This window comes from Populus alba, chromosome 1 (assembly GCF_005239225.2).
Source record: "Populus alba chromosome 1, ASM523922v2, whole genome shotgun sequence".
NCBI lineage: Eukaryota > Viridiplantae > Streptophyta > Magnoliopsida > Malpighiales > Salicaceae > Populus > Populus alba.
In genome coordinates, this window is record NC_133284.1 from 4,692,231 (window position 1) to 4,753,003 (window position 60,773).

At 33.4% G+C, this 60,773-nt stretch overlaps 2 protein-coding genes and 1 pseudogene across 4 annotated transcripts; all 3 read left to right on the top strand.

Moving 5' to 3' along the window:
• The first annotated feature begins 12,852 nt into the window (after window positions 1-12,852).
• LOC118061795 (pleiotropic drug resistance protein 1-like) lies at window positions 12,853-21,595 on the top strand (annotated as a pseudogene).
• A 10,201-nt stretch (window positions 21,596-31,796) lies between these two features.
• Window positions 31,797-40,849, top strand: LOC140955665 (uncharacterized). Of its 2 annotated transcripts, XR_012170045.1 has the most exons (5): window positions 31,797-32,061; window positions 32,796-32,866; window positions 33,466-35,521; window positions 39,970-40,040; window positions 40,640-40,849. XR_012170045.1 is itself a non-coding variant. In XM_073409650.1 (4 exons), exons 3-4 carry the CDS (start codon window positions 34,093-34,095, stop codon window positions 39,987-39,989), a joined length of 1,449 nt encoding a protein of 482 aa, XP_073265751.1. In that variant the 5' UTR covers window positions 31,797-32,061; window positions 32,796-32,866; window positions 33,466-34,092; the 3' UTR covers window positions 39,990-40,211. The 2 variants fall into 2 exon arrangements, 1 of the variants encoding a protein (XP_073265751.1); XM_073409650.1 differs by lacking the exon at window positions 40,640-40,849 and having other exon boundaries at window positions 39,970-40,211.
• A 6,271-nt stretch (window positions 40,850-47,120) lies between these two features.
• On the top strand, window positions 47,121-54,449 carry LOC118061814 (pleiotropic drug resistance protein 1). Of its 2 annotated transcripts, none has more exons than XM_035075396.2 (24): window positions 47,121-47,643; window positions 47,886-48,006; window positions 48,105-48,193; window positions 48,282-48,366; window positions 48,458-48,617; window positions 48,739-48,815; window positions 48,926-48,979; window positions 49,074-49,164; window positions 49,261-49,562; window positions 49,687-49,968; window positions 50,055-50,371; window positions 50,470-50,630; window positions 50,722-50,825; window positions 50,914-51,070; window positions 51,150-51,254; window positions 51,342-51,481; window positions 51,579-51,911; window positions 52,190-52,480; window positions 52,568-52,651; window positions 52,731-52,864; window positions 53,014-53,241; window positions 53,348-53,519; window positions 53,602-53,856; window positions 53,991-54,449. In XM_035075396.2, exons 1-24 carry the CDS (start codon window positions 47,306-47,308, stop codon window positions 54,249-54,251), a joined length of 4,341 nt encoding a protein of 1,446 aa, XP_034931287.1. In that variant the 5' UTR covers window positions 47,121-47,305; the 3' UTR covers window positions 54,252-54,449. The 2 variants fall into 2 exon arrangements, with proteins under 2 accessions (XP_034931287.1, XP_034931296.1); XM_035075405.2 differs by having other exon boundaries at window positions 51,375-51,481.
• The last annotated feature ends 6,324 nt before the right edge of the window (window positions 54,450-60,773 follow it).

The window sequence follows — 60,773 nt, forward strand, 5'->3', positions numbered from 1 at the left end:
GGTTTGATTCAGTATTTATTAAAAAAAGTAACCAAATCAATTTTTTTTAAAAAAAAATCCAAAACCGAACCGAAACCATTTTTGCGTGATTTTTTTAGTTTGGCTTGATTTTTTCGGCTTGGCTTTGTTTTTTTTCGATTTGGCTATGTTTTTTTTCTGTTTTTTTTTTTTATTTAGGTTTCGTTCGATTCAATTTTTTCTATTTCAAGTTTATAAAATCAAAACTGAATCGGTCAGTTTTTTTAAAATTTTTATTAATTTTTTTTTATAGTTTAATTTTTTAATTTTCTTGATTTAATTGATTTTTTGCTTTTTTTTTTTTACTCGTCTATTATTAAGGCATACGGTATGCATTTAAGGTTTTCTCGTAAAAAAAAAAGGGGGCACAAAAAACTAGGCAGCCATTCCAGTTAGCAGCATCCCATTTCACGCACCTTGCACCTTTCAATGACTCACTGTCCAAAGCCTAGACTTTGCAAGGCTTTTCACCTGACCATTTCTATTGGTCCATCGGAACTCGGAACACTAGCTGGCCTCACTCAGGTCTCAATGTCTCATCTCTTGCTATTTACTGCCCATTAATGGAGATGGTGATGCTGCTCTTCAGGGCATGCCCGGCCTTTGAATGGCTCCTGATGCTCACATGACCGGTGGCATTACCGTCAACAGGGCATTAATGCTCCACAAACTTGCCCTGAAACGAACCAGGCTAGTGATGATTAAGAGGGATCGAAAGTAGATTAAGTTTAATCAATGCCTTAAGGTAGAATCTTGAGCATTAATGCTACTCATGCAAGCTCCTTTTCAACCCATATATTTGACACAATATATATATACACACGCGCTAGTTACCATTTGCATGCAGACAGAGATGAACAGGAGTAGCAAAAACGAAGTGAGAGCAAGAAAAAATGAAAGTAAACAAAGTGATTGCGATTCTCTTAGCACTTCTTTTGATAACAGAATCACTCTCAGAAGCGGGAGCTCACCTCAAACACAAACAAATTACCAGAGGCAAAGAAAAAGAAGAGAAAAGAATTAGAAGTAGCAGCGGCGGTACTAGAAGCAGAAGCAGGGGAGGTAGTGGTAGACAGAGCACAAGTAGTGGAAGAAGATCATCCAACTGTGACCCATTATTCCAGTACCTATTTAGAAGCTGTGGCCAATGGCCTTTCCCAACTTCCACCTCACCAGACAACCCATTTCAGCCCTCACCAAGACCCTCCCCTCCTAGAAGGAGAGCTCCATCATTGCCTCCTCAAGTGCCTTCTCCTCCTCCACTTGTTCTATCTCCACCACCAGCTGTGCAACCTCCTTTAGTACCGTCACCACCTGCCGTAGTCCCACCACCACCACCAGTTGCTACATCCCCACCACCCTCGTTACCGCCACCATTGTCACCACCGCTCTCTTCCCCACCACCAGCTGTGCAACCTCCTTTAGTACCATCACTACAACCAGTTGTTACATCCCCACCACCCTTGTCAACGCCACCATCGTCACCACCGCTCTCTTCCCCACCACCACCACCTCCTCCACCTCCACCTCCCCCTCCCCCTCCATCACCACCACTCTCTCCTCCTCCAGTACCATTAGAATTCCCACCACCTCCCCCTCCCCCTCCATCACCACCACTCTCTCCTCCTCCAGTACCATTAGAATTCCCACCACCTCCCCTGGTCCCTTTACCAACACCACCTGAAGTGACACCATCGCCAATAAATCCATGGCTATTACCTCCACCTGAATTCACACCTCCACCACCACTAGTCCCAATATTTGATCCACCAACAGACCAACCAGACATACCACCAGATGACGAGTTTACACCAGCACCACCATTAGTTCCAATATTTGACCCACCAACAGAACCAGATATCCCATCACCAGATAATGAGTTTACACCATCCCCAATATTTTCCCCACCAAGTACTGATCAACCAAATTTTCCACCAGATGAATTTACACTATCACCACCGTTTCCCTTATTTAATCCACCACCACAACAAGATTTACCACCAGCTGATGAGCTCACACCAACACCTTTTCTACCAATATTATCACCACCACCACCGGGGGGAGATTTTCCACCATATATAGGATCACCACCAACACCTTTAGTCCCCGTATTTTCTCCACCAGTACCTGATGATCAGCCTCCACAATTTCCACCACCTGTAGAATCAACCACCCCAAATGCACCCGACCTTTATTTTGCACCTTTAGTGCCTGAAATACCGGATAATCCACGGGAGCAACTACCATTTTCTTCTGTGCCACCAGCACCGGATGCTGTATAAAATGAGCCGGTGCAAATGCTCCCCACTTCAGATTCCACAACCACTGATTGCTCCTCCATTAAAGAACTGAATGTTAGCATTAATCTTGGTGTATGTCTTTCAGCTTGTTCTTTCATTACTATATTTTTTAATCTCGTGGAGTGTAGAATATTGTAATAAATCATGAAAGCACAAAGATTTATCGATTGCAATGATCTCTTTAATGCAAAGGTTATGCCTAAGGTTGACAGGGGAGCTAAAAGTTTCATAATGACGTAGATCGTAGATTGTGTTTCTGTTTTAAAAAATGTTTTTAAAAAATTTATTTATTTTCATTTTAAATTAATAATTTTTGATATTTTTATATTATTTTGATATAGTGATGTAAACAATAATTTTTTTAAAATTAAAAAAATATATTATTTTTAATACATTTCGAAATAAAAAAACCACTTTTAAAAAAACATTTAACCCCCCCCCCCCCACAATACTTTAAAGACCTCTTATATAGAAATTTAATAGCACCCCAAAGTTTATGATTCTTTTATATAGGTCCCTCTATTCTTAAAACTATAGTGGGTTTCTTTGAAAAATAAATGTAATGGAATTGAGCTGGTTTAAAAGTAATATATAGAATTGGGCCCTTCCATCACCTTTTTTTTATATACTTAGGTCCAATTCCTTAAAGTTTCATACACTACAATGCTCTCGGAAAATAAAAAAGTTTCATTCATATTTTTTTCGTCTCTCATACTTCAAAGATTCTTCATGTTCACTCGTTTGGTGCATGCTATATTGCACTAGAACATAGATAATCTTAATTTTATATTCAAATTATTTTTTATATCGATTTTACCATGCAACTTTTAAAATTCCTTGATTAAGGACCTTTTCTATTTTTAAAAGCTTTTTATTTAAATTGTACCTTTGTTTTTTTTAATAAAGTTATTTAATGGGGAACTTCACGTTCTTCATTTGGTGTTCTATAGAAGTACTTGATTAAGAAATTAAAATAATTTAAAAGTAAAATTGATATAAAGAATAGTTTGTATGCAAAATTAATAATTTTATATTTGAGTTTTTTCTTTTAATGTATTGGGTTCCATCCTTTTATAGTATTCTGCCGGAGCCAGGGAAAAAAAAACAAAGAGAGAGGATATCCTGTCTCATGCTAACATGGGCTTTAAGTCTCCAGGAAATACGAAGATGGGCTTAATTAAAAGGATGCTCAAAACTGAACTCTCTGTCTCATGCCACCATGGGCTTTAAGTCTCCTGCAAATACGAATATGGGCTTAATGAAAAGGATGCTCAAAACTGAACTCTCTGTCCATGCCAACATGGGCTTTAAGTCTCCTTGAAATATGAAGATGGGCTTAAATTAAGAGGATGCTCAAAACTGAACTCTCTGTCCAGGCTAACATGGGCTTTAAGTCTCCTGGAAATACAAAGATGGGCTTAAATTAATCAAAACTGTCTCAGGTTTGAATTCCACTGGCTACAATTTTTGTAGGTCATGCCTATGATATAAAAAACTAATAACTTACCCTGTTTTTTATGGTAAATTTCTGTGGGCACCGGCATAAAAGCCCGGAAATTTAATCATGATATATACAAGTTGGTCTCATGAAAATTAAATCTTTCAGATTTCTCGGCATGACTTGGTAGTGGTCTCATGAAAGGGCAATGGCTGATGATACTAGATGCTCATCCAATCAATGTGTTGCGGCAAAGTCACTAACTTCACAGTAGAAAACAAGAAAGCCACTTATTTCCGATCCCTGTCCACTCTCTTATCTAGTTATTAGGATGGCTATCTAGGTTTACAGCTTTTCTGAGTCAATTTAAAAAAATAAAAAGATATAATTAGGATAAAAAAAAATTAGTTGCAATATTTTTATTATTTGTCATGTATCATAAATTTTATATTTTCTATATTTATTTTTTTTAAAATAATGAATAAAATATCATTAATTACTTTTGTCGAAATTTTCATAAATGAACGAGCTCTAACAATTGTGCTCTGACTTTTTTCACTAGGTGTGTTTGTTTACTTGTAGTTTTTATGTTTTTGGTACGAAAAATATGGTAAAGTATTTAGTAATATATTAAATTATGTTTTTTTTATTGTAGAGTCTATTAAAAAATTGAGTTTAAAATACAGTTTATAAAAAGTAATTTTTACATGTTTTTATAACTGAATTTCATAAAACTCTGTTTGTTTTTGTGTTTTTAAAGCGGTTTTAAAAAAAAAATTTAATTTAATTTTTTTATTTCAAATTAATATTTTTTTTGTGTTTTCATGTTATTTTGATGTGCTAATATTAAAAATAATTTAAAAAAAATAAAAAATATATATTTTGATACATTTCCAAATAAAAAGTACTTTGAAAAGTAACCGCAACCACATAACTACCAAATATTTTATACATTGTTTTTGCTATACATAAACATCAATCATATTTTTTATCAAATATATATCTAAATCCAATTAAATATACCTAAGTATACTTTTTTTTAAATCTTAATCACAAAAACTTTACGCACTCTAAATAATAACCGTTCAATGTTGAGATGATGCCTTGCATCATTCGTTTGGTGACAAATTAGCTTGCTATCATAGTCATGGGCAAATTAGAGAAAAATGTTAGGCACGACAAATTAGCTCCACGTGTCAGGCACCTGCTTTGCTTGTACCCTCGGAATTCTTATATGAATGTCAATTTCGTCCAAGAAAAAAATGCATGAACCCAATTTATTAAGGACCGACATGTGTCACGAAATATCTAGATGTGAACGAGTTGTCCCCCAATAGGAGGAAGGACAGTTAATATGTGTTTTATATTACTATTAAAATAATATTTTTATTTTACTATATCAAGATTATTTAAAAAGTTTTAATTTCATATTTTTTCAAGTAAGAATAATTTAAATAACATAAATCCAAAATTTACAGCAGAGATAACAACAATATTTTGGTTAGCAATTTTTTTTTAATTAAGTGTTATTTTCCTCAAGCCAGGTCCATGCATTTGTCACTAATACAATCAGAATCTAAAATAGTGATATTTTAAAACAGGGTCGGAGATTTTATTCTTAGATAAACGGAGCCCTAATTAACGTGTAGCTAAAATAATTATTGGATCTGTCGGTGGCCACTGACAAGCCACGAATATTATTATTATTATATATAAAAAGATAAACACATATTTTACATTCCATGGACGGTTTAAATTAAAATATATTAAAATAATTTTTTTTATTTTTTAAAAATTATTTTTAAAATTAACATATCATAATTATTTAAAATATATATATAAAAAAATTTTAATAAAAAAAATTTACAATTTTGATAGAACACAGTGCAGCGTTCCCAGACGTCCTCTCAGCCACCCGTCATAAACACGTGAATATATCCTCTTATTATTAATTAACTACAGCCAAATTTAAGAAATTTGGCTGCTTTCACTGTTCACTCTATGTGAACAGTGCGGGGTTTTGTTTTTTTTTTAAGAAAAACAAGATATGTTCATGCATTTTTGCCCTATTCTTTTCGTACTGTTCATGTGAACCGCGCATGATGACAGGCCAATCAACTAGTTTCAATGGTAAAGCCACAAATCGTGTGCTCCTCCTAAACAGCCACCACACCAGCATTAGAAAAAAAAAAAAAAAACTTTATAGTTATCTTCAACTTTCCTTTTATTTTCCTTAATATCATCACTCACTCCCACCATCTCCACCCTTTTTATTGAGTTGTATCATTTTCCTTAATAATAATAAAAATTAAAACATGGATTATTTTTTTAATTTTTTAATATAAAATAACTATATTATATTTCAGACCTTATATTTTTTTTAATAACTTATATCTACATATTTTATTTTTTTAATTTTTTGATGTGGGATAACTATACATGACTATATCCACATATATTATTTTTTAATTTTTTAACTTAAAATAACTATATATAATCTACATCCACGTGTTTTGTTTCTTATTTTTTTGATGAAATATAATTATACTATACTTTATATATATATATATATATATATATAGTTGACATCTATATAGATTATTTCTTAATTTTTTAATGTTAGATAATTATATATAATTTACATTTTAAATGAATTGTTTATTGAGTTTTTGATATGAAACAAGTAAACTACATATATTTTTTATATTCTATATCCATATAACTTGCTTCTTAAATGTGAGATAATTACAATATACTTTATGTCTTTTTTATAGCTTATATATATATATATATATATATATATGTATGCATGTATGTATTGTTTCAAAAAAAAAAAAATTATACAAAATATTAAAATCTTAAATATATATATATTTTATTTTTTCTACAGGTTTAATAACCAGAAGGAAACCATATCCAACAGTAGAAACGCACTTGAATAATTGTGTGTATTCTTTAAATTCTTTAGTTATTTTCGATTATTAAAAGTCCCATCTTTCACATGGTAGTACAGAAAAAAAACATTTCTTTATTTATATTTCATTTATTAAAGCCAAAAACAAAGTGACTAGTTTAATTAAATTAGAATTAATTGCGTTGATTGGAATTTACAGATAATGATTGTTAAGTTGGGAAAATAACACGGGTATTGATGTATTTAGGCATGTCTATTTTCTATAAAATCTCACCAAATTAACAAATATATAAGAAATTTTATATGTCATAGTCGAACTTAGTGAATACTGGTAATGTAATGTACATGTTTTTTTTTTAAATATTTTTTAATTAAAAATATTTTAAAATAATTTTTTTATATTAACACATCAAAGTTTTTTAAAAAATAGCTGTAAAATATAAATTTAATATTTTTTTAAATAAAAAATAAGTTTAAAAGCATAAACTATATAAACAAATACTCCCTTAATCAAATATATCATGGACGGATGGGCATTACACCATACAAGAGGTATACAAGGATCCATGCACACCAGAGGCAATAAGGACAAGCTACACGTACATTAAAAAACATGCAAGTTGATGTTTCCGAGACCATTTCTATCAAGTGGACAGCACTCGTAACACTGTCACTTTCACCTCACATTAATTTGTTAATTTTTAAGAAATTCATCCTTAATCATATGCTCTGATATTATAATCGACAAAGAACTTAACGTCTCCATCTTGTTTTTATGCAAGTTAACGAGAATCATGGTTATATAATAAGTTTTGGAGTTATATTTATTTTTGTGTTTTAAAGATGTTTGTTTCTTTTGATTGAATTTTTTTATATATATTTCAGGTAGTTTTAATCTACTACTATTTTAATATATTTTTAAATAAAAAATATATTTTTTAAAAAATAATTATTATAATATCAAACAATCTATTAATATTTATAATATTTGATATCTCATCCCTTATTCCATCGCAACGCAACTTCCTCATGGACATCCCTTGCCGACACTGTCCTGCTAACTTGATTATGGAAAGTCTACTATTTCATCATCAATGACCTCAATATGACCTTGCAAAGAACCACTTAGTTTTTCCAGCCTGGTGAGGCATATAATCATTAAAAAAGGTGAATTTTTTTTATTTATTTCGTGGGGTATACCTTTGTGGAGATTGGATGCTCTGCAGATATTATTTTTCTATAATATTTTTGTTTATTTTTGTATTTTAAAAATATTTTTAAAAAAATTAATTTTTTTGTTTTTATATTTTAAATTAATATTTTTTATGATTTTAGATGGGGCAAATATAAAATATAATTAAAAAAAAATAAAAATTATATTATTTTAATATATTTTTTATTGTATTTACAAGTCATGAAAATGAGCAAAATATTAAAGTTCATAGAAATCATAATCAATTTCTTCATCAGTCCAATGGTCATTTTGCACTATTGGGTCACGTCGTTGTATTATAAGAATAACTTGGATTTGATAGCTCATTGGCTGGTTTTGCTTTTGGATCTGTGAAAAAAGCTCCATCACATGACCTTTCTCGTTCGATTGTCATATAAAGATATATCACTAACTATATAGCAACAAATTGATTGATGTTACTGCTGGAATTGCTTTATAAAACATATAGTTCATTTTTTGAAGCTAGATTATATAAGCGAGTTGTGATCATATTTAGGGTTAAAAGTATGTTGCATTTTATAATTCAAAATAAATATTTTAATATGAAATAATAACTTGTTTTAAAAAATAATTAAAAATAAATGAAAAATCATTCTGAAAGTTTTTAGCAAAAGTTTCAAACTCAAAATAATTTTGTGTATTGGATAGTAAGCATGTGGGCTCATGAATTTAAACTCAGGTTTGGTAATAAAAAATATTTGTTATTAAATTCTTGTTTGATGAGTAATTTATTTTAGTCCCTAAAATATCTCAGTGTATGAACAAATACATTAATCATGTGATGAAAACAAATGTTATCATGCATAATTCATGATTTATGGATGTTCATGTTCATGAATTATGAACATTCATAAATTATGAGGAATTCATGGACTATAAACATTCATTAATATTTTAGATATTCATGAATTATGAACATTCATAAATTCTTTCATGAATTATATATATTTATGAATTATGAGTAAGTAATAAATTATGAATATTCATCATAATTAATAAAACATTTATGAATTATTGAAAAAAAATTCCTTGTACCAAGTAAAAAACAATAATGTTTTAAGAATAAACTATTAATCCTTGATAATAATAAAAATTGTCAACTTGCGTAAATTCTAAGAGCTTCAACAGTTATATGTTGTCCTTTTAAGTATTATTTTAATATATGTTTTAATATGCATACCATGAATTAGATTCAATCTCTCATGTATCTCTCATGTTTTAATAATTACAAACTAGATATTATATTTTTATATATTTAATTTCCTGTGACAATATGGACAAGAGTTACATGATGTTGTCCAATAAATAAATATGGCTATGGCATCAGAAATTGATGGTATTGCTGATCATCGCCTTAAATAATCTCTTGTTGACATCGACGAATCTCTAACAAAGCTATTTTATCTTTCCGGTGATGTCTCCAATTAATGTCTTAAAATCTATTAACAAAGCTATTTTATCTTTCCGGTTAAAAACAAAGCTAGACATCACGATCCTGTTGATGTCTCCAATTAATGATTAGGTATTTTTAGGCCAATTTCTACAAATCGAAATTAATTTTATCTTTCCGGTGGACCGTCAAGGATAGGGTTTCAAATATTATATTAGAAAGAGAGAGAGATTTTAAAAATATTTTTTAATTAAAAAATATATTAAAAAATGCAATATTTATACGAGAGGTCATCTCTATCAATGAGCCCTCTGTCTGATCATCCTGATGATAAATCCTCAGCTCCCTTCCTCGAGCCAGGGAGAGGTCGGTTCTGGGTTTTTGGAGCATGTTTTGTAATATTGTTGTAATTACTTTATAAATAATTTTTTATGTTAAAATACATGTTAATAATATTTTTTATTTTTTAAAAATTATTTAATATTAACACATCAAAATGATTTAAAAACACTAAAAATATATTAATTTAAAATTAATAAAAAAATAATTTTTTTTTTAATTTTTTTCAAAAATACTTTTAAAACTAAGAAAGGGACACACCTTTTAACCAACTTTGTTCTTAATTGCTAGTAGCATGATTTTTTTTTAAACCAAACTTCTGAAGAGTTTCCTCTAAAATACAGCGTGACAGGTTATTTACAATTTCCTATTCCATAAATAAAATTCTCAACCCAATGTTTTCTTTTTTCTTTTTTTTTTAGTTTAATGTGGGTGTCCGAGCCAGCTTGCGCGCAACCTCGACTAATCCCACGAGTCCTGAAGTTAACGACCATGTAAGCCTCCAGTGGCCATCATATGAGCAAACCCAGGACTTGAACCTGAGACCACAGAGGGAGCAAACCTCTTGGTCCCAAGCTCTTACCACTGAGCCACCACCTAGATGGTTCAATATTTTCTAATTCTTGATCTAGTAACTCCTGGATCATTTCCACATCAGCACATTTCCCACAAATTTGTTACTCCACAAGAAGTTAACATTACAATTTTTTTTTTTCAATATTAACCAACCACACCACATATACATGAAAAAAATGTTATTATATATCAATCCTACAATTATAACACAAAAAAAAATATTGTACTAAACATTTAATTCATATATATTTACAATAAAAAAATTAACAATACTAATTACATCTTCATAACATAATATTCATACATATATCTTATTAGTACAAAATAACCCTAATATTATTATATTGCATGAATTAAAACAGGAAGTATTCTACTCTTGAAGCTACTGTGAGGAACCTAAAAATAAAACAACAAATAATATAAATAAAATAATACCTTTAAAAATATTTAAGAATAGAAGCTACCATCCCCCTAAATACTAAAAAAAAACTATCAAAGAAGCTTGACAATGAAACTATGATGTGCAATTACATGGTTTGATATTGAGGCATGTCCTTTTTTTAGAAAAAAATATTTTTTTTTATTTTAAGTAATTTTTTTTATGTTTTTAAATCATTTTAATATATTGATGTTAAAAATTATTATTTTTAGATATTATTTTGATATATTTACAAATAAAAAATACTTTAAAAAACAGTCACTGCTACAATGTCATACATTATTTATATATTACCTTTTTTTTTAATTAGAGCAAGCTACCTCATACATGTAACTCTCTTTTTTTTTTATTTGATTTGAAGGATATTCTTGGTCTAACTTACATATGCATAGATGAAACCGAGTTTTTATCCTAATGAATTTAAGAACACACTCTCGAATCAAAATTAGGGTACATTTACAAAAATCCCTCTCAACATTGATTCTAAATTTGAACCTAAATAATAATAATAAAAAACAAATATCCCAACAACAAAATCGATCCATTTGAGTACATGTCAACCTGTTCACATTATATTGTTCATATATATCTTAGAAGTAGATGATCTGTTTTTTCCTTTCATGGTTGGGGTGGTGGGGGCGGCGGCCGTTCGAATTGGAAATACTTAGGGAAGGGCATAAAATCAACCGCAGAAACCAATTTTGACATCATCAGTGATCTAATATCTTTCCGAGTGGCATCACCGGTGACGGTCAATTGTACGGACGTGGTTCTAGAAAGCCAGCTAAACCGTGCTGGAAACTTTAATGCCTCGCGTCAACCGTCAATTAAATTAATTAATAACCAGGGAACTTGAAGAGGGAGAGTTCTCCTCCGGTTCCTCTGCCACACCCGCAGATGTTGACCTTCACACGATGATACTTCTAGAATCATTTCTCTTCTTCCTTCTCCCCCTTGACCTTTGATGTTTTCCTTGACATAATATGGTTTTTTCTTTTTTTTTGCGCGTTAAAAATATTTGAAGATGTTCTTGCACGAAAATACACAAGTGATTCATTTAATTGGTAATTAAGGATCACAATTCTAGAATCTTTTGATTTAAAAAACAAAAAAAATATTAATTTAAAATAATAAAAATAAAATTTTTTAATTTTTTTTAAAAATATTTTTAAAATACAAAAATAAACAACATCCAATACAGCAACATCAACATCAACATCTGGAGGCAGGAACAGACCATAACCAAGATAATAAAAATGTGCCTAACCTAAAGGAAAAGTACTATAAAGCCATATATATATAAATCTTAATTAATTTAATTTCCAAAACCTTTTATTCTTACATCAACCGTGTGGAATTCATCAAATACTTAAAATTCAAATTCTTCTATACTTTCGGTATTGTTCAACATAGACAAGTCGGAAGGAGTCCTCTGTTTATTCATGCATTTAATAGCTGGATGTCAAAGAAAAAGGAAAATTCAAAGTGCATAAATGAAAATTCCCATCTAAATTGTAGAATATTATTTGTCAAGATCAATAATTAATTGACTCTAATTTAGGAGGGGATTAGAATTGTAGTATCGATAATTTTATTTTAAAAATATATTAAATTTTATTTTGTTTTAAAGTTAATTTTTGATATTAGTATATTAAAATGATTTAAATATATAAAAAAATTTATTTTGAATAAAAAATATTATTAGAAACACTTTTAAAATATAAAATGCAAAGGACTCTATTACTTGCTTATTTTTGACGTTTCCAGAATATCTTATATGTTTTTTAATATCATGACTTATAAATAATTTTATTAATTAATAAAGTTATTATTTTTCGACAGACGCCCCATGTCTTTTTTGTAGCAATTTTTCTAGATACATTGACGAAAAGGAGAGGTGTGGTGCGTGCAAATCGTGGTGAAAAGGAAGAAACTCCAGAGAAGGTGGAGATTGAAGATGATATTAGGATAGAACCATCTATTATTTTATTTATTTTCTGGTCAAATAATAGGAACCCAACTATCAATTACCTATTTATTATTATTACTATTTCTTTCACCAGAGTTATCTTCTAACGATTTTCTCTTTCATCGTTTTGTTTTATTTTTTCTTTAAAATTTTAATTATTAATAATAAAAAAAAGAGGTTGAACAATTCAAATGGTAGGCCACCACTACATACCAGTCCTGTACTCCTGCATCCATATATAACATGTTCTTGCTGTTTTCGGGGACACCCCACTCCACATTTTCTTCACCTTAAGAGCAAGATCAACCCCAAAGATTTGGGATTTCTCTGGTTCAAGTTCAAAACATAGAAAACGAAATCTGGGTATTGATTGGTTCTAGCTGTTTTTGAAGATTTCTCTTGATTCAACATCCAAAACGAAGCAACGATAATAAGAGGAAAACATTATCTGGGTTTTGGCTTGTTTTAGTTGTTGTTTAAGTATACTGATCCATAATCTATGGAGAGTGCTGATATTTATAGAGCTAGTAGTAGTTTAAGAGGTAGTTTCAGAGCAGGTTCTTCAGCGTGGAGAAACACTACAGTGGAAGCATTTTCAAGATCTTCAAGAGAAGAAGATGATGAAGAGGCTCTAAAATGGGCTGCAATTGAGAAACTTCCCACTTATGATCGATTAAGAAAAGGTATATTAACTAGTGCATCGAAAGGTGTAGCTAATGAAGTAGATATTGAAAAGCTTGGAGTCCAAGAGAGAAAACAGTTGCTTGAGAGGTTGGTCAAAGTTGCAGAAGAGGATAACGAGAAGTTCTTGTGGAAGCTCAAGGACCGTGTTGAAAGGTCCTTTGTTTCTCCTTTTTTTTTTTTTCATGTGTATTTTCTCTGTTTAATTATGGAGAAAATGTCCTCATGGAGTTTAAACATTTAGAGAGAACTGACTTTTAATTTATTAAGAGGGAGAGAAAAATGCTTATATACTCAATCGGCTATTTGTTAATTTCTCATTCATGACATAACTTCAATAGGTTTTTGATCCTGAAAAATAAAAAAAAGCTGAAAAGATGGATTTTGTTCTCCCTCTTTTTGATCGGAAAAGTTGTCTGAAAAGATGGATTTTGTTCTCCCTCTTTTTGATTGGAAAAGTTGTTGAAGTTCTTGATTTTTTGTAATCTTTGGCGTTTCAGGGTTGGCATTGATGTTCCAACAATTGAAGTTCGGTACGATAATCTAAATATCGAAGCAGAAGCATACGTAGGGAGTAGTGCTTTGCCTTCATTTGCTAAGTTCACTTTTAATATAATAGAGGTAACGACTTTAGCGAACATTTAACATCAATTATCGCTACTGAAATATGATACTTTTGCTCATGCTTTTCTTATTAACTAATCACCATTTTATCAATTTTGAAGGGTTTATTGATTTCTCTTAATATCCTTCGAAATAGAAAGAAACCATTCACCATCCTTAAGGATGTTAGCGGAATCGTTAAGCCATCAAGGTAAGATGATCATGGTCTCAAATCTGTTTTCTTAAAAATTCCTTCAATAGTTAGTTGCCAATTCTTAATTTTTGTGTTCTGTACTTGTTATAGATTGACTTTGCTTTTGGGTCCTCCAAGTTCTGGGAAGACCACACTGTTGTTGGCATTGGCTGGGAAACTTGATCCTAATCTGAAGGTGGTGATATATTCTTGTAAATTTGTATAATCCATAAGGATTTTAGCTTTTAGTGTCTGTTGTAATTTGAGAAGCTGAATTCTCTCATGCAGTTTTCTGGTCGTGTGACTTATAATGGTCATGAGATGAATGAGTTTGTACCACAAAGAACAGCAGCCTATATCAGTCAACATGATCTCCACATAGGAGAAATGACCGTAAGGGAAACTTTGGCGTTCTCTGCCAGGTGCCAAGGGGTTGGATACTTGCATGGTTAGAATAATGGACTAAATTCTCTTTGCATTTTCCATCAGAATCATAAGTTACTCTGGTGATCTATAACTCGAGAAAATCTTGGCATTTGACAGACATGTTGGCGGAGTTGTCCAGAAGAGAGAAAGAAGCCAACATTAAGCCTGATCCTGATGTAGATGTCTTCATGAAGGTGAGGAAATATATTATTATTCTGTGTACTAATTGATTGAAAAATAACTAGGAAAGAAGGATATACATTTCTATAAAACAACATCATTATTCAGTTCATCAATGTTCTTATTATCTGATATTTAAACCATATTAAAAGGCCCTTCTTTTTACTTCACAAATTCTACGCCAATTTATCAAATCTCTTGATCGATGACTAGAATTGGTGAAATAAGTTACGATTTCTGCTGTTTCCGGTATTGCAGGCAGTGGCATCACAAGGTGAGGAGGCCAATGTCATCACCGACTATGTCTTAAAGGTAGTATCAGTACGCAGTACTCTAGCATCATAAAAATATTCAGAAACCTTGAAAATGATATCTGTCAAATGTTTTGTGCCTTCTCTTAAAATTACAGATATTAGGATTGGAAGTCTGTGCAGACACCATGGTAGGTGATGAAATGATAAGGGGTATCTCTGGAGGACAAAGGAAGCGTGTTACAACTGGTAACAATCTCCGTTAGTCCATTTCTAGTATCAGGGACCAATCATTTTTCTTCATTCTACTAATCTACAACAATGGATCGTAGGTGAAATGCTGGTTGGACCATCAAGGGCATTGTTTATGGATGAGATTTCTACTGGCTTGGACAGCTCAACAACTTACCAAATTGTGAACTCATTAAAGCATACCGTTCACATTCTCAATTGCACCGCTGTCATCTCACTTCTCCAGCCAGCACCTGAGACTTATGATCTCTTTGATGACATTATTCTCCTTTCAGATGGCCAAATTGTGTACCAGGGGCCTCGTGAACATGTGCTTGAATTTTTTGAACATATGGGCTTCGAGTGCCCTGAAAGAAAAGGCGTGGCTGACTTTTTGCAAGAAGTAAGCATAAAGAAGGCAGTTGTGTTCAGCACCTTTGTTACAATAGGATCTCCTATTGTCTATAAGAAGAGCCTTATGTGTTATCATAATCTTTGTCAATAATGAATGAATTCATTGCAGGTGACATCAAGGAAAGATCAAGAGCAGTACTGGGCACGAAAAGATCAGCCTTACAGGTTTATCACAGCCAACGAATTTGCTGAGGCTTTTCAATCATTCAATGTGGGACGGAGGACTGCAGAGGAGCTTTCAATACCGTTTGACAAGTCCAAGAACCATCCAGCTGCTTTGGTAACCAAAACTCATGGAGCTGGAAAGAAAGATCTGCTTAAAGCTAACTTCTCTAGAGAATACTTGCTCATGAAGAGGAACTCATTTGTCTACATCTTCAAGATTTGCCAAGTACTTACCGACAGATCTTGCATTATCTAAATTTCTGTTTTTTCAAATTTTGCATACAGTGACACCTTTTCATTTCATATCAGCTTACAATAATGGCACTCATTTCAATGACACTCTTCTTTCGGACTGAGATGCATCGAGATACAGTCACGGATGGTGGAATTTATACTGGTGCTCTGTTCTTCACTGCAATCATGATCATGTTTAATGGTATGTCAGAGCTATCCATGACCATCGCAAAGCTTCCTGTGTTTTACAAGCAAAGAGACCTCCGATTCTTTCCTTCATGGGCATATGCAATTCCTCAATGGATCCTGAAAATTCCCGTCGCATTTGTTGAAGTTGGTGCATGGGTGTTCCTAACCTATTATGTGATTGGATTTGATCCTAATGTTGAAAGGTAAATAAAAATTCTTATTTTTTTTTAAATTTGTACGTGAATCCATTCTGATCCAGCTGATATATCAAGGTGATGTTTTTCTCCAGGCTTTTTAAGCAGTACTTCCTGCTTTTGCTAATTAACCAGATGGCATCTGCATTATTTCGATTTATCGCTGCATCTGGAAGGAACATGATTGTTGCTAACACCTTTGGGTCATTTGCGCTACTTACACTTTTTGCATTGGGTGGCTTCATCTTGTCACGAGGTATTATGATTAGGCTTTGAAATTGTATTTTGCAATTTAATATGAAAGAATTCTTTTTTACTTTTTGTTTCATGCCACAGAGAAAAATAAGAAATGGTGGATATGGGGTTACTGGATTTCACCATTGATGTATGGGCAGACGGCAATAGTAGTGAACGAGTTCCTTGGAAATAGTTGGAGTCATGTATAGTTTCTTGAACTGGTCATTTGTATATTTGCACTTTTGGCTCTCAATAGTCAACTGATATCTGATGTTTTTCAAATCATAGGTTCCTGAAAACTCCACAGAATCACTAGGAATACAAGTTTTGAAGAGTCGCGGGTTCTTCACAGAAGCATATTGGTATTGGATAGGAGTAGGGGCAACAATAGGATTCATATTACTGTTAAATCTCTTCTTCGTACTGGCTCTCACTTTCCTCAATGGTAAATGTCATTAACTTCTCAAATTTGTAGCTCTTGAAATTTGGAGCTTATTTTAAATTATTGCAAATCATGGTGGCAGCATTTGATAAGCCTCAGGCTGTTATATCTTGAAGAGCCTGAAAGTGATGAATCTGGTCGCAAAACCAAACGAGCTATTCAGTTATCAAACCATGGAAGTAGTCACGGAACAAACACAGGTAAACAACTCCATCAATGAAGTGTGTTTTTCCTCCATTTCTTAATCCTATTGGGTACTCATTACCAATATAATTTCACTTCCCAACAGAGGGTGGAGTTGGAATTAGCAGAGCTAGTTCAGAGGCCATTGGCGGGGTCAGCAATAACAGGAAGAAAGGAATGGTTCTTCCATTTGAACCACATTCCATCACATTTGATGACGTTATTTACTCCGTTGACATGCCACAGGTATTGAGATTTAGTAAAGTAGGATTATATCTCACTTTTGATGTGATATGATTCTGAGAACTTGACAAAACTGATCATAGTGGTATTGAAATTTTCAGGAAATGAAAGTTCAAGGAGTTGTTGAAGATAGATTGGTGCTTTTGAATGGTGTGAATGGAGCTTTCAGGCCTGGTGTCCTTACAGCTTTGATGGGTGTTAGTGGTGCTGGAAAAAAACAACTTTGATGGATGTGTTGGCTGGTAGGAAAACTGGTGGATATATTGACGGAGAAATCAAAATTTCAGGGTACCCCAAGAAGCAAGAAAACTTTTGCTAGAGTTTCTGGATACTGTGAGCAAAATGACATTTCACTCTCCACAAGTTACGGTTTATGAATCCTTACTCTACTCAGCTTGGCTTCGTCTACCACCTGAAGTTGACTCTGAAACCAGAAGGGTAGGTGCTCTCTGCCTTAAAAATATGTTTTAGGCATCTGGGAATCGTTGTCCATGTTGGGGTTCTGTGAAATTTTCTTTATATCGTTCTTGTTTCCTTTTTGGCTTGCTTGTCATCTGATCAAGTTCAATCACTGAATCAGCATTCCCTAGTTGAACAGGCATTTCCATTTTATATTTTACCCTGTGATCAAGATCACTGAACCTGTTCTATATAGCTAAGAAGGGTACTGGTGAAGTTGATAGTTGTAGTGATGGTGCTAGAAAGCTTCAATTCAATTCAATTCAGCCAGACACACACCCATTTAACGTATACATTGCCAAAATTGCTTCCAGATGTTCATTGAGGAAGTCATGGATCTTGTGGAGTTGAATCCATTGCGCCATGCATTAGTAGGGTTGCCTGGTGTGAATGGGTTGTCCACCGAGCAGCGCAAGCGGCTAACCATTGCAGTTGAGCTAGTTGCAAACCCTTCTATCATATTCATGGATGAGCCAACTTCAGGGCTAGATGCTAGAGCTGCTGCAATTGTTGATGAGAACAGTTAGGAACACTGTGGACACAGGAAGAACAGTTGTTTGCACCATCCATCAGCCCAGTATTGACATATTTGAAGCTTTTGATGAGGTAAGAAATGTTAGCAAATTATCCCTATCAGAACTTTGCCATGATTTTATCACCATAACAATCTGCATTATTTAAAATGGCATGTAGCTATTCCTGATGAAGCGAGGAGGACAAGAGATTTATGTGGGGCCTCTGGGTCGCCATTCTACCCATCTAATAAAATATTTTGAGGTATGTTTGACGTGATTAATTATCAAATAACACAAACAATTGTATGTTCAGACCTATACTCAGACTAACCATCGACTAAGTCATGTACCTTTCTATTTGTGAAGGCAATTGAAGGAGTCAGCAAAATTAAAGATGGTTATAATCCTGCAACTTGGATGCTGGAAATTTCTAGTTCAGCACAAGAAATGGCTTTGGATGTTGATTTTTTCTAACATTTACAAGAATTCAGATCTGTTCAGGTCAGATAAAGTACATGGCCAAAGTGGTACAAACTAAAAAAAATATGCTAAAGCCATGCATTTCAGTTTTGACTTGGTATAATAAAGCATTTAACTAAGTATTTAGTGACGAATTTTGTCTAAAATTTGTGGATGATGTGTGACATAATTCAGGAGAAGACAAGGCACTCATTGTGGAATTGAGCACACCTGCTCCTGGCTCGACAGACCTTTATTTCCCTACGAAGTACTCAACATCGTTTTCTCACACAATGTATGGCTTGCTTATGGAAGCAACATTGGTCATATTGGAGGAATCCACCATACACTGCCGTGAGATTTCTTTTCACAACCTTTATAGCCTTGATGTTTGGGACAATGTTCTGGGACCTTGGCTCCAAAGTGTAAGTCACAAAGGGGTTCTTTAAAACAATTTAAAGTTCAGACTTTGCTGGTTTGCTTCAACGTGCTCATTTAATTTCTCTCACAAAATGTAGGAATAGCACCCAAGATCTTTTCAATGCAATGGGTTCGATGTATGCAGCTGTTCTTTTCCTTGGTGTCCAAAACGCATCATCCGTGCAGCCAGTGGTGGCTGTTGAAAGAACTGTCTTCTACAGAGAAAGAGCTGCTGGAATGTATTCAGCTTTGCCATATGCCTTTGCACAAGGTAACAATTCATCAGGCCTTAAGAGACTTCACTTGTCAAGTAGGAATGCAATGCATGTTTTCCTCACCAAACTTGTATCATTTGTTTGCAGGTCCTGATCGAGCTTCCGTATATTTTTTGTTCAAGCTGCAGTCTATGGCATTATATAGTTTATGCGATGATTGGATTTGAATGGACTGTTGCTAAGTTCTTTTGGTATCTGTTCTTTATGTACTTCACATTATTATACTTCACCTTCTACGGAATGATGGCTGTTGCAATGACTCCAAACCACCACATTGCTGCCATAGTTTCCTCTGCATTTTATGGAATATGGAACCTATTCTCAGGGTTTATAGTTTCCTCGGCCCGTAAGTGTTTCACTATCTTATCATTTCAAATTCCAAATTTCCATAGTGTTGGGTTACCTTGTGGAATATTTGTGATTCAATTTATGTGCTTTGGTCTATAACAGAGCAATACCTATATGGTGGAGATGGTACTACTGGGGCTTGTCCAGTAGCATGGACCTTGTATGGATTGGTTGTATCACAGTTTGGAGATATACAGAAACGACTTTCCGAAAACTCAAACAGTGGAAGCCTACGTGAAGGAATATTTTGGTTTCGACCATGATTTTCTTGGAGTAGTCGCAGGGGCACATGTTGGGTGGACTGCCCTCTTTGCTTTCATATTTGCCTTTGCTATCAAGGCTTTCAACTTTCCAGAGGCGATAGAAACTTTATTTACACGCACACATATATATGCTTTTACTTTATTTTAATTCGTTTACTTCTCTGTATAGGCCATGTAGGTTTTATTGTGAATTTTCGCAAAGGCGCTTAAAGCTTATATTAATACGAGTACAAGAATTTCTTGGTCTTGCTTTAAAGCTTGCCTAAAGCAATGAATGCCCCCTTCTTCTTGGCATATATATATATATATATATATATATTATATATATATATATATATATATATATATATATTATTGCATGTCTGCTTTTGAATCTGCCGAACAGTTTATGCTTATTTTCCATTTGATAATAAGAGAAACCTCAGGTCATCCGTCCAAGATCGGAAAAATTGTGAGTACGTACATTGCTTCCATAAAGACCAAAATACCAACAGCCTAATGAATCACAATCGTTCAGGAGAACAATATTTTAGAGAAGATAGACACACAAATCATCGCAGTTTTCCATCTAGTTGGGTACCTAATTCATCCATCCACAAATTAAGTTTAGCAGGGAGATAATTCTTACAGGTTCTCCAAACAAAGTTCTCAGCGTGCAGAGGAACCTAGAGGGCCACATTTGCCTCTACCATGTCCCTTGTTTTTGCTGAGAAATTGCCTCAGAAATACCCAACCCGATCAAACTGCAACAACCATGTTGACTAATTGCTTGTGCGTTTGGTTTGTGTGGGGACAAAGGATCTGTCTCGATTGGCAGACGGCGGGTCTTCCATTGGAGATAGCATTGATGAACCTTGGAGTACAGTTGCCCGTGGGTTAGATGAGAGTGTACTTGTCTTTTGTCCGAGTTGAAATAAATAAATAAGAAAAAGGAATATTAATAAATAATAGGATTAATTAGGATTTTTCCTACGGTCAATAACAAGAGTATCACAATTTTCATGATCGATAATGAAGGAATATTTCGATCATTTGACAAAACTGAGGAATTTAGATCATTCATTGTGGGACGAAGGATTGCAGATGAGCTTTACATCCCATTTGACAAAACTAGGAATCATCCAGCTGCTTTGGCAACCAAACAGTATGGGGTTGGAGTGTTAGATCTTATTAAAGCTAACTTGTCAAGAGAATACTTGATGATCATGAAGAGGAACCCCTCGAAATTGTAACGGTCCTCTTCATTCTAGCAAATTATAAGTGCTTGTCTTATTTTATAGCGTTACTGGAAACTTTCAGATGTTCATTGATGAATCAGGGAGCTTGTCGAGTTGAATGCTAGAGCTGCTGCAATTGTGATGAAAAACTGTTAATGAACACAGTGGACACATGAAGAACAGTTGTTTGCACCATCCATCAGCCCAACTTGAACATATTTGAAGCTTTCGACGAAAGGTAAAAGTTGTAAGCAGATTCTCCCAATCAGAACATTGCTGTGCGTTCATCAGAAAAATAATTTGGATTTTTTTGACTCGGTATCATAGCTATTCCTGATTATGCAAGGAGGACAAGAGATACTGTAGTGACGTTGGGTCGCCATTCTACTTATTTAATCAGAAAAAATATAGCTACACTGGTCAATTCTTGATAAATTTATTTTTTAAAAAATTATTAGTTTGAATTTTAAAAACTTTAAAACTACTAAAAATTTATATAATTATTAACTCCAGGACTTTATGAAATTAGTTAAAATGCATGTAAACTAACTTAATCCCTTACAATTACCAAAAAGAAAAAAAAACCTTCGAGGTTTGCTTGATGTGATCAATAATCTGAAACACAAACAACTTACGTTATCCTCAATCTTTGTTTACACTAACCAGTGACTAATTAATAGAGATAACAATAATATTTTGGTTAGCAAACACGTAATTATCAAAATAACATGATTTTTAACCCAATTACTTATTATATTATCAATATTAGTAATTGAAAAAAATTACAACTCCAATACTTTTTAGCGTGGTAATGTGATGTAAATCTTTTTTAAAAAATGTATTTGAACTACAAAAATATCAAATTAATATTTTTTTTATTAAGTTTATGTTTTCAACATCACATATCAATATCAATAAAAAAATATTTAACAAATATTAAATTGATACTTTTATAATAACAAGTATAGCATAAATTCATTGAACTGTTTTTTTTTTTTTTTTTTTTTTGTGAATTCCATGTTTGTCTAATAATAAAAATACTTTTCTTAAGTATCATAGTGTCATTGGGTCAATTTTCTTTCACGATTTCGCGTTTAAAATGATAACAAAAGAATTGAAACCTACTTTAATAATTACAATCTAAAATAATACCACAATTAGCAACATTTCCAAGTTGATGAATTAATTTAATTTGCAAAACCTTTTATTCTTACACCAACAGTTTGTGGGATTTTTCAAATATTTAAATTCAAAATTTCTCTATAATTTCTTATAATATCAACACAGACAACAGTAATTCTGGCCAGCACCTCATAATTGGGAAGTCCTCTATTGTGTGTAAAAAAAAAAAAACTAATAAAAAATAAAAACAAGGAAGTAGTCCTCTATTTATTTATGCATTTTCTAGCTGGTTGTTAAGGGGAAAAAAAAAAAGAAAATTCAAAGAGCCCATCTAAATTGTAGAATATTATATGGTCGGAGGTCAATAGTCAATGGGCTCTTTTCCATGCCAGTACTGCTTGCCTACTTGCATCATATTTCACGAAAATATTTATGAATGTGTTTTTTTTTTTTTTTTTGTTAAGATTATGATTGAGATTGGAATATAATCTAATTATGTATAAAATTCAATAATAAAACCTAAAATTTCTTGTTTTTTGTAATTTTTTTGGCGAGCTTTCATGTACACAAACCTCAACCTCAATTACAAAAACAAACACACTTGTCTATGACAAGTTAAATATGCTTGCGGCTAGATTAAAAAGTGTTTTGAGAACGTTGGTGATTGTCTTTCTAAAAATTTTTGAATATTATTTTGTTAAATATTTAATTTGTTTTATGTTTTTTGATTATTTTAATGTGTTAATATTAAAAATAAATTTTAAAAAATAAAAAAAATATTATTTAAATATATTTACAAAGTGAAAAATATTTTAAAAAACAATTATTTCTTATAATATCAACAAAAACTAAATAAAAATTGGTTTTAATATCATATTAAGGCTTCTATTTCTAAATCAAGTTTTTCAAATACATTGCATGAGCCATTTTTCAAAGTTTATTGTCTTTTTGCCAACACCAAAATCATATTGTTAATTATTAGATTTCATAATAATTTGTGATTTGTTTTCAGTAATTATAGATCTGAGGGAATGTATTAAATGATACAATCAACTATTATATATTTAGATTCACTTGTTAATTATATGGGATTTATTTATATTTTTTCTTATTATATTTCTATATAAACTTTACAAAATACTGCCTGTATTCATTTTCTATTAATTTATAAAGTTTTTTATTTTTCTACGTATACACCTCATCGTATTTCTTTGTCCCTTTTATTATTATTATTATTATTATTTATTATTATTATTTTTTTTTATAAAAGGAGGAGGCATCACCGGTAGTTTATTTGGTCTATGCAAAACGTGGTAAACATGAGACGATACCATTGACTGGTCTATGTCATTAGATCAAAGCAAGGAAACATTTCAGGTCAAGGAGACTCTTTTTGGTTCTTAAAATACACCCTCCTATCATTTATCACTTTCCCTTTCTGATCAAATAATACGAAAAAAAAAAAAACTACCATAAGTATTTATCTATTCATTTCCCTATGAAGAATCTTCTAACGATTCTCTTTCATCCTTTTATATTGTTGTTTTTCTCTAAATTCTCATTTTAATTATGTTCAATAGAAATTTGAACAGGGTCAACTGTTCAAATCAATATTTTGTAATATAATTTTTTTTTTTTAAAAGTAGGTTATGGTAAGGTATTGTTATTATTATTATTAACTTAAAGGGTTGGTCTAGCGAATATCAGATGGCGAGGGGCTTTTGAAGAGTTTTTTTTTCTTTCAGATCTCAAGTTCAAATTCTCTCGCGAAAAAACATTGGGACCAAAAAACTATTGGCCACGGGCTGCAGAGTGCCAAAATACCCTATGTAAAGTCTGGTTTGCTAAAGTTAACGCAGAATAACTTGTATTTTTTTTTAAAAAACTACTACTACTATTACTACTACTATTGAGCCGTATTAAATATTCCGTAATTTTATAAAATCTCAAATTAATTATCCAAAAATTTTATTGCGACACAAAATTGTTTGTTGCAACAACACACAATTTGTTGTGAGGATTTATTTTAGATTCCTAGTGTTTTTTTAGTAGATGAATGTTTTTTTTTTGTTAAAATAATTAAGATCAAACAAAAAAAGAAAAGCTAGAATTCTCAATGATCTATTTATTATGAGTTCTTAGTGCTAAACCTAAATATAAAGAAATATATATATAATGTCAAACTGAAAATACTATTCTACCTTTTAATAAATAAGACTACATAAATATTATTTAAACATCTCCCCTCAAACTCACGATACGGCAGCTACAAGTATCGAGAGTTTGCCAACTAGAAAACAAAAATGAGAGAGATGAAATGCGTTCTTGGTAAAGAAACATGCAAATTTGCAAGGAAAAAAGAACAATAGGCAAAGTAATGGTGCCATGCTTGAGATGATGATAAGATGACAATCGATCTCAATGTGCTTAGTTCGCTCATGAAAAACTGAGTTGTGAGCAATTTGAATAGAACTCTGGTTGTCACAATGCATAAGAGTAGGATGAGAAAAGAAAAATCCCATATTAGCAACTAACCAATGTAACCAAACAATCTTTTTGGTAGTAGATGCCATGACACAATATTCTGCTTTGGTGGATGATTGAGAAACAATACATTGTTTCTTGCTCTTCCAAGAAATAAGAGAATCACCTAAAAAGATATAGAACCTGATAACAGACTTGCGATCTATGAGATCACTACCATGATCAGCATCAGAGTATGCATGCAACTCCAAGAAAGAGATGGATGAAAGTAAAAGACTCTGAAAAACTGTAACCCGAAAATATCGCAAAATACGAAGAACAGTTGCCTAGTGAACAGTAGTAGGAGAAGCAATAAACTGACTAACAACATGAATAACATATGCAATATCTAGACGAGTAATGGTGAGATATACCAAGCTCCCAACAATAGTATGGTATAAAGTAGGATCTATTAAAGGTAAACCATAAGAAAAAGAGTACTTTACGTTAACCTCAATAGGAGTATCTACAGTCTTCTTATCAGTAAGTCTAGCCTGCTCAATAATATCTGCAACATATTTCGACAGAGAAAGAAGATAACCTCTAGGTGAGTATGTTACCTTAATACCCAGAAAATATCAAAGATAACCCAAATCCTTCATTTCAAATCATTTAGCCAATTTTGTCTTCAAAACTGAAATACCATCAATGTCATTACCAGTATTAATCATGTCATCAACATATAAAGATAGAATAATACGACCTACATCAGTTCACTTAATAAAAAGAGCATAATCATGACTACTAAAAACAAAGCTAAGAGACGAGATCATAATAGATAATTTCTCAAACGAAGCATGGGGTGCTTGTTTGAGACCATATAATACTATCTTAAGCTTATAAACATATCCAGAGTCATGTGAAATACTAGGAGGGGGTGCCATATAAACTTCTTTTTGAAGATATCCATTCAAGAAGACATTTTTAATATCAAGCTAAGAAATATGCCATTGACGAATCAAAGCTACGACAATAAGAGCACGAATAGTAGTCATTCTTACAACAGGGGCAAATGTCTCCTCATAGTCCATACCATACTATTGAGAGTATCCTTTTACAACTAGCCTAACTTTATATCGCTTAGTAGACCCATCAGAATTAGTCTTGATCTTATACACCCAACGACAACCAACAACACTCTTACTAGGAGGTAAAGGAACCATATCCTAAGTATCTGTCTTATATAAAGCAGAAAGTTCTTCATCCATAGCTTGCTGCCAAAGCGGATCCAGAATGGTCTCTTTATAGAAACATCGCTCAAAGAGACAATGAATAAAAGCTAAAAAGAAAGTAAATGATGAAGAATAACAAGAATAAGCAAAATCTGGTAGTTTTATGGACTTACAAATACGTATGGACTGACGTAAAGGTAAATCCACAATCTCAGATGAAGCTTTAGGGGCTGTAGAAGAGAATGGAGCTTTAGGTATGCTAGAGAGTAAAGTATCAATACTTGTAAAGTTATAAGTACAAAGTGGTCTAACATGGGGAGAGGTATCACTATCAGAATCCTCAGAAAAAGGATCTATATGAATAAGATCAGGTTTAGTAAGGCTATGAGTAGTGGATGGAATAAAAAAAAAAAGATATATGCTCAAGAAAGACAATATGATGAGACATATAAAGTTTATGAGTTATTTGGATCAAAACAACAATACCCCTTTTTACCTTCACCATAACCTAAAATACCACAAATAGTGGATTGAGAGAGATAGCTTACTACGTTCTACATGAGGACAAATAACAAAACAAGTACAACAAAAAACTCTAAATGAGGAATAATCAGGGACATATCCATATAACTATTCAAAAGGAGATAGACCCGAACTATGAGAAGATAAAATTGTATTAATCAAACTTATAGTAGGAAGAACAGCTTCTCCTAAAAACTCACTAGGAAAAAAAGTAGACAACAAGAGAGAACAAACAGTTTTGACAAGATGCCTATGTTTTCTTTCAGCAACACCATTTTGCTTAAGAGTATTTGTACATGAAGTTTGGCGGATGGTTCCATCTAAGGCAAGTAATTAAATTTTTTTATTAGAGGTGTATTCCCCACCCAAATCACACCGAAAGCATTTGATCACAATCAAATGTTGAGTTTTGATAAGAGCTCAAAAAGTTGCATATATTTTAAATAATTCAGAACAATGTTGCATTAAATAAACCCAATAATAACGAGTATGATCATCAATAAAAGAGATATAATATCAAGACTCTTCTTTTATGGCAATAGGAGAAGGTCCCCATAAATCATAATGAATTAAGTCAAATGGTGAAGAAGAAATATAAATACTTCGATTAAAAGGTAAAGCAAAAAATTTTGCCAATTTACATCCACTACAATCATAAATGTCATAAGTTTTCAAATTTTCTAAAGCTCTTATGGATGTCAAAAATCTCAAACGAGAAGATGAGACATGTCCTAGACAAGAATGCCATAAATAAAAACTAGAAGATGAAGGACTCAAACAAAAAGAAAACAAATCAACAGTAGTAGCAACAACAGCAAGAACTGACACTTTCATCTCATCCAAAATATATAGTCCATTCTCCATACGGCTTATCCCAATCAGCTTCTAAGACTGTAGATCCTGTACATAACAAAAAAAAGAGGAAAAAATAACTAAATAATCACCAGAATCACATAATTAACCAATATAAACAAGATTTAATTTGACGTTCGGAATAAGATAGATATTAGAAAGAGACAAATAAGGTGTGACAACAGAACCAACACCTGCTAAGGGCATGAGAGTGCCATCAGCAGTCATAACATGAATGAAGGGCGAAGGGGAAACATAGGTAAAAGATGAAGAATCTGAAGACATATGATATGAAGCACTAGAATCCAAAACCCAGTCAGAATGTGACATACTTGAGGAACTATGAGGCAATTGACTTATGAAAGAAGCGGACATTGCTTGTGGCTACAATGAGAGAAACTTCTGAAATTGCTCAGCCAAAGTACTAAGATCGGTTATAGAGCCCAGGGAAGCTATTGCTGCAGTATTGTGGTGTGGTGTGGTGATTTATAACCCTGAGGTGGTTTATGAGCATTAGATTGTGTCTGGCTACCAGGCTTCTAAGCTTGCGTATGCTATCTTAACTTAGGACATTAGGCCTTCCAATGAACTTTCTGCTTATGGAAATTGCACTCGTCGAAGCCAATCCTTGTGTAAGGCTTATGTTGGTGATTGGAGAATTGCTTATAGGGTACTGTTAGTACAGAAGGAGTCGAAGCAGATAGAATGCCCTTTTCAGAACACGATAGAAGACGTATTTCTTCAGCCAATAACTCATTGACAACCAAGTCAACAAAAGGCAGTGGAGAGAGATGCAGTATTGAACCTCTAAGTCCTTCGAAATCACTGCGAAGTGCTGTTAAAAATTGTACCAATCATTGTTGCTATCTACGCTTAATATAAGCACCGCATACCTTTAATTCCATTAATTTTGTAAGAGCCAACTAATCCCAAAGATCTGTCATGATAGAATATAACTCCTGAATACTCATATTCTTCTGGTGAAGAGCTCGTATGTCATTCTCTAACTGATACTGCTTTGTAAAATTTGATTATGTGAATAACCTTTGCAGATGATCCCAAACCTCTTTTACTATCTCATACTTTGCCAACTACGTACCTATGGAATGCTCAACAGAGTTGTTGATCCAAGTAATGATCTTTGCATCGTTTACTTCCCATGCATCTATCAAAGTTGCATCCCCTTCCCCAGTATGTTTAGGTACCATATAGGTTCCATTGTCATATCCTCACATCTCCTTTAAGAAAATTACTCATTACATAACTCCAATACGAATAGTTTTTCCCATCCAACCTCACATTCACAAACTGAAGCGAATCATCTCTTTCAATGGCTATAATTATCAATAATAGATAACCAGAATGCAAAAGTAGCGGAAAACAAAATATCAAATTGCAGAAACTAAACAAATATCTTCTTGAAAATATACAATTATGCCAAAACACAAAACAAATTTGCAGAAATTAAATGCAAATACCAAATTGCAAAAACTAAAGGGAAGATGAAATACCAAAATAATTGCAAAAACTAAATGCAAATATCAAATTGTAGAAGTGGAAGGGAAGGCAAAATACCAAATTTTACAGAAGCGAAAGACAAAATATCACTCCAAAAAATTTGTTGTGTTCGAGATTAAGCCTTCTCCCATAAAACCAGCTCTGATACCATGTTAAAATAATTAAGATCAAACATAAAAATGAGGCTAGAATTCTCAATGATCTGTTTATTATGAGTTCTTAGTGTTAACCTAAATATAAAGAAAGTATATATATGTTAAATTGAAAATAATATTATACTCTTAATAAATAAGATTATATAAATATTATTTAATATTTTTAACCTATTTAAAACATCTTATAAATTTTATAAAGAGGTAGTCATTATATATATATATTTTTTTTTAAAAAAACTGTGAATTTATAATTGACATCTACCACTCTCTTCTATCATTAAATATTTTTCTATCATTAAATATTTTATGTTTTTCTTGTAATTTTTATATTGTCGCTTTCCTCCTTTGCTTCCATCTCCATCAGAACTCTTAGCTTCCATCTCCGTTAGAAACCAGACACATTTTTATCTTTCTACGGTACATGATTTGTACGTCGGGTACTGGTTTGCTGGAAAGCAATACAGTTATGCTTTTGAGATTGTGGATAGTTAGGATAATCCTCTGTTTTGGGACATGTTTTTGTTTTTTAAAAACCTTTTAATTAGCACTTAACCATCTTTTTTTTTTAAATCATTTTTTCCAAGCAAATTAAGTAGGAAACCTTGTTGAAATGGTTAGATTATTGGTCTTGAAATAGAAATGAGGTTAACAGCAAAATAGACACACGGAAAACAATTTCCTTTACAATTTTTTTTTTTTGGAGAAAATTATTATTTTTTATATTTAGAATATTTATCACTCTATACTTTGACTATTTATATCATTTTTCTTGTTTTTATTTTATTTTTTTATAATATATTTTTTTATTTATATTTTTTTGACAAAACATTACACAAAGACTAAAAAATAATGTTTCACTAAAGTAATTATAATATTATTCTATTTTTCTACTATATTAAAAATTAACTTGAAATTATTATTTTTTTATATGTAAACATCATATTTAATTCATAATTATATTTTTTTATTTGATGTTAAAAATATATTAATTAAAATTTTTTTATTCAACTTGTAGCAAGACAAGTTAAACATATTTACACTTATTTTTTATATTTATTAACATAAATCATTTTTAATTTATCTACTTAAATACATGTATAGACTTTCTAATTTATCTTGACAATGGTTAAAATCATGTTCAGACACTTTTTTTTTTTTTTTAATGAGCAAGTAGTTTGGATGTAAGTTTTAAAATTATCCTTAGAAAAAAAAAAAAAAAAAAACACACACACACATTCAAGAAGCATCATCATGAATGATGTCACACAATCCAATAAGTTGATTGCTGCCAATGGAAAAATTATATCGCTGTGGTTCTAGAAACCCAAAAAAACTGTGGAAACGAGCCACTCCAACGCACGCCAGTGTAAAATGAAGAGTCAAAATAAATAAATAAAAGTAATATTTTGACTTTTCTTTATTTGTTTTTAAAAGTTAAAATAAAATGTTAAAATATTAATAAAAATGGGGCTAATAAAAAAATAAACTAATTAAATATAGCCATGTGAAAAAATAATATCAAAATTATTTAAAAAAATAAAAAATTTATTTATTTCACTCTAATACAATTGATTTTTTAAATAATTTTTTTTTATTAAAATATATATAATAAAAAAATATATTTATATTATTTAAAATATTATTTTATCAATTATTTTTGTAAAATAGCATCTCCCGTTAAAATTCTATAATAGACATAACTTCTTCATGTCAACGTGAATGACCTGTGCACCATGCTGGTAGAAAAACGGAAAGGTAAAACGTCATTTCACTTAATGATTCACGACTTTTGACTGGCAGACAATTCGTGACAATTCTACACAGCTTATTCAACTACCATATATCGACGGGGCCCTAATTTGACGTGGTGTCTTTTTATATACGTTAACTAATACTCAGATTTAAGTATAACTTGCCATTATTATTACTTGACGTACGGGCAGAACGCAATATGTAGTAGTGAATGAGTTCCTTGGAAATAGGTGGAGTCATGTATGGTTTCTTTAACTCACCCTTTGTATATTTGTGCCTTCGGCACTCAATATCAACTGGCATATGAAGTTATTGACTTGGGTCTTGTTCTTTTTCTATATACAATATTTGCCGAGTATAAAATTTGATAAAATATTAGACCCAACGTCTCTAAATTTAGCTATATCCTATGCTCAGTTACGTATGCAGTCTAAACATTTATGGGTCTGGCAAGATGCTAGATCCAATATCTTTTGAGCTCAGCCATGTGCTGAGGTCAAACACTTGTAGGTCTGGCAAGGTGTCAAATCCAAGTGCACGTGGATCTAACACAACACCAAATCTTTGAATAATCATTTTTCTACACCCTTGGGTGTATAAGAATCCTCTAAAAACTTATTATATTTTAATTAACATTAATGTCATGATAAAACTATTCCTACTAATGTTAAATGTTATGTACGAAATAAAGCATAAAAGTCTTCTATAGCTCTACTGCTTGTTCATCAATATTAATGGCGTGTGTGATGTTTTGTATTAAAAGATTGGAAAATACAATAAAGCCCTTGGAGGCTTAAAAAGAGGGTATAAATGATTGAAGGGTAGTGTGGTAATTGAACAATAGTTGATAAATATAAATAAGAAGAAGAAAAAAAGAAGAAGAAGGAATGATCTGATTTTGAGAGAAAGAGAGCTACGGGAGACAAAGGGAAAAAGGAAAGAAGAAGAAAAGAAAGGAGAAAAGGAAGGGAAGGAGAAGAGAAGTAGAGGAAATAAGTTTAAAAAGGTAAGATTTATGGTTTGAAGTGTATAATATGTTAAAATTTCGGTTTTGATTAATTTTAGAGTTTTGAAGTTTGTATTTTGAGTTAAATGATGAATTAATTTTGAAGGTTAGGAGTTGATTATTTGTGGGTATTTGATTAATTAGTTGATTTTGAGAGATTGAATTGAAGGATAATGATTTTGAGTTATGATTTTGTTTAAATGGTGAAATTGTGTTAGAAATCAGGGGATAACAGTAGGTGATCTGTTGAAATTCTGGGTTTGAGGTTGAAGATGACGAAAATTCAGTTTGGTCCCTCAATTTACGGAAATTGCAGTTTAGTCCCCGAACTTTGGAAATTTTACAGATTGGTCCCTGGGGCATTAATTGAGGTTCTGAACAGAACTGAGGATGATTTAAGGACAAAATTCCAGTATAATTAATATTTTCAGTTTGGTCCTCCAATTTGACAAAATTACGATTTGACCCCTAATATTTTGATAAAATCACATTTTGGACCTTGGGGCATAATTCAAGATTCTGGACAAAGATAAGGACGAATTATGGATAAATTTCAGTATGGTTAGGTATTTGCAGTTTGGTCCTCTAATTTTGGCAAAATTACATTTTGGTCCCTGTTTTGGAAAATTGTCGTTTTAGTCCCTAAACTTAGGAGATTAAGCCTGGTTTCCTTTTATGCATTGGGATCTTTTGTTTGATTCGTTTTTTGAGTATATTTCATATATTTATTGTAGGTTCTCCTAACGATCCTTAATCGGATTTTCGGGTCTTTCGTCTGACATTCCTTTAGTTCAGTATTTTCTGGGTGAGTGGAATAATCTTTAATATGCATATAATATAAATAAATATGTATGTTGATTATACAATGAGTACAACTAGTAAATTTCTTGAATATTTATATATGTTGCTTTATTTTCCGAGTACTCATTTATTCTTGAATTTGCACTCGCAATCTGATAAAGTAAATTCTATTTGATATGATATACGTTTCTTTGATGATTATGTGAATATCTGTTATGCCTTGATATGGGACTTGTCAGTAACTCCATGCTAACGGAGAATAGTTAGCCTGTGTGCACATAGTATTCTGTTACCTAGCTGGTGAGAGAGGCATCAGCCTGTGGCGATTGATCATCCCACAGTGGTCACCGACGGGTGTCATCTGGTCACCTACGGGTGTCATCTGGTCACCTTCGGGTGTCATCTGATCTCTGACATGTAATCCACTACGTTATGATAATATGTTACGTTATGATAACTATATGTTACGATATGATAATATGTTACGTTATGATAAGATAAATCATCTTGCAAATAATATCTGAAATATATGAAATGTATATTAAATGTTATTCCCCTCACTGAGTTGGTTGAACTCACCTCTCATTTTTAATATTATTTCAGGTTCTTAGTTTCTGGGACTTTGTTGAGTGTTTCCGCTTCTTCAGTTCTGGTCGGTATGCCTTGCTTGTTCACGAGGCTTTCCTTTCAGTTTTGTTTTGATGTCTTAGACGCTCCACTGTTACCTTTGTTTAATTAAGTTTGGATTTTGACAATGTAATGAGTATTATGAATTATTATTTTTGTTTTAATAACTATCTTTCGGTTTTATCAGTTTTGAATCATACGATATTTCTGAATATTATGAGCCGCTGCGTATTTTTGAATAAATTGTTCTTTTGATATGTCCGTTTTGAGGCTTAGCGCAGGTGAGGTGTCCTTTCGACATCGCTCCTGCGTTGCCGGTCATGGACCCGGGATTCGGGTCGTGACAAAGGTGGTATCAGAGCATGGTTTTATTAAAACCTTATAATCTATTTTATTTATTTATTATTGTTCAAAAAAAAAAAAAAAAAAAACTCGTAATCTATTTGTTTTTTGTTTAAAACCCTCGTAATATGTGGAGCTTAGGATCTATCTTGTCTGGATGTCATTCCCCTTATAATTCTTCAATCTCGTGTTTGGTATGTCGTCTTTAAAACTCCTTTTTAGTTATGTTGATACATATACATATGCATTCTTTTAGGAAATATGCCGAGGGCTAAACATGTAATTAATACCGATGATCAAGAGGACATTCCTATCGCTCAACTTAGGAAGGAGAGGCGCAAAAAGAGAGTTAGAAACCCTTCACCGCAACCAATTGAAGCAGAAGTTCAGGATGAGGTTGAATTTGAGGGAGATTATGGACTGGATGTTGGTAAGAACCAGGAGCAGGAATCCCATGATAGGGTATCTTATACTGATAGTGCTTTGGATAAAATTGGGCAGGCCATGCAGACCCTGGCTAACCTTTTAACTGAGAAAGAAAAGGAGAAGGATAAGAGTGCATCTTTGACTTCCCATACTGTGCATGGGGTGAAAGTGCCATTGTCAGAGTTCCTTAAGTTGGCACCTCCTACCTTTAAGGGTGTAGATAACTCTGAGGATCCACAACAGTTTTTAGATGCAGTGTGGCGTAGGTGTGAGGCCATGGGGTGCACGGATCATCGTGCAGTGACTTTAGCATCTTTTAGGTTAGAAGGCGAGGTGGCTGTGAACTGGTATGAGTCCAAAAAAGGTGAAAGGGCAGATAGTTCTCCACCAATGGAGTGGAAGGAATTTTCTGAGATATTTTTGGAGCGTTTTCTACCTGAAAGTGTGAGGGAAGCTAGATCATACGAGTTTGAGAAGTTGGTTCAGGGTGACTTGACTGTGACAGAGTATGAAGTGGAATTCACACGGTTGTCCAGATTTGCTGGGTATTTGGTACCGACTGAGGAGAGGAAGATCAAGAGGTTTATTCGGGGTCTTAATAGCTACCTATTCAAAGCTATTGGGGCTCATGAGTTTAAGACGTACTCGGCCGTAGTGGATCGTGCCCGAGCTATTGAGGCACGAGAGTTAGAGGATGATTTATCAGTGGGTTCAGTCAAGAGGCCCAAGGTGGCAAATCAGTTCTCTTTTCATCAGCGGTCTGATACAGGTCCTAACAGGGGACAGGGAGGCCGACAGGGCCAATTAAGTCAATCAAGGAATTTATTGTCGAGGTCTACTGTTGGGGGAAACAATAGACATAACATGAGTGGAGCTGGTCCGACTCAGAGTCGAAGTATGGTTCAGTTAACACCACAAGGTTCATATGGGAGGCCTCAATGTCAGTCTTGTGGGTCTAGGCATTACGGCACAGTCTGTTATAGGCAGACAGGAGCTTGTTTCGGTTGTGGGCAGACTGATCACTTATTGAGGGATTGTCCGAACAAGCGGTGGTCCAAGCCTGGTGCTTCTGTATCGATTACATCTCCTACTCAGACTCAGTCAGCTAGTCATTCTGTACTTCGGGGTGGTCGTGGAGCTGGTGAGCATGGCCAGCGGGGTCGTGGAGTAGGCGGTAGAGGTTTTGCGCCAACAAGTCAGAGACAAGCACGAGTTTTTGCCATTACTCAGCAGGATGCCCAGGCATCCAATACTGTTGTCTCAGGTACACTTTTGATATGTTCCTTCGAGGCTAGAGTTTTATTTGACACTGGGGCAACTCACTCTTTCGTGTCTTCATATTTTGCTTTAAGGTTTACTAAACAACCCATTTTGTTAGAGAGTCCTTTATGTGTGGCTACCCCTTCAGATGAGGTTATGTTTGGGGAATATGTTTATGTTGATTGTGAAGTTGAAGTGCAAGGTAGAAACCTATTAAGTGATTTGGTAATTTTAGAAATAGTAGGTTTTGATGTGATACTAGGTATGGACTGGTTGTCAAGGCATCATGCCTCAGTTGACTGTTGGAATAAGACAGTGGTTTTCAAGCCTGATGAGGAGACAGAGTTTGCTTTTCATGGAGATGGGTTATCATCTCCATCTAATATTCTCTCGGCCATCATGAGAAAGATGGTACGAAAGGGTATGCAAGGGTTTTTGGCTTATTTGCATGATGTGAATAGGGAGGTCTCGGGGATAGAACAAGTTTCGATAGTTAAGGAATTCATCGATGTTTTTCCCGATGACTTACCTGGACTACCTCCCAATAGGGAAATTGAATTTTGTATTGATCTAGATCCAGGAACAAAACCAATCTCTATGGCACCTTACAGGATGGCGCCAGCAGAATTAAAAGAGTTGAAAGAGCAGATTCAAGATTTGTTAGATAAGGGATTTATTCGTCCGAGTGTGTCTCCATGGGGGGCACCTGTTTTATTTGTAAAGAAGAATGATGGATCAATGAGGATGTGTATAGACTACAGGCAGTTGAACAGGGTCACTATTAAGAATAGATACCCACTCCCTCGTATTGATGACCTTTTTGATCAATTACAAGGAGCTCAATGTTTCTCAAAGATTGATTTACGATCGGGGTATCACCAATTGAGGATTAGAAATGAGGATATTTCTAAAACTGCCTTTAGGACTCGTTATGGGCATTACGAGTTCTTGGTGTTGTCTTTTGGGTTAACAAATGCACATGCGGCTTTTATGGACATGATGAACAGGGTTTTTAGGCCATTTATTGATAAGTTTGTTATTGTGTTCATTGATGACATATTGGTGTATTCAAGAAGTGAAGAGGAACATGAAGAGCATTTGAGATTGGTGCTTCAAACTCTAAGAGATCATCAGTTGTATGGAAAGTTCTCGAAGAGCGAGTTTTGGCTAGAGAGTGTTGGGTTTTTGGGACATGTGGTGTCCAAGAATGGAATAGAGGTTGATCCACAGAAAGTGGTGGCAGTTAAGCAGTGGCCTAGACCAGTTACGGTATCTGAGATTAGAAGTTTCCTGGGTTTAGCAGGATACTACAGGAGATTCGTGGAGAATTTTTCCCGAATTGCTGCTCCGTTGACTAAGTTGACACAGAAAAATGTCAAGTTTCAATGGTCAGAAGAATGTGAGAAGAGCTTCCTAGAGTTGAAGGAAAGGTTGATTACGACTCCAATTTTGACAGTACCTTCAGGGTCTGGTGGTTTTACCGTGTACTGTGATGCATCCAGGATTGGTTTGGGTTGTGTTTTGATGCAGAATGGTAATGTGATTGCTTATGCCTCGAGAAAGTTGAAGAAGCATGAGCAAAATTACCCCACACATGATTTGGAGATGGCTGCGGTAGTGTTTGCCCTTAAAATTTGGAGACACTACTTGTATGGGGAGACATGTGAGATATTTTCAGATCATAAGAGTCTTCAATATATTTTTCAGCAAAAGGATCTGAATTTGAGACAGAGAAGGTGGATAGAATTGTTAAGTGATTATGATTGCACGATTCAATATCACCCAGGCAAGGCAAATGTTGTTGCTGATGCTTTAAGTCGAAAATCTATGGGTAGTTTAGCTCATATTCAGGAGGTGAGGAGACCCTTGATTAAAGAGTTACATGGATTGTTAGATGAGAGAGTCAGTTTTGAGCTTTGTGAATCGGGAGCATTGTTGGCTCACTTTCAGGCTAAGTCAGACTTGGTAGACCGGATTAAAGTAGCTCAGATGAAGGATGAACAACTTTGTAAAATTCGAGATGAATTAGAGTTAGAGAGAGCTCCGGGTTTTGTTATCCACGAAGATGGTGTGTTGAGATTTGGTTCAAGATTGTGTGTGCCTGAGGTGGATGATTTGAAAAGAGATGTGATGATGGAAGCACACCAAACTGCCTATACTATACATCCTGGTTCTAACAAGATGTATAGAGACTTGAAAGAGTGTTATTGGTGGAATGGTATGAAGAGGGACATTGCTGAGTTTGTATCACGATGCTTGACCTGTCAGAGGGTTAAAGGTGAGCATCAGAAACCACCAGGGCTTTTGCAGCCATTGTTGATTCCTGAATGGAAATGGGAGAGGATCACTATGGACTTTGTGTCAGGCTTGCCTCGGAGTCAGGAGGGTTATGATTCGGTTTGGGTGATAGTTGATCGTTTAACCAAGTCAACTCATTTCTTGCCAGTAAAGGTGACATATGGGTTTGCAAAACTCGCAGAAATCTATGTTAACGAGATTGTAAGGTTGCATGGTGTGCCCATCTCAATTGTGTCTGACAGAGGTCCACAGTTCACTTCTCGGTTTTGGGTGAAATTTCAGGAAGCTTTGGGGACTAATGTTCAGTTAAGTACTGCTTTTCATCCTCAAACAGATGGACAATCTGAGAGGACTATACAAATTTTGGAGGATATGTTAAGAGCTTGTGTGATTGACTTTGGTGTCGGATGGAGCAAGTATTTGTCTTTGGTGGAGTTTGCATATAATAACAGTTATCAAGCGAGCATTGATATGGCTCCATATGAGGCTTTGTATGGCCGAAAGTGTAGATCACCTGTATGTTGGTATGAGGTTGGAGAGAGGAGATTAATGGGTCCCGAGTTAATACAGATTATTCGGATAAGATTAAGGTGATTCGAGATAAGCTTCAAACAGCTCAGAGCAGGCAAAAAGAATTATGCGGATAAGAGGAGGCGTAATCTAGAATTTTCAGTGGGTGACAACGTGTTCCTAAAAGTCTCCCGACTAAAGGAATATTCAGATTTGGAAGAAAGGAAAGTTGAGTCCTAGGTTTATAGGGCCCTTTGAGATATTGGAAAGAGTAGGGTAGTGGCATATCGGCTTGCCTTGCCACCTAATTTATCCTCTATTCATTCGGTATATTTCATGTTTCCATGCTAAGGAAGTATATGCCAGATCCATCACATGTGTTAGAGGTTCATCCCATTGAATTGAGAGATGATATGGTTTATGAGGTGCAACCGGAAGCTATAATTGACCGACAAGTGAGGAAGCTTAGGTCGAAGGATATAGCTTCAGTGAAAGTGAAAATGGAAAGGTCATTCACGTGAGGAAGCGACCTGGGAGCTCGAGGATAGGATGCGTGAGGAGTATCCTCATCTTTTCAATAATCTCGGTAAGTATTCAATCTTTTCTATTAAGTTTCGAGGACGAAACTTTTATAAGGTGGGGAGATTGTGATGTTTTGTATTAAAAGATTGGAAAAATACAATAAAGCCCTTGGAGGCTTAAAAAAGAGGGTATAAATGATTGAAGGGTAGTGTGGTAATTGAACAATAGTTGATAAAATATAAATAAGAAGAAGAAAAAAGAAGAAGAAGGAATGATCTGATTTTGAGAAGAAAGAGAGCTACGGGAGACAAAGGGAAAAAGGAAGAAGAAGAAAGAAAGGAGAAAAGGAAGGGAAGGAGAAGAGAAGTAGAGGAAATAAGTTTAAAAAGGTAAGATTTATGGTTTGAAGTGTATAATATGTTAAATTTCGGTTTGATTAATTTTAGAGTTTTGAAGTTTGTATTTTGAGTTAAATGATGAATTAATTTGAAGGTTAGGAGTTGATTATTGTGGGTATTTGATTAATTAGTTGATTTTGAGAGATTGAATTGAAGGATAATGATTTTGAGTTATGATTTTTGTTTAAATGGTGAAATTGTGTTAGAAATCAGGGGATAACAGTAGGTGATCTGTTGAAATTCTGGGTTTGAGGGTTGAAGATGACGAAAATTCAGTTTGGTCCCTCAATTTACGGAAATTGCAGTTTAGTCCCCCGAACTTTGGAAATTTTACAGATTGGTCCCTGGGGCATTAATTGAGGTTCTGAACAGAACTGAGGATGATTTAAGGACAAAATTCCAGTATAATTAATATTTTTCAGTTTGGTCCTCCAATTTGACAAATTACGATTTGACCCCTAATATTTTGATAAAAATCACATTTTGGACCTTGGGGCATAATTCAAGATTCTGGACAAAGATAAGGACGAATTATGGATAAATTTCAGTATGGTTAGGTATTTGCAGTTTGGTCCTCTAATTTTGGCAAAATTACATTTTGGTCCCTATTTTGGAAAATTGTCGTTTTAGTCCCTAAACTTAGGAGATTAAGCCTGGTTTCCTTTTATGCATTGGGATCTTTTGTTTGATTCTTTTTTGAGTATATTTCATATATTTATTGTAGGTTCTCCTAACGATCCTTAATCGGATTTTCGGGTCTTTCGTCTGACATTCCTTTAGTTCAGTATTTTCCGGGTGAGTGGAATAATCTTTAATATGCATATAATATAAATAAATATGTATGTTGATTATACAATGAGTACAACTAGTAAATTTCTTGAATATTTATATATGTTGCTTTATTTTCCGAGTACTCATTTATTCTTGAATTTGCACTCGCAATCTGATAAAGTAAATTCTATTTGATATGATATACGTTTCTTTGATGATTATGTGAATATCTGTTATGCCTTGATATGGGACTTGTCAGTAACTCCATGCTAACGGAGAATAGTTAGCCTGTGTGCACATAGTATTCTGTTACCTAGCTGGTGAGAGAGGCATCAGCCTGTGGCGATTGATCATCCCACAGTGGTCACCGACGGGTGTCATCTGGTCACCTACGGGTGTCATCTGGTCACCTTCGGGTGTCATCTGATCTCTGACATGTAATCCACTACGTTATGATAATATGTTACGTTATGATAACTATATGTTACGATATGATAATATGTTACGTTATGATAAGATAAATCATCTTGCAAATAATATCTGAAATATATGAAATGTATATTAAATGTTATTCCCCTCACTGAGTTGGTTGAACTCACCTCTCATTTTTAATATTATTTCAGGTTCTTAGTTTCTGGGACTTTGTTGAGTGTTTCCACTTCTTCAGTTCTGGTCGGTATGCCTTGCTTGTTCGCGAGGCTTTCCTTTCAGTTTTGTTTTGATGTCTTAGACGCTCCACTGTTACCTTTGTTTAATTAAGTTTGGATTTTGACAATGTAATGAGTATTATGAATTATTATTTTTGTTTTAATAACTATCTTTCGGTTTTATCAGTTTTGAATCATACGATATTTCTGAATATTATGAGCCGCTGCGTATTTTTGAATAAATTGTTCTTTTGATATGTCCGTTTTGAGGCTTAGCGCAGGTGAGGTGTCCTTTCGACACCGCTCCTGCGTTGCCGGTCATGGACCCGGGATTCGGGTCGTGACAGCGTGTAAGGGTAATTCCCATCAATATTAATGTTATGTAAGAAGATGTTTCTATCAACATTAATATTGAAGTAAAAGACTTTTTTCTTATTAAGATATTCAAGAGGAAAAGGCTTTCATCCTCTTAAACAAAAAGGCTCAAAGTACAAGGACCATAAATACTCGCCGAACCACCCGAGTAAAAGGATTCATGATCGTTATTCTCTTATCATGCATTTTAAAAGAATTTATTGCACCAAAACTAAGAGTGAATGTTTTTGTTCTTAGAGTTTAATGTTCTTCTCTTCACAACCATTACTATAAAGTCACTAACTTAAGTATCGGAGGGTCCCTAAATCCAACAAAAAAGACTATTTTGCAAGAACTAAGACTTTTACCACCAATCATCTGCTTTTTTTGTCCCTAGAAATGGAATATTGACGTGAACGTATGATAATCCATTTTCTTAATACTCAAACACTATTACTGAGCATATTGGATCCCGGGAGATCATCAATTGGTGTCATCTGTGGGAAACCAATAATAAAAAATCATAAACTACTTTTCTAGAGCTGGTTTTTTACGCCCCTAATTGCTATCAATAACATATAATTAAGAAACCCCTGGGATGAGACATGTCATATACCTCCCTGCAACAATTGATACGTTTACTCTACCATCCCCTTTAAAGTTTCAACAACTCATTAATTAAGTGCAAGCTCTTATCCAAGTCGTTTTGGCATCCCAAGGACAACGTCAGACCTCACTATATTAGCAAGCTCTAACACATGATGTAGCTTCTTCGTTACCAATCTTTCAACCACAAGCCTTCCCCTCTACTAGGAGACAACTATCCTAACTAGAAAAGCAAAGGCGAAATAACATGGATAACTTTCCACTATAATGATTCCCTAGCCCCCTAGGAATCATTCTTATCGACATGAAACTCTCCCAATAAGCAATCAATCCAAATGTAATCCCTTTGTCCTTATAAGATAAATGGATCTTTTTTGTCTAGACGGGTCTTACATACCCATATCCCCAAGGAGTATATCTCTATAAAGATGACCTTAAACAATTATAATGGTTTGGCAGTTCTTAGAGAGCATGTCCAAAACATGCGTAGCTACTGTGAGCTGGTCATCCAAGATGGTGACACTTGTGCAAGATCCTGCCACCACCTTTAGAGGGTCAGCTAGAGCATAATATAACAATATAGAGCCAAACTTTACAACAAGTTTCAATGATCTCTGTGCAAAAATCATGTCAAGGTTCAACACTAACATACCTGCCAAAAGAAGCTCCACTAAACTCTTTGGTGTTACTCAGATATGAGGGGAGTCCACTTGAGCATATTTGAAAAGGTTCAATGACGCTCTAAATGGAAGAATTAATTGAGTCAATGACCTTAAAAGCTTTGATAAATGAGGTAAGAGAATGTTCCATGTGGAAGGGTTTGTATGCCTTGCCAGACAGAAGCTTTATGAAAGTAAAACAAGTTATGAAGAATCACATCTGGGTAGAGAAAACTAATATATTGTAACATGGACCTCCTTGTTTCTATCAAGAGGCTTAAGATAAAAAGCCCTTCAAACGGAGTCGTTTTTTTAGTAGAGAGAATAATTCAAAGAAATGTCATAAAAGACCAGTGAGGAAGCGCGTGCAATACCTTGAGATAAGGAACACTATTCCCTTAAACATCACCCTCACAATATTTTTCATGGTTATCAAAATAAAAGACTATGTTTAATACCCACCTTTCATGGTATCGCCTTCACATATGCTCCTCTAATTTTTTTTAATATGTTCCACAAGGAAAAAAGACATGATACTGAAGATTACTTCATGTTGAGGAATGCAATCGAAAGAATGATATCTAAGGGATACTTGAAGTAGTTTGTTAAGGGAAATGCCCACGTAAATCATGATAAAGAAGGACCTAGCCACCCTAACCAAGCTTTACTCGAGATTAATATGATTCTAAGAGGCACTTGGGTAGAGAAGACACCTCTTGTGGCAAGAGGAAATATAGGAAATAGATCCTTACAATGGCTTGCTAACAAAGCCTATGGCATGAGCCCATTGTTTTCATTCTAGAAAATGAAGAAGGGGTGATTTATCCCTATAAAGACACTGGTTATTTCCATGGTTTTGGCTAACCATAGAGTCCATAGGATATTGGTGGATTATGATAGCTCTGTCAACATCCTTTTCATATATGTAATATTCTAGATAGGGATAGATCCCTTAAAGATGACTCATGTGAAAACCCTATTGATTGGAACTAAAGGGTCAAGAGTACCTATTAAAGGGTGCCTTAGAGATGTTTGTCATGATTGGCATGTACTCAAGGTGCCTCACCCTTCAACAAACCTTTATGGTGATTAACATGATTTTAGCCAACAATACCATAATAGGAAGGCCTCTTTTGCACCAAATCAATGCGGTCATAAAGCATGTAATACTCAGTCTTGAAATTCACCACTTATCATTATTTATTATGTCAACTGATGAATATATTGAATACAAATATCCATCTACACATATTTATTCAACAAAATTAAATATTTATACAAGTAATTATATATTGAATATTAAAAATCATATCCTACAATGAAATAAAAATTCTTGATGTATGTTCAATATAACATTTTAATTAGTCCTTTTGAAAGCAATGTCATAAATTATATCATTTGATTTCATTAGTTTTATGAAAGGACTTGATTGAAAATTAATTAAGTTATAAATGATACATAATTTGAACCTTATATAATTATATATTTTTAAATAATTTAAAGAACTTTGATGTAACTTGATCTACTATTAGAGATAATAATTACTTACCTTTGCTTGCTCCTACATCTTAAAGAAAATCGATTTAATAAAAAATAATTAATAGTAAGTATATTGTAATAAACTGTGATTCAAAGTTTTTTATTTTACCTACTAATATTTTACCATCTATTTAGAAAGTTAAAACATAAATGATCACTCTTTGCGACATGTGCACATAAGAAAGAAAATAATAGGTACAGAGTTTGAAGGAAGAGAAAATATGAAAAAAAATATAAAATAAATTGGGTGAGAGTTGTCTCGACATGAACCAATTAACTTTGTTAGTCCAATATAACCTGCCTGACCAGTAAAAAAAGTTCTAGTATGAAATTAAAAAATAAAATTGATAGAAAAAAATCTTATGACCCAATTCCTTGCCTAGCTTAGGTTTAAAATTAAACTATATAACAGTTGTCTCGATAAGACCCAATCAACTTAGCCTATCAAAAAACAACCCAACTAACCAATAAAAAAAATATGGGGATGAATTTGAGAAAAAAAATATTGATAAAAAAATATTTTGACATGACTCTTTACCTAGCTTAAATTTAAAATTAAATCGTGTTGAAATTGCCTCAATATGATGTAGTTAACTTTATTAGTTCAAAGATATTCGGAATGATTATTAATTTTTTTTAATAATGAAATAAAAAATAAAAAAAAGGATGCATTTGGAAGAAAAAATAGGAAAAATGAAAAAAAAAAGCTGAATTGAAAAGAAGTAGAAGAGTAGCTTCACCCAAAAAGCAGTCAAATTTTTAGTGGAGAACGGTAGGTAATATATTGACATCACTTTTAATTCGAAAGAGTTTATTATAACTTAATCCTTGTGATTTAGCAAAATTAATTAACTAGTTATGATAGTTTCAAAAAACTTAGAACCACTTTTATAATGGATATTAATGAATGGTTTAAAATTATTCAATTATAATAATAATAAGGTCAATTAGAACCACTTTTATATAAAAATAATTATTATAAAAAAATCATGGCTCACCTTATCGAAAAACTCTGTGGTTCTCACCATCTTTAAATACCAACCATGAAAAATCATTTCTATGGAGTTGAATTTTCAATTTTATGAATTCTCCGTCCAATTGGAGAGATTGATAATTAATTGTAAAAATCGTCGAAAGTTCTTTGATTTCATACGAAAAGTGTATATATATATATATTCTCACATTTCTAGGTGCTTTGATTTTATACGAGAAGAAAATCATTTGGACATGTCAAACTGAAAACCATTCAAAATTGCCTGTATTGACTTTTCAGAATCTTCCTTTGTCTTATTGTTTGCAATTTTCTTGTCATCTTAAAATAAGGGCGTTGCTCAAATTAGTCCCCAACTATCAATAAATTCTCAATATATAACATTACATATCTAAGAAATGCTACCCTTTCAAGCTAGAACTCGCTTTTTAAGAACTTGCTACACAACTCATGATCTTGTAAAGTTTGAAGCATTATTTTCAGGTGCTACTTATATTTCTCTCTAGACCTTGAACACATCAAAATATCATCGATAAAAACTATAAGAAATCAATCAATAAACTACTTGAACACTCTAATCATTAGGTTTGTGAAAGCAGCTGACATATTAATTAATTCAAAAGATATCACTAAAAAATCATAATAATTATATCAATTTTTAAAGGCTATCTTTGAAATGTTCTCCTCTCTTATCTTCAATTGATGATACTTAGATCGAAAATTGATCATAGAAAAGAATTGAGCTCCATGCAATTGGTTAAATAAATTATCTAATGTAAGGGAATTGGTACCTATTTTGAATTGTCACATGATTCAGCTGCCTGTAATCTATACATAATCTCAATAACTTATCCTTCTTCTTGACAAATAACATCAGGGCTCCCTAAGAAAACACACTCGATTGGATGAACTCCTTGTCCAATAAATCCTGCAGGTGATCCTTTAGTTCTCTCAACTCTATTGACATCATTATATAAGGTGCTATTGATATTGACTCGATATCCGGAACTAAATTAATGCAAAATTCAATCTCTTTATATGGAGACAATCTAGGTAAGTCATTGGGAAATATATTAATAAAATCCTTAACTATAGGGACTTGGTTTAATTGGGGAACTTTTGTCTTTGCATCCACCATTTTGAATAAAATTAAAACTAATAGAAAAAAAAAATCCCAGCCATTAGTTTTTTTTTATTTCTTATATGCTTTTTTTTTTTAATTTTGTGAGGAAAAAAAACAATTTCTTTAAGGACCAATTCATTTATATAGGAGTTCAATTTCCAAGTTGATATAAATACATGACATTGTTAGGATGGAAATGGGAGAAACTTTTCTTTAAGGACCCATAATCATCAATCTCTCTAGCCAGAGGAAATGAATGGAAAATTCAACCCCATATATGGAAGCATCCTTTTCTTATCAGCAATAAACATTTTTCCTTAGTTTATTAATAGATATTTTCAAAATAAAGGTTTTTTAAACTTTAATATCGTACTGGCTGAATATTAATATGAACAGGATTCTTGAAAGATATTTTGTTTTTCACACATATTGAATATAATTACAGTGTGGTTGACTTGGTCACAGGAAGCAAAGAACTTTTGACGATTTTCACCATTAATTATCAATCTCCCCAATTGGATAGAGAATTCATAAAATTGAAAATTCAACTCCATAGAAGCATCTTTTTCCCTATTAGCTTTTACTTTCTGTTGATTCGAAAGACAAAAAAATAAAATAAAAAAAATCTATACTTTCTCTGACTCCATTTTCATCTCTTCATTTTATCTCATTTCCCCCTAATTTTACCATGGATATTATACGAGGATGTAAGAAAAGATTTATATTAATTTATTATTATTATTATTATTATTATTTTCAATTAATTTTTTTAAAACCATAATATAAGTGTTTTTTTTCACACATATATTAAAATTTATTAAAAAATAATATAAATTATATATTTTATTTTATCAAAAAGCTTAAGTGATTAAATTAAAAATGATTATTTAAAATAATATCAGATTATAAATGATTAAGTAGTCACGAGTTTAAATCTTATTATTTTTATTTATTTTATAAAAATTATATTAAAAAATAATAAATTATATTTTACGAATTCAAAAATAAGCATGGTTAACATAATCAAATAATAATAGGAAGCAAAAAACTTTCAACTATTTCCTCTTTTTTTCCTCCCCGTAATGGTCTGCTGTTTACAATATGTAAACAAGTTTGACCGTTCAAATAAAAAGACGCCAGGAGTCCTTAAGAGCCGCCAGTAGAGTCCTTATAAGTATCCGCACATTCATGTTCATTTTTTTCATTGGCGCTCCACTTTAGTACTTTGTCTCCCTTGGAAACAAAATCATTTTAGCTGTTCATTTAGATTTCTATGATTCAAGTTCCAAAACCCAGAAAGAAGAATAGAGGAACAAAATCTGGGGTTTGGTTTGTTTTAGTTGTTGTTTAAGTATACTGATCCACCATCAATGGGGAGTGCTGATATTTACAGAGCTGGTAGTACTTTAAGAGATAGTTTAAGAGCAGGTTCGTTTGTATGGAGAAACAGTACTGTAGAAGCATTTTCAAGATCTTCACGAGAAGAAGATGACGAAGAGGCTCTAAAATGGGCTGCGCTGGAGAAACTACCTACTTATGATCGTTTAAGGAAAGGTATATTGATGAGTGCATCACGAGGTGTAAGTAGTGAGGTAGATATCGAAAAACTCGGAGTCCAAGAGAGAAAACAGTTGTTGGAAAGGTTGGTCAAAGCTGCAGACGAGGATAATGAGAGGTTCTTGTGGAAACTCAAGAATCGTATTGAAAGGTAAAATATTCTCCTTTGGTTTGTACATTTACTTTGTTTGGTTGCAGAGAAAATTTTAGAAAGGAATCAGGCTTTTAGATCGAAACAAAATGGTTCTAATTAATTGGATACTTGTTAGTCTCTCTTTCATGATATATGGATTGATCTAAAAAGAAAACATGGATTTTGTTCTCCCTCTATTTACTTGGAATACAGAGGAACTCTGTTTTGGCTGTTGAAGTTCTTGATTTTTGGCGTTTCAGGGTTGGAATTGAGCTTCCAACAATTGAAGTGCGGTACGAGCATCTAAATATTGGAGCTGAAGCTTATGTAGGAAGTGGTGCTTTGCCTTCATTTGCTAAGTTCACTTTTAGCATAATAGAGGTAACTACAGCTGCAAACATTTGACATCAGTTATTACAACCGATTGCCAAAATATGATGCTTTCTTATTAGCTAATAACTCATACATCAATTTTGAAGGGTCTACTCATATCTCTTCGTATACTTCCAAGTAGAAAGAAACCACTCACCATCCTTAAGGATGTTAGTGGAATCGTCAAGCCATCAAGGTAAGATGATTATGATCTAGAATCTGTTTGCTTCAATAGTTTGTTGCCTATTCTTAAGTTTTGTTTTTTTGCTATGTACATGTTTTAGATTGACTCTGCTCTTGGGTCCTCCAAGTTCTGGGAAGACCACTCTTCTGTTGGCATTGGCTGGAAAGCTTGATCCCAGTCTTAAGGTGGTGATAGATTCTCGTAAATTTGTGTATCCCATGAGGATTTAGCTTTTGTTTTCTGCTTTAATTTGAGAATCTGAATTCTTTCTTGCAGTATTCTGGTCGCGTGACATACAATGGTCATGGGATGAACGAGTTCGTACCTCAAAGAACGGCTTCCTATATCAGTCAACAAGATCTCCATATAGGAGAAATGACCGTGAGGGAAACTTTGGCCTTCTCTGCCAGATGCCAAGGGGTTGGAAACCTTCACGGTTAGAATAATGGACTAGATTTTATATGCATATCCCAACAGAATCATAATCCACTCTAGTGATCTGTTCAATATTCATAATTTAAACATGACTACTAAGTAAAAATCCTTGCAATTGTCAGATATGTTGGCAGAGTTGTCGAGAAGAGAGAAAGAAGCCAACATTAAGCCTGATCCAGATATTGATGTCTTCTTGAAGGTGATGAAAGATATTAATATTTTGCCTATTAGACTTCCTTTATGGTAGCTAGAATAAGCTACGATGATGTAGAAAGCAATGTTCATTTTCTGTTGTTTCTGGTATTACAGGCAGTAGCAACACAGGGTCAAGAGGCCAATGTCATCACCGATTACGTCTTAAAGGTAACACCACTATGTAGCATTGAAATGTCATGAAAGTCTTCAGAAAACGTGAACAGAATATCTCTAAATCTCTTAAATTCTCTGGAAATTGCAGATATTAGGATTGGAGGTCTGCGCAGATACTCTGGTAGGTGATGAAATGATAAGGGGTATCTCTGGAGGACAAAGGAAGCGTGTTACAACTGGTAAAAATCTCCATTAGTCCATAACTAACATCAGAGAAAAATTATTTCGCTTCACTCTCCAATTAATCTGCAGAGATCTCCATTGATCTGTCATAGGTGAAATGCTGGTCGGACCATCAAGGGCATTGTTTATGGATGAGATTTCTACTGGCTTGGACAGCTCAACAACTCACCAAATTGTGAACTCATTAAAGCAAACTATTCACATTCTCAATTGCACTGCCGTCATCTCGCTTCTCCAGCCAGCACCGGAGACTTATGACCTCTTTGATGACATTATTCTCCTGTCAGATGGCCAAATTGTGTACCAGGGTCCTCGTGAAAATGTGCTTGGATTTTTTGAACATATGGGCTTCCAGTGTCCTGAAAGAAAAGGCGTGGCAGATTTTCTGCAAGAAGTAAGCTTAAATGAAGCGGTTTTACATGGAACCTTTATTACACTAGGATCTCCTATATTCAATAAAAAGAGCCTCGTGTAAGTATCACAATCTTCATGATCGATGATGAAGGAGTTTTTCGCAGGTGACGTCTAGGAAAGATCAAGAGAAGTATTGGGCACGTAAAGATCAGCCTTACAGGTTTATCACAGTCAACGAATTTGCTGAGGCATTTCAATCAATCAGCGTGGGACGAAGGGTCATAGAGGAGCTTGCAATCCCATTTGACAAGACCAAGAACCATCCAGCGGCATTGGTAAACAAAAAGTACGGAGCTGGAAAGATGGATCTGCTTAAAGCTAACTTCTCAAGAGAATTCTTGCTCATGAAGAGGAACTCATTTGTCTACGTCTTCAAGATATTCCAAGTAATTATCGATAGTCATTACAATATCCAAGTTCTGTTTACTTTCAAATTTTGCATTCAATGTGACTCCTTTTCACTTGGTATCAGCTTACAATGATGGCAATTATTTCAATGACACTCTTCTTCCGGACCAAGATGCCTCGAGATACAGTCATTGATGGTGGAATTTATACTGGTGCTTTGTTCTTCACTGCGATCATGATCATGTTTAATGGTATGGCTGAGCTATCTATGACCATCGCGAAGCTTCCTGTGTTCTACAAGCAAAGGGAACTCTTATTCTTTCCTCCATGGACATATTCAATTCCGCCTTGGATCTTGAAAATTCCCATTACATTTGTTGAAGTTGCTGCATGGGTCTTCCTAACTTATTATGTAATTGGATTTGATCCAAACATTGCAAGGTAAATAAGAATTCTTGATTTTCTGTAAGCTTGTACCAGAATCCATTCTGATCCAGCTGTTATAACAAGGTTGTGTTTCTTTCTTTCATTTTTTGCAGGTTTTTTAAGCTGTACTTGGTGCTTGTGCTAATTAACCAGATGGCATCTGCACTATTTCGATTTATTGCTGCAGCTGGAAGGAACATGATTGTTGCTAACACCTTTGGATCATTTGTGCTCCTTGCACTTTTTGCGTTGGGTGGCGTCATCTTGTCCAGAGGTATGATGAGTATAATATCGCACTCGAAAATTATATTTTTTCTGCCAAGCCTGGAGGAACTCATAATGTGTTTTTTTGTTGAATGGAACAGAGCAAATAAAGAAATGGTGGATATGGGGTTACTGGGCTTCACCATTGATGTACGGGCAGAGCGCAATAGTAGTGAATGAGTTCCTTGGACATAGTTGGAGTCATGTATGGTTTCTTTAACTCACCGTTTGTATATTTGTGCCATCGGCTCTCAATAATCAATTGGTATCTGAAGTTATTTTTCGAATCACAGATTCCTGCAGGCTCCACAGAATCACTAGGAATCCAAGTTTTGAAGAGTCGCGAATTCTTCACAGAAGCGTATTGGTACTGGATAGGAGTCGGGGCAACAGCAGGATTCATACTACTATTCAATGTCTGCTTTGTTGTGGCCCTCACTGTCCTCGATCGTAAGTGTCATTACCTTCACAACGCCATACCTCTTGAAAGTTGGAGCTTATATTAATATATAGCAAATTATGTTGGCAGCATTTGAGAAGCCTCAGGCTGTTATATCTGAAGAATCGGAAAGTGGTGATTCTGGAGGAGCTGTTCAGTTATCAAACCGTGGAATCAGTCACCAAACCAACACAGGTAAAAGAATTCAAATAATAAAGTGCTCAAGTCATTTCCCAACCTATTAGGTATCAAATTACCGATATATTTTCAATTTACAAGCAGCGAGTGGAGTTGAAATTAATAGAAGTGGTTCAGATTCCATTGGTGAGGCCAGCAACAACAGGAAGAAAGGAATGGTTCTTCCATTTGAACCACATTCCATCACATTTAATGACGTTATTTACTCCGTTGACATGCCACAGGTATCAAGATTTAGTAAAGTACGATTATATCTCGCTTTGATGTCATATGATTGAATGAACATAGAAAAACTGATCATGTTGGTATTGAGATTTGCAGGAAATGAAAGTTCAAGGAGTCGCTGAGGATAGGCTGGCGCTTTTGAAGGGTGTGAGTGGTGCTTTCAGGCCCGGTATCCTTACAGCTTTGATGGGAGTTAGTGGTGCTGGAAAAACGACTTTGATGGATGTGTTAGCTGGTAGGAAAACTGGTGGATATATTGAGGGAGACATCAAGATTTCAGGGTACCCAAAGAAGCAAGAAACTTTTGCTAGAATTTCTGGATACTGTGAGCAAAATGACATTCACTCTCCACAAGTTACCGTCTATGAATCCTTACTCTACTCAGCTTGGCTTCGTCTACCCTCAGAAGTTGACTCTGAAACCAGAAAGGTAGGCACCGTTTGCCTTGAATTTAAATATGCTTCATACATTAGGTATTTAGCGTGCAGATTTGGGTTCCGTGAATATTTTCTTGTTTTCGTGCTTGTTTCATCCAATTAAGTTTAACTCAGCTTTACCATTTTATACTTTATCCTTGGATCAAGATCAATGTCCCGGTTCTATCTAGCAAAGGATACTGCTGGTGAAGTTGATCTTATGCGGTGATTGTGCTAAATATTATGTTTTTTTTTTAGTTGGCCTAACCCAATCAACTTCTACATTTCTAGATGTTCATTGAGGAAGTCATGGATCTTGTGGAGTTGAATCCGTTGCGCAGTGCATTAGTTGGGTTGCCTGGTGTGAATGGTTTGTCCACTGAGCAACGCAAGCGGCTAACCATTGCAGTTGAGCTAGTTGCAAACCCTTCTATCATATTCATGGATGAGCCAACTTCAGGGCTAGATGCTAGAGCCGCTGCCATTGTGATGAGAACAGTTAGGAACACTGTGGACACAGGAAGAACAGTCGTTTGCACCATCCATCAGCCCAGTATAGACATATTTGATGCCTTTGATGAGGTAAAAATTGTCAACAAATTATCTGATCTAGAACTTTGTCAAGAGTTTATCAACATAATAATCTGGATTATTAACATGGCATTGTAGTTATTCCTGATGAAGCGAGGAGGTGAAGAGATATATGTTGGGCCAGTGGGTCGTCACTCTATCCATCTGATTAAGTACTTTGAGGTATGTTTAATTTGGTTAATAATTAAATAACCTATGCTCATACCAACTATAACTGACTAATATTCATTTAATTGTTAAGGAAATTGAAGGAGTGAGTAAAATTAAAGATGGCTATAATCCAGCAACTTGGATGCTGGAGGTTACTTCATCGTCGCAAGAGATGGCTTTGGGGGTTGATTTTGCTGACATTTACAAGAATTCAGATCTGTTCAGGTCAGCTAAAGTAGTTTTTTAAAGTACTGAAAAATATTCTAAAGCCCTCCCAAATAAGTTTTGATGACATGAAATAGTAAAGCACTTAATAATTGAGAAGTAGAGTTCAATTTGTCTAAAGTTTGTCTCTGATGCGTGGCTTAATTCAGGAGAAACAAAGCACTTATTGCAGAACTAAGCACACCTGCTCCTGGCTCGAAGGACATTTATTTCTCCACGCAGTACTCGACATCATTTTTCACACAATGCATGGCTTGCTTGTGGAAGCAACACTGGTCATACTGGAGGAATCCACCATACACTGCCGTGAGATTTCTTTTCACAACCTTTATCGGGTTGATGTTTGGGACAATGTTCTGGGACCTTGGCTCCAAAGTGTAAGTCACAATGGCTAGCTTAAAACAATATATATAGAAGGTGACACTTTGATGGTTTGCCACATGCAGTTCTACCAATTCATCTAACTTGTCTTACAAACTGTAGGGGCACTACCCAGGATCTTTCCAATGCTATGGGTTCAATGTATGCAGCTGTTCTTTTCCTTGGTTTTCAAAATGGATCAGCTGTACAGCCAGTGGTGGCTGTTGAAAGAACTGTCTTCTACAGAGAAAGAGCTGCCGGGATGTATTCAGCTTTGCCCTATGCCTTTGCACAGGTAATCTAGGATTCACCTCATCAAGTAAATTATTATTGCATGTTTCATGCATTGATCACCAAAACTTCATCTTATGTTGCAGGTCTTGATTGAGATTCCTTATGTGTTTGTTCAATCCGCTGTCTATGGTGTTATAGTTTATGCAATGATTGGGTTTGAATGGACTGCTGCTAAGTTCTTTTGGTATCTGTTCTTTATGTACTTCACATTATTATACTTCACCTTATATGGAATGATGTCCGTGGCTGTGACTCCAAACCACCACATTGCCGCCATAGTTTCCACCGCATTTTATTTAATATGGAACCTCTTCTCGGGATATATAGTCCCTCGACCTGTAAGTGCTAAATACTAATATATATATATATATATATATATCTTAATCATTTCAAATTCTAAGTTTCCATAGTGACTGCTTACCTTGAGGAACAATATTGTGATTCTTTTTTCTGCCTTGGTCTATTACAACAGCGGATACCTGTATGGTGGAGGTGGTACTACTGGGCATGCCCCGTATCATGGTCCTTGTATGGATTGGTTGTATCACAGTATGGAGATATACAGGAAGGCCTGATCACCGAAACTCAAACAGTGAAACAATATGTGAAAGACTCTCTCGGATTCGACCATGATTTTGTTGGAGTAGTTGCAGCTGCGGTTCTTGGCTGGACAGTCCTCTTTGCGTTCATATTTGCCTTCTCTATCAGAGCCTTCAACTTCCAGAGGCGATAGGGATTTTCTTTAACACGCTTCAATCTATGTTTCTCCCTTTTCTGTGTTGTTACAAGTTTGTAACAACACGTTAATATAGTTTATTGAAACTTATTAACTAAGATAATTAAGTTAATGTTAATTAATGCTTGTAGTTCCACAAACTGCATACATACTTCATCTCTTAAATCTATATGTAACTTCCATGTCCTTTTCCTATTTATTTGGGTTTTGAAAATAATGATTTATTCTTTACTATTCTATATGCTTAATGAGGTTTTTATATTCCTTAATAATTAAAAATAAAACTCTTTTTTTTTTTTAATCTTAATATGACTGGTTTAAGACAAGATGAGTAGGAGAAACAAAAAATTTGGAGGTGAACCTCGGTCACTACTTCATATTATTGATCAGCCAATAGTGCAATGGCACATGTCATCCTATTTAACTACATCATCAACTTGAAAATAGAAAATAATAACTGATCATTATAAACAAAATCGAAATGATTAGGACCAGAAAAGGTTTCCAAAATGATTAGCTATTAAAATTCCAAAACTTCAACAGCTAAAAAACTTGTAATGTTTTGAAATAAAAAGAAAGATTTTGTAATGTTTTGAATTAAAGAGTAGAAAAGAGGCAATAAAGTTCTTGAAGGCTTAAAGAGTAAGTATAATTAAATGAGGGATATTGTAGTAATTGAATAAAAAGATGATAAATAGAAATAGGAAAAAGAGAGAGAGAGAGAGAGCTGTGTTCTTAGAGAACAAACCATGAGAGAGAAGGTAGAAAGAAGAAGAAGAAGAGAAAAGATGGAAATTAGAAGGGAAATAGAAAGGAGTTGGAGGAAATAAGTTTAAAAGTAAGATTTAGGTTGTTAAATGTATGTTAATTGAGTTTTTAACTTCTGTTTTAATAAATGTTAGGGTTTTGAAGATTGTGTTTTGGATTTAATTGATGAATTAATTTGAATGTTATGGGGTTGATTGTTATGGGTAATGGATTGCTTAGTTGATTTTGAGAGATTGTAGGTAAAGATAATGATTTGAGATAAGAATTGTTTAAATGGTGAATTTTGAGTTAGAAATTTAGTAAGAACAATAGGTTTTTTGTTGAAAAAATTCTAGGTTGGAGGTTGAAGATGATAAAATTTTGGTTTGGTCCCTCAATTTGTAAAAATTACAATTTAGTCCCTAAACTTTAAAAAATTACAGATTGGTCCGTGGAGCATATTCCGAGATTCTGAATAGAATAAAAGATGAATTATTGGCAAAATTCCTGTATAGTTATGAAATTTTAACACTTTCAATTTGGTCATCCAATTTGACAAAAATTACAATTTGACCTTAAAAATTTGAAAAAAATTCCAAAATGGTCCCTGGAGCATAACAAGATAGTCTGGACAGAATTGAGGATTAATTATGGTTATAATTTCATTATAGTCATGGATTTACATTTTTATGTTGTATATCATTCTTTATGACATTGAATCATAGGCAAAACCAACATAATAAAAAGAAAGCTGCCATTTCTTTTAAGAAACTCAAAACTTTCTTTAAAAAAATAGCTTTTCATTTGTTAGAGAATCTTTTTGAGCCATTTTCCAAAAAGAGCTCGAAAATTTAGGACATCTTTTTCTTTACAAACCCATTTTCTCATATGCCAAAACAATATTTAAAATTTCCTTATGGCATATTTTGTGCTTTTGACCAAATACATCTAAATAACTATTGGATGAAAATACTTCATATTTATATCTTAATGGTTTTTTTTTTCCAATAATTGGACCTATATGGACATAATTATTAAATTTATGGCTTAGTTCCAAAATAATAAAGATGATTTAAAAAAGAAAATGTTTTACAACAAGATTTTCTCATTGATTGAATTTACAAATAAAAATAAGTCCAAACCCTACAATCATGAAGTCTCAAGCCCTGTTATCAGGGAATTCCAAACTCTATTATCAAGAAGTCTAAGTTCTATAATCAGGAAGTTTAAAGCTATGTCACTAGGGAGTTTCAAGCTCTATTATTAGAAAGTCCAATTCTTGTAATCAAGAAGTTTAAAGCCTTGTCATTAGAAAGTCTAAGCCTTGTCATTAGAAAATTCCAAGCCCTATCATAATGAAATTTCAAGCCCTAATATTAGGAAGTTCAAGGCATGCAATAATAAAGTTTTAAACCTTGTCATTAAGAAGTTTCAAGCCTTTCCATTAGGAAACTTCAGGTTCTCCAGTTAGGAAGTCCAAGTCTTATAATTAGAAAGTTCAAAGCCTTGTCACCAGGAAGTCCAAGCCTTGTCACCAGGAAGTCCAAGCCTTGTCATTAGGAATCTCAAGCCATGTCATCAGGAATTTTAAGCCCTGTAATTAGGAGTTTTAAACCTTGTCATCATGAAATTTCAAGTCTTGTCATCAAAAAGTACACCCTTGCCATCAAGGTTGGTCACCTATCAATTTTGATGTATTTTTTTAATTTAAATTTAATGGCAAGGTTGATCACCTAACAATTTTGATCTATTTTTTAAAATCTCATGTCAAGGTTGGTCACCTAACAATTAAAGATTTAAGAATCAAATTTAAAACAAAAATAAATACTTAAGCAGTTTTTTTCCTCATTGTCCACATGTCATAACCTGAATCCCGGATCCATGATTGACATATAGGCAAGGTTCCCCTCTAAGGTTCCATACCTATGCGAACCCAAACTTACATACAAACTTATCCTTCAAAACTCAATCAAAGTTTCAACGCAACACTACTAACAAAACTAACTTCATAATATAATTAATTGTCTTAATACAAGAGTTAATATAATTCATAGTTTTGGAGCACTAACTTGACATAAAAAGAAGGTACAAATTACAACAAAAAAGCAGGTTCGGAAGGTTCAAAAAAAGTAACTTGCTATCAAGCTATAAGCCTGAAAAGAATAATAATGAGATGGTGAGTTCAACAACTCAGTGAGTAGATAATATTCAATATACACACACGAGGTAATACAATAATGAAAATATATATATACAATTATTGCTCTAGGTTCTTATAGGAAGGTTTCTCAAATAGGCCATAACAAGAAGATCATTTAGTAAAGCTCGTCAGAAAATTAAAATGCAATGAGCATGAGGCTCTGTATTGTGGGATGATTAGTCCATAGAGGTTGGTGACTCCTTCGACCAACTAGGGTTCAGATACGATGTGCACAAAGACTAATACTACCCTGTTACCATGGGTATTATGACTAACATACCATTTGTTCATAATCATAATCAAACAAACATATTCATATCTCAAAGCTCAACTCATGAGATCAATCTAATGATGAGCTATCAATTTAGAAGTCAATTCAAAATATATACTGGCTCATATCAAGAATTTAGATTGAATAATTGATCATACTTTATCATAACAAGGATAATAATCAACATATATATATTATCAAGAAACATGATCCAATTCATATTAAAAAAATCAAATATTTATAATATTTCTCATGTATATGGAAAATTATCCACTCACCTAACTCAAAAGCAAACAGCACTCAAAAGCTGATATCGAAGGAAATCCAACTGACGTCCTGCCGGTAGAATATCATGATTATCTGAATACAAAGAAGACATATTCAAGAACGACTCAAAAGAACATTTAACCTATTTAATACACTTAACTAGGGTGTATTCCATAACCCTATATGTTTTTGAACTAACTAGTTAATTATCTTAAAAACTCAAAGATTAACGGTTTTCCCGAAATCTAATCCATAATAAAACAAATAATAAGAATTGATAATAATTTACTAAATAACCCTCATTTATTCATCAAACCAATCTGAAAAAGCTAATATTACAGCTAGGGACCAATCTAGAATTTACTATACTTTTAAGGCTAAATTGTAATTTTTGTCTAATTGGAGAACCAAACTAAATATATCATAAATTCATGAATATAGTGGAATTATGTCCATCATAAATCCTCATTTCTGTCCAGAACCTCTAATTATGCTCCAGGAACCATTCTAGAATTTTTTCAAATTTTTAGGGTCAAATTGTAATTTTTGTCAAATGGAGGACCAAACTAAAATTGTCATAAATCCATGACTATACTGAAATTATGACCATAATTAATCTTCAATTCTGTCCAGAATATCTCATTATGCTCCGGGGACCATTCTGAAAATTTAACAAATTTTTAGGGTCAAATGGTAATTTTTGTCAAATTGGAGGACCAAATTGAAAATTCTAAAATTTCATAACTATACAGTAATTATTTCCATAATTCATATGTTATTCTGTTCAGAATCTCGGAATATGCTCCAGGGACCAATTTGTAATTTTCCAAAGTTTGGGGACTAAACTGTAATTTTCACAAATTAAGGGACCAAATTGAATTTTCATCATCTTCTACCTCAAACCCAGAATTTTCACAGATTTCCTACTGTTATACCCTGATTTCTAACACAAATTCACCATTCAAACAAAACCATAACTCAAAATTATCATTTTTATCTACAATATCTCAAATTCAACTTGATAATCAATTACCCATAACAATCAATCCCATAAGATTCAAAGTAATTCATCAATTAAACTCAAAACACAAATTTTCAAAACCCTAAAATTCATCAAAAATGAAATTTAAAGTTTAAAGAACACATTTATACATTTATAAACCAACACATTTATACATTTATAAACCTAAATATTACCTTTAAACTTATTTCCTCCCAATCTCTTCCTTGTTCCCTTATTTTCCCCTCTTTTCTCTTCTTCTTCTTCTTTCTCCCTTAATTCTCTCTTACGGTTTGCTCTCAATTTTCAGATCACTCTTTCCTTTTTTTTTTTTTTACTTCCTATTTATATTTATCATCTCTTTATTCAATTACTACCATACCCCTCATTTAATTATACTTACTCTTTAAACCTCCAAGGGCTTTGTTGCCATTTCCTATCTTTTTAATACAAAACATCACACCATAGGTCACATTTTAAATTGTTTTAGTCCTAACATTTTTTTTTAATTTTTTATTCTGGTTCATTAGGTATTTTAGCCATGATCCAGTGACAACAAAAAAATCATCCTTGATGTCAATATGTTTCTTTTTACAGGACGGGTTCCTTTATAGTTTTTTAGCCCTTCATCTTAGCAAAAAAAAAAGGTTTGTTCGTTTCATTTTTAGAGAGCTTAGAATCTAATTTGAGGTTATGAACGAGTTTATTAATATTGCAATGGAGCTTTTTAGGTGTTTTCGAGTGAATAAAGGGTTGGAAAATGGGTTCCCTGCCATCAAGGTTGGTCACCTAACAAATTTAACCCATTTTTAATTCTCATCTCGATATTGATCACCTAACAATTTTAACCCATTTTTAATTCTCATTTTGAGGTTAGTCACCTAACAATTTTGACCCATTTCATTTAATTTAAATTTCATGACAAGGTTTGTCACCTAACAAATTTGAAAATTTTTAATTTTTATTTTAAGGTTGGTCATCTAACAATTGAAGTTTTAGGGATCAAATTTGAAACTAAAACAAATACCTAGCCTTTTTTTTTTTTTTTTCTTGTTATGCATGAGTCATGTTTTAAATTGTTTTCATCCTAGATTTTTTTTATCCTAATTTCTTAAGGTTTTAAGCCACAATTTAGTGACAAAAAAGGTCTTTTTTGTCGTCAATGTTTTTTTTTACAAGAGAGGTTCTATTATAGTGTTTTTAACCTTTCATCTCATTATACAAATTTTAATGGGTCTTGTCACACCCTCACGACGACCCTTGATTGATTTGAGGGTTTTTTTTTTATGCATAAGGGAGTCGCCATCTAGTATTATGGTCACTAGGAAACCTAATTGATCTTTTAGAGATTCTAAGGTAAGGGACTAGTTGCGTAAAGATAAGGTATTAGCACCCCTAGTACGCTCTATCTAAGGTAAGCTGCTTCGTGTTTGGTTTGCCTTATAATTGCTATGGTGTTGGTGTTTTCTAATCCCACCAATTTTCTTAGGATACGTTTTGCTATGATGAACAAACTTAGATTGAAAGTCTAAAAAGAAAGAACTCTTGGTCAATGTGGATCACACCCTTAGATATATCTACAAAGTACCAAGAAGAACCAATCCAGATCTCTTGAAATTTATGTTTGATTCAGACTAAATTTATTAAGATAGAAATCCAAGAAGATTTCATGTGCTTTAAAAGCTCTTTTTTCCTTTAGTATTTCAAGAGTTTTGCGACTCGTATATCGCAAGGAGAAGGGACAAAAATTTATAAATCTAAGGAAATTGAGGGCGCTTTAAAAGCCTATTTTTCCCTTAATGTTTCATACTCTCACGGCTCGTAAACCATGGAGTCAAAAATTGAAATTTTCTAAATTATAATCGAGGCTTTTTTCAAGGATGTGTGATGATTTATTATTCATAGAAAATTATTTTAGATATTTACCACTTAGGGTTTCTTTATCCAAATATTAACATTGAATAATAACAAGTTATTCCCAATAATATTTTGGATATTCATCCATTTGAGATTTTGTTATCCAAACATTAATGA

What these genes read in the sequence shown, in the direction of transcription:
- LOC118061814 (XM_035075396.2), top strand. Translation starts at nt 47,306, where the DNA reads ATGGGGAGTGCTGATATTTACAGAGCTGGTAGTACTTTAAGAGATAGT. An exon ending in TCACTTTTAGCATAATAGAG is followed by an intron (nt 48,007 to 48,104) that starts GTAACTACAGCT and finishes TCAATTTTGAAG; the next exon opens with GGTCTACTCATATCTCTTCG. An exon ending in ACGTCTTCAAGATATTCCAA is followed by an intron (nt 49,969 to 50,054) that starts GTAATTATCGAT and finishes ACTTGGTATCAG; the next exon opens with CTTACAATGATGGCAATTAT.
- LOC140955665 (XM_073409650.1), top strand. Translation starts at nt 34,093, where the DNA reads ATGCCGAGGGCTAAACATGTAATTAATACCGATGATCAAGAGGACATT. An exon ending in ATCCAATACTGTTGTCTCAG is followed by an intron (nt 35,522 to 39,969) that starts GTACACTTTTGA and finishes TATTTATTGTAG; the next exon opens with GTTCTCCTAACGATCCTTAA.